This window comes from Lactuca serriola, chromosome 3, assembly GCF_051521515.1.
Source record: "Lactuca serriola cultivar US96UC23 chromosome 3, Lser_US96UC23_V15, whole genome shotgun sequence".
NCBI lineage: Eukaryota > Viridiplantae > Streptophyta > Magnoliopsida > Asterales > Asteraceae > Lactuca > Lactuca serriola.
In genome coordinates this window covers 170,006,248-170,078,336 of record NC_136410.1, presented here as the reverse complement: position 1 = coordinate 170,078,336, position 72,089 = coordinate 170,006,248, and the positions used below count along the sequence as shown (strand labels likewise).

The 72,089-nt window shown below is 38.6% G+C and overlaps 2 protein-coding genes across 2 annotated transcripts; one reads left to right on the top strand and one right to left on the bottom strand.

The window, feature by feature from the left end:
* Positions 1-19,514: 19,514 nt before the first annotated feature.
* LOC145095864 (uncharacterized) lies at positions 19,515-30,273 on the bottom strand. The gene is made up of 5 exons (XM_079033681.1): positions 29,992-30,273; positions 29,816-29,911; positions 29,536-29,769; positions 20,046-20,156; positions 19,515-19,790 (listed from the first exon to the last, which is right to left on the bottom strand). Exons 1-5 carry the CDS (start codon positions 30,271-30,273, stop codon positions 19,515-19,517), a joined length of 999 nt encoding a protein of 332 aa, XP_078889807.1.
* Positions 30,274-33,760: 3,487 nt separating this feature from the next.
* Positions 33,761-43,312, top strand: LOC145093358 (thyroid adenoma-associated-like protein). The gene is made up of 4 exons (XM_079031468.1): positions 33,761-37,212; positions 38,104-38,324; positions 39,649-40,173; positions 41,023-43,312. The coding sequence occupies exons 1-4, from the start codon at positions 33,967-33,969 to the stop codon at positions 43,166-43,168; spliced, it is 6,138 nt and encodes a 2,045-aa protein (XP_078887594.1). The 5' UTR covers positions 33,761-33,966; the 3' UTR covers positions 43,169-43,312.
* The last annotated feature ends 28,777 nt before the right edge of the window (positions 43,313-72,089 follow it).

Genomic DNA, 72,089 nt, shown 5'->3' with positions numbered 1-72,089 from the left:
TTAATCTTTGCAACTAGTGAAAAGGTCTCATCATAATCAACTCCCGGAGTTTGAAAAAAACCCTTTGCAACCAATTGCGCCTTATATGTGTGTACATTACCATCCATGTCGGTCTTTTTCTTGAAGATCCACTTGCACCCAACTGTCTTACGACCTGGTACATTATCAACCAAGTTCCAAACTTGATTGTCATACATGGACTGTATCTCGCTGTCCATTGCCTCTTTCCATTTGGTAGACTCAAGGCCTGCCATGGCTTCCGAGTAACTGTTAGGTTACCCAGACTTACCAATGTCTCATCACTGATAAGTGTCTCACCTTCCGCAGTAATATGGAAACCATAATAATGCTCAGGTGCATTCCTAACCCTTATGGAACGCCTCAAAGGTACATACTTATCAATTGGATCAACAGGAGTTTCCTCCTCAGGTTGAGTGCTAGGATTTGAAGTTCCTTCACCAATTGACTCTTGAATTTCTTCAAGGTCAATTTGCCTCCCATTGATTCCTTGGCTTATCAACTCTCTCTCTCTCTTTCGAAATATACCCCTCCTAGCTAAAAAGACCACATTGTCACTAGGTCTTTAGAAGAGGTAACCAAAGGATTTCTGTGGGTAGCCGATGAAAATACACCTCTCACTTCGAGGTCCGAGCTTATCACGAGTCTTGCGTCTCACGAAAGCCTCACAACCCCAAATCTTGATGTGGTCTAGTTTGGGAACTTTACCAGTCCACATCTCATGAGGAGTTTTGGCAACTTTCTTTGTAGGGACCATATTAAGGATTTGGGCGGCAGTCTCTAAGGCATACCCCCAAAATGAGATTGGTATCGAAGCTCGACTCATCATGGAACGGACCATATCCAACAAGGTTCAATTGCGCCTCTCAGCCACACCATTAAGCTGTGATGACCTAGGAGGTGTCAATTGTGAGATAATCCCACATTCCTTAAGATAGTCGAGGAACTCAGTACTAAGATACTCACCACCACGATCGGATCGAAGCATCTTAATGTTCCTGCCTAATTGATTCTCGACTTCCTGTTTAAACTCTTTAAACCTTTCAAAAGTCGCTGACTTATTCTTGATTAAATAGACATATCCATATCTACTATAATCATCAGTAAAAGTCAAATAATAACGATTAGCATCCCTTGTGGCAGATTTGAAGGGCCCACACACATCCGTGTGCACTAGATCCAACAAACCTTCACCCCTAGCACAAGAACCAGTGAAGGGTGACTTTATCATTTTTTCAAGTAAGCATGATTCACAACAATCATCTGTCTTTAGGTCAAATGACTCCAAGACTCCATCCTTTGGGAGTTGGCCTATGCGTTTCTTGCTCACATGTCTAAGACGATAATGCCATAATGATGCTTTATCCAAGTTATTATTATTAGAAGAATCAATACACAACACATTATTTCCTAGATTATATACAACATATACAACTTCATACACACCATCACAAGGTAATGCTTTAAAATAAAGAACATTATTAAAAGGAAGCATTTATTCCACCATTTTCATTATCAAAAGAAAAGGTAAACCCTTGTTTGTACATAGCATGAAAGGAAATAATATTTCTTTCCATTTCTTGCGAATAACAACATTTATTCAAATCTAAAGTAAACCCACTACTTAGCAACAAAGAATAAACTCCAATCTTGGTGACAGGTGAAGCTTTCCTATTCCCCGTGATCAAGTTTATCTTTCCATGCTCCACATTCTCACTTCTTCTTAGTCCCTGCAAATCAGAACATATATGAATACCACAACCGGTATCAAGGACCCAAGACTTAGAATAGGGTGAATTATTAGATAGAATAGTGTAAATACCTGCATGGTTGGGTTTAACTTTCCCATCCTTCACATCTTGCTGGTACTTTGGGCAGTTCCACTTCCAGTGAAACTTTTTATGGCAATAAAAGCATTCAGCCTCTTTTGGGTCCGAAGGAGTGACGAAACCTTTCTTAGTTCCACTTGAAGAAGATCCATCAAGGGCCCTAGCCTTGTTACCCTTCGAAGAGCTCTTCCTCTTCTTCCCTCTACCTTTCCCAAGTGCCAAGACAGGGGCAGAGTTGGGAGTAGGAGTAGGAGTGTTAACAACCGACTTACCTTTAAGACCTATTTCTGCGGTCTTTAAGAGTCCTTGAAGTTTGCTGAGTGTAACTTCTTCCTTATTCATGTGGTATGTCATGCGGAATTGATCATAGCACGAGGGTAAGGAGTGCAAAATGATACCTATTGCAAGCTCCTCAGGGAAGTTCACATTAAACTTCAGCAAACGATCCACATACCTTTGCATTTTCTGCATGTGGCTCATGACGGAGTCTCCGTCCTTCATCCTGGCTGTTATCATGGAGCAGATTATTTCATACCGCTCTTGACGAGCACTCTGATGGTATCTTTCCATCATATCTTGGTGCATCTCAAAAGGGTAGTAGTCCTCATAGGAATTCTGGAGTTCAGTTGTCATGGTGGCCATCATGATGCATGCCACTTTGGTGGCATCTCTTTCATGAGTCCGGAAGTCAGTGATCTCCTGTGGAGTAGCACTGGACTCATCGATATCCTTTAGCTCCTTATCGAGGACATATTCCTTGTCCTCGTAACAACTCACCATCCTGATGTTCCGGATCCAATCCATAAAGTTGGAACCATCGAAGATGACCCTCCCACATGGGTTCATGAGGGAAAAGGAGCCAGTAGGGTTTGAGCCAGAAGCAGTGTTGTTGGAAGACATCTGAAAAGAAGAGAACAAGATTAGTTTAGATATAAAGAGAGTCCTTAATAAAACACCCAAATGTAATATTAAGGCTAGGATCCAATCACAATATATTATAACTTAGAAGAGGTATGTCGTAATCTAAGCTATAACATATTTGAAAGGTAGGTGAATGACGATTCACCAATTTCCACCATGAAAAATGAAATATAAATATTAGGTTTTTAATTGGTTCTTTGGAAATTCCTAGATTCTTTTGAGATTCAATGAACTTTTCAAAGGCATGTTTCAATCTCGAGTGTGCCCTCCAAGTTTTGTGATTGGGATACCGAGGATCACAAAACGAGGTGTGAAGTAACCATGCAAATCACTTGGTACCCTTAAAGTTTATCACTCAATCGATGTGTCGGATAACCACACGCGCTCCACCGATACTATGATAATCTTTAAGTCACCCTTTACCTACCTTGTTAAGTCCAAGTTAGTGTGCCGGTTAACCACACATGCTCCACCAACGACTTAAACAAAGTGTAAAGTGTAATTTCATGGATTAACACCTTATTCACATTTTCCTAAAGTAACTAAGATTGGGAATTTAGTAAAACATTTAGTTACTTTATAATATTCATCATACTTTTAATGAGAATTTATAAGTCCTTGTCCTACCCGTTCGGCTAACGACCCTCCACCGATCAAGGAAGCGGTGGGTGAGAGTGGACACCCATTAAGCTGCCATTTTATAGGCAGCAACCTTATACCCCCCTTATAGACTGACTTCGTGAATGAGGCCTACTAATGGTAAGACGACTTGCTCTTATACATACATACATACATACATATATATATATATATATATATATATATATATTATTAACTTATAATATTATAAAGTATAAGGGTTGATTTTTAACTTTTAAAAATCTAGGGGTTGGAACTAAAGTGTATTAGATGACTTTACATGTTCCAAAACTTGAGGGCAAGCTTTGTAACTTTACAAAACCTTTCACATTCATCACTTATGAGTCATTAAAATGAAGACTCTTCATTTTATAACTTATGTGCTCTTTTAATGGATTTTAACACAAAGAGACTTTTGGTTATCCATAACTTGAGGACAAGTTATGGACTCCATTAAAACACATAAAGATCACTAATTAATCATTTAAACAAGTAACTCCTATGATCCATCAAAACTCATAAGAACATAAATATTCATATCAAAGTTTTAAGAACATATGAACACATATAATCATGAAAATTTGATATTAGCATTGTAAATGGATTAGAACAACCATTACACCATCTAAAATAAGTTTTATAATACCAAAACAGTTTAGGGTAATGTTTCTAGTCCATTTCCAGCAGCACAAATCGAATTTCTGCATTCTGCATCGCCAACTCGTCGAGTGCACGAACTGACTCGCCGAGTTGGTTGCATTTTCACTTGGACTCGTCGAGTCCTCCCCATGGACTCGTCGAGTCCCCTATCCAGACAGCTAAAAAATTCGATTTTATCACTATTTTGCATCAAGTATTCACAAAGAAGCCTAGGCTCTGATACCACTGATGGGTTTTGAGCATTCTAACACCCCTAAGTGTACATGCAACCCTAGAAAACCTTGGATCTATGTTTGTGTAAAATACATGCAAAATATGATTTCCAAGGTTCATAATCCTATCTAGCATACATGGGGAACTTTTAATCTAAAAGATAGCTAGAATTACATACCTTGTAGTTGATTTGATTCCTTGAAAACCTTGAGAGCCTAGCACCCCAAGTGGGATGCCTCAAATGCTTCACACAACACCAAATGCTTTGGAATGACTTTGAGAGAATGCATACACTTGTAAAATTGGCCTAGCCCTCTTGTGTTCTTAGTGTAGTTCATTTTGGTAGATAACATGTCCCTTATATAGTGTGTCACATCTAGGGTTACACCATGTAAACCCTAATGTGACATGACTCTTCATTTCCATGACCCATGGGTTTGTAACTCCCATGGAGCATCTTATGGGTTTAACCCAACTTAATAAACCATGGAGCCTTTTAGCCCACTATACAAGTTATGGATGATTTACATAATCAACCCATATATTTAATTAGTCATCTTTTGATCACTTAATTAATTCCAAATTAATTCTTGATCAATACTAATTAAATAATACTATTAATATATTAGAACTTATAATATATTAATAAACCACAAGTGTTATTTCTCTCATTTAGTCTATCCAAACGCATGATGCCATGCAACCCAAATGGACCATGCCGGGTCGGGTCAAGTACATACCAGAAATAGTTATGGACTTAGGCACCTTATCCAATAGTTTAATGGGTGTCCACTCACACTCGTCGCTTCCTTGTCGCTTCTTGACTGGTGGAGGGTCGTTAGCCGAATGGGTAGGACAAAGACAATAATTATCATTAAAAGTATAGTGATAAATATAAAGTAACTAAATGTTTTATAAATTCCCAATCTTAGTTACTTTTAGGAAAATGTGAAATTGATGCTAACCCATGAAATTATACTTTGCACCTTACCAAGTCGTTAATGGAGCGTGTGTGGTGGTTAACCGGCACACTAAGATGGACTAGTAAGGGTGGAAAAGGGTAGCTTAATGTTTGTCATAGATCGATGGAGCGTGTGTGGTTAACCGACACATCGATTAGGTGATAAATGACATTAAGAGTACCAAGTATATTTGCATGGTTATTCACACCTTGTTTGTGATCCTCGGTATCCCAGTCACAAACTTAAAGGGCATAATCGAGATTTAAACACGCCATTGAAAGTTCAATGAATCTCAAAAGAATCTAGGAATTTCAATTCATCTAAAACATAATAATCAATTTCGTTTTTCATGGTGGAAATTGGTAAATCTTCATTTACCTACCTTCAAATATTTTGCAACTTGGATTACGGCATCCCTCTTCCAAATTGTAAAATATTGTGTTGGGTCCTAGCGTTAATATTTCATTTTGGGTGTTATATTAAGGACTCTATATCTAATCTAAACTTTGTCTTTCTTCTTTTTCCAGATGTCTTCCAGCAATGCTGCTTCTGGCTCAAACCCTACCGACTCCTTCTCTCTCATGAACCTTTGTGGGAGAGTCGTCTTTGATGGAACTAATTTCAATGATTGGATTAGGAACATAAGGATGGTCACTCGTTATGAGGACAAGGAATATGTCCTTGACAAGGAGCTTAAGGAAATAGATGAGTCTGCTGCCACTCCTCAGGAGATTGCTGATTTGAGGGCACATGAGAAAGATGCCACCAAGGTAGCTTGTATCATGTTTTCCACCATGTCTCTTGAACTCCAAAAGTCCTATGAGGACTTCTACCCTTTTGAGATGCACCAGGACCTGATGAAAAGATACCATTAGAGTGCTCGTCAAGAGCGGTATGAAATCATCTGATCCATGATTACAACAAAGATGAAGGATGGTGAACCCATCACAGGCCACTTGCAGAAAATGCAAAGGTTTTTGGACCGTCTGCTCAAATTGAATGTGAGCTTTGATGAGGAGCTGGCTATAGATATTATTATACACTACTTACCTCCATGTTATGATCAGTTCCGCATGACTTATCATATGAACAAGGGGGAAGTCACCTTGAGCAGGCTTCAGGGCCTTTTGAGGACTTCCGAAAGTGGTCTCAAAGGTAAATCTATTGTAACCACTCCTACTGCTACTGCCCCAGTCCTAGCAATCGGGCAAGGCAAGGGAAATAAAAGGAAGACCCCTTCCAAGGGTCACAAGGGAAAGTCTCTTGATAGATCCTCTTCTAGTAAGACTAAAGTCGGTCCTGTTACTTCCTCTTCCAACCCAAAAGAAGCAAAGTGCTTCTATTGTCATGATAAGGGGAAATGGAAGCGAAGTTGCCCAAAGTACTTGCAGGATGTTAAGGATGGGAAAGTAAAACCCACCCATGCAGGTATTTACACTATATTGTTTAATAACTCACTGCATACTAATTCTTGGGTCTTTGATACAGGTTGTGGTATTCACATTTGTTCTGATTTGTAGGGACTAAAAAGAAGTGAGGATGTGGAGCATGGGAAGATAAACATAATCATGGGGAATAGGAAAGCTTCACCTGTCACCAAGATTGAAGTTTATTATTTATTGCTTTGTAGTGGGTTAAAATTAGATTTGAATACTTTTTTTTACTCGTCTGAAATAGCGAGAAATATTATTTCTTTTCATGGTTTGTACAAACAAGGTTTCACATTTTCGTTTGATAATGAAATTGGTGCAATAAATGCTTATTATAATGGTGTTTTTTTTTATTTTAGAGCATTGCCTTGTAATGGTGTATATGAAATTGTGATGGTTGTAGACAAATTAGGAAATAATGTATTGCATATTGATTCTTCCACTAGTTTGGATAAAGCATTCTTGTGGCATTGTCGTCTTGGACATGTAAACAAGAAGCGCACAGGCCAACTCCAAAAGGTTGAAGTCTTGGAATCATTTGACTTAAAGTCAAATGATAGTTGTGAATCTTGCTTAAAAAGATGACTAAATCACCCTTCACTGGTTCATGTGAGAGGGGTGAAGGTTTGTTGGACCTCATACACACAGATTTGTGTGGACCCTTCAGAATCGCCACAAGGGATGCTAACCGCTTTTATGTGACCTTTACTGATGATTATAGTAGATATGGTTATGTCTACTTAATCAAACATAAGTCAGAAACCTTTGAAAGATTCAACGAGTTTAAGCAAGAAGTGGAGAATCAGTTGGGCAGGAAGATAAAGATGCTCCGATCTGATCGAGGTGGAGAGTATCGTAGTATCGAGTTCCTAGAGTATCTTGAGGAATGTGGAATTGTTTCACAATTGACACCTCCTAGGACACCACAGCTTAAAGGTGTCGCTAAGAGGCGCAATCGAAAATTATTGGACATGGTTTGTCTCATGATGAGTCGAGCTTCGTTACCTATCTCATTTTGGGGGTATGCCTTAGAGACTGCCGCCCATATCCTTAATCTAGTCCCTACCAAGAAGGTTGCCAATACACCTCATGATATGTGGACTGGGAAGGTTTGGGGTTGTGAGGCTTTCGTGAGACGCGAGACTCATGAAAAGCTCGAACCTCGGAGTGAGCATTGTATTTTCATCGCCTACCCACATAAATCCTTTGGTTATCTCTTCGACAGACCGAGTGACAATGTTATCTTTGTTGCAAGGAGAGGAGTATTTCATGAGAGAGAATTCATAATCCAAGGAAACAGTGGGAGGAAAATTGAACTTGTAGAGCTTCAAGAGTCAAGTGGTGAGGGAACCTCAAACACTAGCGATCAACCTGAGGAGGAAACTCCTGTTGAGCCGATTGACGAGTATGTACCTCTGAGGCGTTCCACAAGAGTTAGGAATACACCTGAGTTATATGGTTTCCATATTACTGTAGAAGGTGATACATTTATCGGTGATAGCACACTGGTAAATTTGGATGAACCTAACAGTTACAAGGAAGCCATGGCGGTCCCCGAGTCTGCTAAATGGAAAGAGGCAATGGACAGCGAGATTCAGTCCATGAATGACAATCAAGTTTGGAACTTTGTTGACAATGTACCGGGTGGTAAGACAGTCGGTGCAAATGGATCTTCAAGAAGAAGACCTACATGGATGGGAAAGTACACACTTATAAGGCGCGACTGGTTGCGAAGGGCTTTACACAAACTCTGGGAGTTAACTATGATGATACCTTCTTACCGGTAGCTAAGATTAAGTCTATTAGGGTTATGCTAGCTGTAGTTGCATTTCATGAATATGAAATATGGCAAATGGATGTCAAACCAGCTTTCCTTTATGGAAAGTTGGCTGAGGATGTTTACATGAATCAGCTAGAGGGTTTTTTCGGTGCAGAGTGCCCTAATAGAGTGTGTAAGCTTGAGAAATCCATTTATGGATTGAAACAAGAATCTCGTAGATGGAATCTTTGTTTCGATGAGAAAGTCAAAGGGTTTGGCTTTTCGAGAAGCGAGGATGAGTCATGTGTATATGTCAGAGCTAGTGGTAGTATAGTTAGCTTTTTGATATTGTATGTGGATGACATACTACTCATAGGAAATGACATCCCAACCTTGCAGGACGTGAAATCCTGGCTTGGGAGGTGTTTCGCTATGAAGGACCTTGGAGACGCTGCCTATATCCTAGGGATAAGGATATTGAGAGACGGAAGTAAGAGACTAATTGGAGTTAGTCAAAGTACCTACTTGGACAAGGTGTTGAAGAGGTTCAACATGCAGAATTCCAAGAAAGGTGATTTACCGATCTAGAGCAATACCAAACTGAGTAAAACTCAAAGTCCGAGTACAGAGGTTGAGATAGCTGAGATGAGTCGATTACCATATGTTTCCATTGTTGACTCGATCATGTATGCTATGACTTGTACTCGTCCTGATGTGGCCTTTGCTTTGAGGGTCAGCAGATATCGGGGGAACCTTGGTAAGGCTCACTAGACTGCGGTAAAGAATATTCTCAAGTACCTACGAAGGACTAAGGACTGGGGTCTTATCCTCGGTGGGAGCGATGACTTGAGAGTGACAGGGTATAGTGACGTCAGCTTTCAGACTGACATAGATAATTTCCGCTCTCAGTTGGGCTGGGTATTTACCCTGAATGGAGGAGCAGTTACTTGGAAAAGTTCCAAACATGAGACCATAGCTGATTCAACGTGCAAATCAGATTACATACCAGCAAGTGAAGCGGCGAAGGAGGCGATATGGCTGAAGAACTTCATTAGAGACCTTGGAGTTGTACCAGCTATAAAGGAGCCTATGGAGATTTTCTGTTATAAAGACAGTGTGGTTGCCTTAGTCAAGGAACCAAGGGATCATGGTAGATCCAGGCACATTGACAGAAAATATCACTTCATAAGACACAAGATAGAAGAAGGACTCCTCGTAGCAAAGGGGGTATCTTTAGAAGAGAACCTAGCAGATCCCCTCACAAAGGGACTGAATAGGGTTAAGAATTTGCAGCATGCGAGGCGCATCGGGCTGAAAGACAATATTAGTTTTAATGATTAGATAGTTATTTCTGAAACTTGTAATAGATAAAATGTAATTGACATTTGATGATTAAATAAAATTTGTTGTTTATTTATGAGTAAAGTTTCTATCTTGTGTCAATTATTTACTATTGTTTCAGTTTTGCATGTTTTGACTTCCAGAATAATAAGATTATTCCAACTGTCCACAGTCGATCATACTTTGGAAGTAGGTATTGAATCAAGGCTGTCATGAATTTGGCTTGTAGATTGTCTGAAATGGTTAGACATTGCTATGACATTCATGAGTGCTCATAAGTTATGAGTATTGGATTAAACCCATGCTCACTTGTATCACTTCATGGAATTTATCTCGAGTGATTGTGAGACGATAATATCATGTAAGTCTTCAAACCAAGAGATATGAGTTGTTTACTATGAGTTGGTTGTGCATTCATAGTACAAAAACGCATCAGTAACTTGATATTATAAAACGTGTTGATGTGTATGATTTGGCCAATAGTTAGTACAAGCATATGAGTCGAAGTTTATTTGTTCCTTTTAGTCCTTCGAGGATTAAAAGCAATATCTTGGGCCCCTCGATGATTTTGTTTTGACCTATGTGTCGGGCCCGGTCAGAAATTAATTGATGTGTTCAATTAAGTTCTATGTCAAACAAATCGGAAATCGGGAAACAAACTGCTGGACAATAAGTATGACGTTGTTCCATGTATTTGCCCGACTGGTATCTTGAGAACAGAGGATTATATGATCACTTATCTAAAATGGAACGTTCTAGTTCAACAAGTTTTAAGAGCTACGCTTGATGGTCAGTTCTTGAAGTCGTACTTGCAACTATAGTTATTAGACTTATCCAAGTAGGAGACTGTTGGATAAAGTGTCTAAGTCCATAACTATATTTGGTATGTACTTGACCCGATTTAGCATGGTCCATTTGGGTTGCAGTTCACCGGAACAATTTTGGACTTTTGGGAAGAGGATCTGTATGATTTATTAATATATTATAAGTTATAATATATTAATATGAAATTATATTATTTAATTAGTATTGATCAAGAATTAATTTGGAATTAGTTTTGTAGTCAAAGAGAGACTAATTAAATATATAGGGATTGATTGTGTAAATCATTCATTCTTATAATGTGGGCTAATGATCCATGATTCCTTATGTTGGGCTTTACCCATGTGGTGACCCATGGATACTCCATGGAGGTTAAAACCCATGGATCATGAGGAATGTGGAAAGTCATGCACATTAGGGTTTACATGGTGTAACCCTAATGTAACCACACTATATAAGAAGCCCTTTGGTTCAAGAAATTGGCACCTAGAGTCTATGCAAGAGTGTAGTCAATTTTTGTGAGCTAGAGAGTCCTCTCCCAAGTTTCCAAGTGTTAGTGGTGATTTGTGATTCCATTTGAGGCATTCACACTATTAGTGCTAGGTTCTTAAAGATCCAAGCAACAAGCTACAAAAAAAATGTATGTTATCTAACTTGTTTTATTACACAAGTATCAAAGTTTTGTATGCTAGCTAGTGTAATACCTTGGAAAATGAAAGTTTGCATGTATAGTAGAGAAAACATAGATCCAAGGTATTTAGGGTTGCATGTATACCTTAGGAGTGTTAAAATGCTCAAAACCCATCATATAAAGCCATGCATAAGCTTAAAGCTTCCAAGTTTATGGATTAATACTTTGTTTTAGAGTAGATTTGAAGTTTGGACGAAAGGGTCTTAAGGGATTAAGCCATCCATAGGTGGATTGGCTCACAAACCATTACGCCAGGTGTACTTCTATGTACGATGCACGTACTGGGTTCAAACCCCATAATCTGGTCAAGGGTAAGTATGCAGGGCATATGAGTTGGGTACGCTCAGTGTACTTGTAACTATGAGTTTAAAAGGGCTTCTGGTGCTTTTGGGCTGGGTCACGATTATTTGGGCCGATTAAGGGAAAGAGTAAAATGGTCTTTTACCCTAAGGAGTCGGGTTTAATAAATTAGGTTCCCGGTTTTGGTTTATGACTAAATTATTAATTAGGTTATCATTTGATTTATTAGTGTGGGGATTCTCCGGTTCAGTAGTCTGAACATCTATTTGTTTATCAGCAGATCAAGGTGAGTTTGCTCACTATACTGTAGGATACTAGGGTTGTATATGCTTGCTGTCTTTGTGAATCTTGTTGTATGTATGTATGCTTGTTTGCTATATGTATGTGGGGTGAAATAGACCCGAGGGTAAAATAGACCCGTAGAATTGAAAAATAATAATTGAGTTGAAATAGACTCGGGGGTGAAATAGACTTAGTACAGCCTTGAGCTGTCATGTGAGTTGAAATAGACTCAGGGGTGAAATAGACCCGGTACAGCCTTGTGTTGACATTTATGTATGGTATGTGGTATTTTAGGGAACTCACTAAGATTTGTGCTTACGGTTATAATTTATGTTTTAGGTACTTCCGGTTTAAAGGGGAAGAGCTCGGGATGATCGCATCGCACAAACCATGATTTTCTGCTTTATTTGATCCTTATGTACTTCTGGATGATTATTGACATACTCTGATTTCCCTTATGATTTTTATAAACATGTTTTTATTAAAGATGATATTAAAACAAAAATGAAATTTTTGGTCATAAATTTGTGGGATGTTACAATAAGGCGGCAACGAATAACTTATCCTGCTTCGCAACTATGTTGTCAATCTGCATTAAACGGTGTTTCTTTCAGTATCCCCAAGTAATCACGTTAAATCGCATTAGTAACTCTGACTTGGGGATTTAGTCTACTAAATAGATCCACGACAATCATATTTCCTCTTTTGGTAGCTCTAACTCGAGCAACCGTATATCTATATCACGGATCATCGTGAAATACTCCTTAGCTCGACTTGAGATATGACACATCTACAAGTTTTACTGACTCCATACATATTAACTCATATACAAACACATTATATATAATTTTCTATGGTTTATCATGCCATAAAAACATCCAAAATTGCATACTAATGAAACAAAACATTGTTGAAAATATATAAAATTAAAATTCAAACTCAATGAAAGGACATTATATGTGTGTTTTTTATTATTTTTTTTATAAACATGAACTCAATACTTATAATTTGATACACATCAATTCCCCATTTGAGTGTATACAACTTATAACCATCATTTTTAACATAAACACGATTTGTTCTTGTGTTAGTATTCAAGACTTTAGCTATACCACTATTGGTTCTTATTAAGAATTTAGAACACAAAACACTTAGCAGCGAAATCACAATAATTAAACACTAAGAATGAACAATGGATCAAAAGTTTTTGCAACTACAAGCAACCTAAATAATCATAGAGGGAAAAACATATTTACCTCTTAAAGTATTAAAGATGAAAAGAAGGCAAAGTATAGTTCCTCTATCAGTATTTCATCCCCCAATAACAATCAATCAAGTTATTTTTAGGTTACTAAGATGAAATCTCAAACCTTAAAAGGATTACCTCCTTTTTGATTTGCACCGTCAAGAAGAGAAAAGATATGGGAAATGATAAATCACGAATATTAGGCAAGTCTTGTGTTTGTATCTCAAGGATTTGCATGCCTTATATGGTGCACAACCCATAGAGATTATCTCCCCTCCAAGTTTGCTTAATGTTACTTGTGATATTAATACTATAATTTAAACTATTAACCTTTATGTAACATCCTGTTTCAGATCGCTTGTGATTTAAGGTTCGTGGGCCGTAACCCGGGCATGAGAAGGTTTTGAGGTTTTGAAGGAGAAAGGTTTAAGCCCTTTTTGGATATGGATAAGGTAGGTTGTATGATAAAAGGGTCCGAGTTGTGCTTTAGAGCCCAAGAGTATCGATAAAGGTGTTTGGCTCGGTCTTTTATGAATTTTGGGTTTTGTTCGCGGAGTTTTAAGGCTATGATGTGTTGCTAGAAGCGTAGGGCTTCTTGCCACCTTTCCGTGGATATAAGGTTCGTTGGAAACAGACTTATAACAAAGAACTTATGATAGTTTGAAGTTTTGGCAAGTTTAGTCCTTATTGAGAAATGGGTGGCAATTGGGTACGCGAGGCGTACACTTGTGTATGCACATCGTACTCATATGCTTTGCATGATCGCGGAGGCCACCTAGTACGCAGGGCGTACTAGGTCTAGAAAGAAACCTTAATATTTTGAGGTGACCCTATTTAAGGAACATGATGACCTCATTTTCAGCCACTATTTCCAGTTTCCAAGCCCTCTCAAACCCTAATCTCATTTCCCCTAGCTTGTGTAAGTATGGAGGCTCATTTGAGTGTTCTTGGTGAATCTATTGGTGAAGAAGGAGCCTTGAAAGATGATAGCTTGTGCTTCTAGCTTTTGGATATGAGTTCTAATCTTGTTGGTGCATCTTCCATAGGTATCAAGTTTAAAACTTGATCATTATCGTGATACTTTTGCTTTTGGGTCCGTTTTTAGGGTTTTATGTCCCAATATTGGAGCTTTGTGAGTTTAGTGAACTCCAAAGTAAATCTCCTATCCTTTTAAGTGTATTGGGTTGCCTTGATTCATAAAAATGAGAACTTGGTTGTCTAGACCTCTTCATGCATGTGTTAGGATGATTTAAAAGAGTCTTAATGGTTATTTTTGGAAGCTGGATCCCATTAAGACATGCATATTGATAAAGTCACCAACTTTATCAGTTAGGAGCTTGTAAAGCTTCCCTGAGGATTGGATGCTTTGGGCTGAAGTGGTTAAATCAAAAATAGAGTTTTTGGAACTGATTCGTACACCCCGTAAGTCCTAGTACGCCCCGCATACTGGTCTAGTTTCCCCGATTAGGAGTCGCATGTATGCTGAGCGTACCAGGGGAGGTACGCCCCACGTAGTCTCGTTGTGGGATTTTTGCGTTGTGGGCTTTGTCTCCTTGGTCCGTTTTGTTTGGACTTTCTGTTTAGGCCTCTAGTTCATCTGAGATTATTGTTGGGCAAAGATAAGCCTTGGGCTTAGGATAAGGCCCATATGGGGGTTGTGCCCAATTTGGAAAATGGGCCATTAGTGGATCTCTTGGTTAGGCCTTGGTGGGCCCATTGGGTTTGGGTCATTGTGAGCCTGTTTGGGTGGGGCCATCTTTAGGGCGTAGTGTTGGGGTGCAGCCTTGCATAGTTTTTTATTATGGTGTTGGGCTGTTTTGGCTAGTTCAGGAGCCAGTGCGCAGTAGCAGCGACAGTGTAGGATCCCTCATGTAGCGGTTGAGGTGAGTCTTCTCACTATACTTACCTGTGTGGTAATGCATGTGTGACCGGAGGATCTTATTTGTGTTATTGATCGGAGGGTCTTATGTATGTTGTTGACTGGAGGTTCTTATTTATATTATTGACCGAAGGGTCTTATTTATATTACTGACCGGAAGGTCTTATCTGCTTTATGTGTTATTATGCATTATGTCTTTATGACTTATGGTGTTATATTATTCTGTATATATATGTTGAGCTATGACCGGATGGTCTATACCGAGACGTGGGGCCAGAGGGTCTTGACTGAGACACATGACCAGAGGGTCCTTACCGAGATATAGCCATGAGAGGCTTATTATTTGTGTATGTGGTATTTTGAGGAACTCATTAAGCTTCGTGCTTACAAAGTTGATTTAAATGTGTTTCAAGTACTTTTGTAGATTTCGGGGAGGCGAAGGCATGATTGTACACATACGCCGGCTCATGAAGATTTGTGGATTTAGGGATACTCTGATCTTGTTTTGAAAATGACTTGTAACTTCTGTGATAATTTGGCATTATCAGTATTGTTTCGTGAATTAAAAATGAAAATTTTATCTTGAAATTTTAGGTGTTACACTTTATTTCATAAATGATTATTCTCCTTTAATTTATGGTTAACACATTGTTTATCAATGAATACAAAAATAGTCCCATAATTATTTATACTTGTTTTTTAAGATTAAACTATGTGTGTAACCCAATTGGCCAATACATTTATTATCGAGTTACTAATGTGTTGTGTCAGTTGACATATTTCCAACATTACCTTCTAAGCATGCCAAGTCTCCCATACCTTACTTGGTTTTTATATAAGTATGTGTTATGTATTCATTTTTAAAGATTGTATATATATATTCATCTAGAGTTGTATTATTTATAGTTAATTAATACAACTATCATCTAGTTCATTATATGTTATTACATTCTAAGTTTATTGCTTAATTTATGTCACTCCCCCAAACCAGAACGGCGGAAACGTCTGGGGGCGGATGGAGTGACTTCATGTACAATATCATAACAATTGAATAATAATGAAACATAGCAACACAAACATTCATACATTGAGATTTCAAGTATTACACTGTTTACAAAACTTAGTTGTTAAAAAGTTGAATACAAATAACTGAAAAGTAGGAAAAACATAAGGTGATGACGCCGACCCTCAAGAAGGGTTGAATACCTGTCTACTGGTTTCCTGAGAATATAAGTGATTTTGAAAAGTGTCAACAGTTAAGTTGGTGAGTTCATAAGCATTTCGCATGAAAAAGGTTTGTAACAGTTTCACGAAAGATGGTTTCGTATATTTCCAAAAAATTCGATATTTTCTTTAGTATGAACTAAAATTGAAAGTAATTCTTTTGTATATTTTCCTTGTAAAGTAATAATGTATATTTCCAGAAAAATGCAGTATTTTCTTAAAGGCGAACTATAGTCTTAAACCCTAAGACCACGATGGAAGTGAATATTATACAAAAAAATAGTATATAGTTTAAATATCTTTCAATAAAACTAATGAAGTGTCAGCTTCTCATAAACCAAATAGTTTTGCTAATATCTATGTGAGTTCTTATAACCATGCTTAATATGACTGTTATGCCTGAACGACATTCTTCAGGCGTCGGAGTTGGTAGACTTTTGTCACCCTAGACTTGCCGGTCTAACTGTAGCGAACAGGTGATGTGTGGGGTTGTCAATCCCGTATAGACCTATACACAACGGTCTCGCTCTCCCTCCAGGAGACTTTGGTAATAACGCAGGACTTAAGGTGTACACTAGGTAGGTACGTTGAAGGAAAGTCTAACAAGAGCATTAACAGATTTACGTGAACTATGACTCCCTTTTACTATCAAAATAAGATAATTATGCCTTTAAATAATTATGTGTACCTTTAAAATGTGTGGTTTGTGACCTCCAAACTATACTGATTATAGTTTATTATGTTTGTTTGTCAAGACAATTTATATAATATATATATATATATATATATATATATATATATATATATATATAAGTTAACATGTCTAGATGTTTGAAAAGAATACATCATATAAGCTTACATCTAACACAAGTATAAGAACTTTGTTCATAATTTTTAGTGGTCTCAAACCAGTGTGAAAATGTTCATCTTCACAGACTGGTCCGAAATCATTTCTGAAATGATAGACAGTTTTGTAAGAATCTCCATAAATTGTAGAAAAACCGTATGAATGCGTGCGGGTAGTCTTTAGAAAGGTATAAACCTGAACTATTTGCATATTGAACAGTTTTGAAAAATATTAAGTTTAAGATGGTCAAAACAGTCCGTGAATAGACCATAATTTTTCTGTTGAAAGCTGATGTTTAAGTTTAGATTATGTTTTGGCGTTGTAACTTGTATCCCCCCCCCCAATAAAACTTGAATAAAACATGAAAAATTAGGGGTATAAACTCACCTTGTTGATTTCGTGAGTTGAAGGAAGAAGAAGAAGGAAGTTTTCGAGCCTAGCTTGGTCTTGGAGAGATCCTCGAAAAGTTGATGTTCTAAGGGTCATACACACGAAAAATGAGTGTGTAAATGGAATGATCTTTACACAAACATGTAATAAAACACTTTGAGTTTCACAAGGAACTTACCAAGGTGCCTAGGACTGATCTTGTGGTGATGATGCTCAAGATTTGGAGAGAAGGGATGAGAGGAAGTTCTTGAGAGCAAAGTGGGTGAAAATGAAATTGTGAGGGGTGTGTGTGTGTGTTTTCGGCTGCAAACATAAGAGGGGGGAAGAGAGTTTACTTTGTTGATGGTTGATGTGAAGCTTGCTTGGAAACATGTTGGTCCATAGCATTGTTATTTGGGGGTTAAAAATGAGGTGGAAACGTTTTTTTTGCAATTTTTTTTTGTCTAATACCAACCGAAAACCATAGGGGTTTTGGCCCCTTATGGCTCTTCAAAGGGGTTTTCGATTTTAGGGTGGCCGAAAACACCCTATCTCTTTAAAGGGTTTGCGATTTTGAAGAATGTGGGGGCTTTAGGGCTTAATTTGGCCCAATATAAGGGTTTTCGGTCCAATAAAGCCCAATGGAAAGGGTTTTCGCCCTAGGGTGTTTGGGCCGAGAATTCTTGGGTCAAGGCCCAAAATTGATTGGGCTTAGCTATTGGATCAAGTTTTGGGCTTGCATGAGGTTATTACTACTTGATTAATATGTATTCATATAACATTGTTGTTTTGGACTTCAATAGTTAGTGAAATAAGGTTACATTTAGGGGATTGCTTTGCACATGAATCACAATCTCAACCCTAAATTTTCTAGTTGTGACAATTTACATATTCCACAACTTATAATTCCAAATATATTAAGTTTGATGTTAGATGTTTAAAGATTCCAACGCAACAAGTTTTGATTAACTTTTATCATTAAAATGTTTTTGAAAATAATTAGAATTTTCACTGTTATGTTTAAAGAGTTTTCTTGAAAATAAATCATAAGCTAATTTTCAAAATGGTCGATTTTGGGGATGCAACATAGTGATTAAAGGTTAAAACAAGTATAAACAATTAAGTTGAACATAAAGAGGGTTAAAGTTAAACAATGCACAATATACAAAAACACAAATAATGGAAGTAAATAATAGCAATAAAACATGGACCCTACACTAATCATGAGACTTGGAACATATATTAGCAAAAACATGTCGAAAATAAAGAGGTAACACAGGTGAGACTCATAGAAATATAAGCAAACACATAAACAAAGGCTACCATACAAACTACAAACAAAAACAAAGGTCATGCTCAAATACTACTAATTTTGATGCTTACATTGATTTTGATTAAATGAAGTTTTGAAGGGTAACATTGCTTGAATCGAAATGGAGCCTTGAAATTGTTATGTTGAAAATGAAGATGAATGGAATTATATGTGATGGATTTTCAAAGCCATTTTCATGAAGGATTAAATTTTGATTGCAAAAATAATGCCCAATCGATTCGATGGGTGAAGTGAATCGAAATTGTTGCTTTGAATTTATATGAATGATTTAAAGTTTTGATGGTTTTCAGTGAGATGAAAAAGGATCGAAATTGGCTAGATTTATCCAGTGAGTCGAGTTGCTCTTTTCGATGATGGGCCTAGATGCGAGTTTCAAATTTAGTGAATTTTTGTTGGAATCAATCTTGAAGAGGATTCAAGTATAAAGTAAAGCTTTAACCGATTAATTTTCATTGGAGTCTCGAAAGTGATTTTAAATGACGCTTTTTCGATTAGATGAACAGTTGTGGACGCAAACATTTTTAATAGCAGTGGCACAAAAAAAATTCGTCCAAATATATTAACATAATTTTTTTTTAAAAGTCCTAGTACATTAAACCGATCCATTACATCTTAATATTCAAATTTGACATATACGAGTACACATTTTTTGAAACTGATCCATTACATCTTCGATCTTCACATTCATAAGAGCTTCTTTTTCAACATAAGAAATCATGGCATCGTTCAAAAAATCATCACCTATTTTGCTACGTAAGTCCGTCTTCAAAAACTTCATCGCAGAAAAAACATCTTTCGACTGTTGCGGTCGCGACGGGTAAAACCAAAACCAACATCAACAACCTATAAACAATAGGATAAGAGCGATGTTTCCTCATTTCCACCATCAAACGAGAAAGGTCGGAAATTCCTTGCAAGCTCGTGAACCGGTCATCTTTATGCAATGCATGATAATATATTTCAAGTTCACCATCAAGTTGCATCCTTTCCACATCATCAAAATCATTTTTGTACAACTCACTCAACTTTAACAACTTTGTTTTGTCAAATTTAGTAAATGAATCATAAGGACTCAAATCCCCCATATATTCTAGTAATTGGGTGCTAATTTCACTAAATCGGTCCCTGAATTTTGTATTTTGCATATCCATAACCGTGTTGAAAATTTTAACTTCAAAATGATAGTGATTAGCAACGTTAGTCTTACGGCCTCTCGATGTGACATAATTTTCCATCATCTCTACAATATTAATATTATGTTTTTGACAAAAAGTGAATACCTTCGATAAAAGTTTAGCAAACCCCATGTCTCTTAAAGACTTTAATGCCTCCATTGTCCCTCTAACCAAATAAGCCACTTCTAAAATGTCTTGATCCTTTTTTTGAAGATGCTTTGACAGTACATTCGTGAGGTGTAAATTTTCATACATCAAATGTAAGTATAACACGAAATCAAGTGTCTTAAAATATCTTAAGATACCAAATGCTTGACTTCGGTTACTTAAGGTGGATCCTTCCTGTAACATCCCATTTTTTTAGTACCTTCAAATTCATCCCTCGGATTTTAATTAGGTCATTTTGGCCCTTGATTTATAAGGAAGTGAAAAAAGGAGGCCCTAGTGGCAAAACGGTAAGTTTGGAAAATTAAGTAGTACGTTGGGTGTACATGTGGTACGCTAATCGTACTAGGGCGTGCCCTAGTACGCTAGGCGTACACATGTGTACGCTGGGTGTATGTGTGCCAGGATGGAACCCTAACTTTTAGGGTTTGTGGAGTATTTAAGCACCTTATGGACCATACCCTCTCATCTCTTTCAGCCTCCACACCTCCCTCAGATGTCTTGAGAGAACCCTAGCCTCCTAGTGACCATTCTTGAGCTTATAAGTGTGTTTTTGGTGCCTTCAAGTAGGAGCTTGTGCATCAAGGAGCCAAGGAGGGAAGATTGGCATGTAGATCTTGGTTTTTCATCTGTTTTGGGAGCCCCAGAAGGTAAAAAGCTTGGAACTTTATACTTGTATGAGATATCTCTAGTCATTTTAGCTTTATGGAAGCATTCTTGTCCCAAAAGTCCCAAAATGGTGACCGTACACTTCCTCAATTGATGATTATGATTTCTGGAAACTCTTATGTTTAAACTATTTTGAAACAAATTGTAATAACTGAGTGGTTTTTAAATGAGTTAAAGTTTTAAATTGGCTCGAATTTTATGGATGTTACAAGTTGATATCAGAGCCTTGGTTTGAGTGAATTGGAGAAAGATTCGTGTGAATCCAGTCTCAAACTAAGGAAAAAGATTTTCAAAATAATTTTAAATGGTTTTCAAAATAAGAAAGGAGGATACGAAGTGTACGATCAACCGGAGCCAGTAAGTAAACCCCAAAATACCATACATTTATTTGATATTGTGATATGTTATAACAACATGCTAGTACTAGGCTAGGGATCTTCAAGAATTGTCTGATTACATGATGCTTGCTAGCCTAGGATTTTCCTTATATGAGATTGATATCATTACTGTAGTTGCTTAGGGTATGCATCACGGTTGTACATAATTAAGATCTTATAGCCTGAGAATGTTTGATTTGGCCTTATGTTCTGTTCTTTTTGATTAGGGGCTTAGGATAGGATCATATATTCGAAAGTCTATAGGGTCCAGCGTTATGTATGGCAAGCATACACTAGTGTTGCAGGGTTGGTGGAAGTTTCATGGATAGGTGGGTTGTGTGAGGTCGGGAGGCCTGTTATGAGATATTTAGCTTTCCTCTAGGAGTGAGGATTGAGCGCTCACTATGATTATGTATATTGTTAGGGCATTGTGATGATACTTGAGACAAATATGGGTAGGTGTGGAAGGTAATAGGGGCCCGTACTACTGAAAGCACATGACCCATACGCGTAGCAAGGAAGTCACAACCCCTAGGGTTGGGTTGGGAGTTGGTCCCCTGTCATTATATGGATTATTAGAGATCTTTATGGTGCCTTACTAGAATGGTGGTTACGAGACGTCTTGAGACCAGATCCAGGTTAGGTTCGGGAGATGGCGGCCAAGATAGGCCAACATTTTCAGAGGATCGTATCAGTGAGATCATCCGGGTGGAGGTGATCAAGATTATCCGGGGACAGTTGCCAGAGATGTTTGGGTCTCTTAAGACCGCCATGGTTGAGTATTTCTTTGAGCGTTATGCAACCCTTGCTAAGACGGCTGTCGCATCAGCTACAACAGCTGTATCGATGACAGGGGGAGGAGTTGGTCGAGCTTTCCAGTATCGGGACTTGTTTCTAGGACATATTCTGATGAGCAGAGGAATGCAGTTACTTGAGATCAGGGAGATATTCTGTACTCATTGCATTCCACGGGTTGAGCGGGAGAGGCTAGCACATGAGTTTCTAGATTTGAGTCTCGGGGGTTTGTTCGAGGCTGGAATGTGAGTCGCTGGGACTTCAGAAAGGAGTGATGATTATGTTCAGTTGGGGTTTTGCAGCTGGAAGTGGAATGGTTAATTGATGGATTGGACTGTCGTTTTATAGGGTAAGGATTGTGCCCTTCCAGTTTTTTTTGAGCTCGAAGGAGTGAGCAGGCTTGTGACCTAGGATCAGGTTGTATTCCGATTCGGGGTCAGTTGGTTGCAGGGATTGGCGACATTGTTTCAACGCCAGTGAGCGCAGGTGGGTCGATGTGGCATAAGTATTTTGTGGGGTCCAGTTTGCCTTGGATCTCTTGTATTGGACGGTAACGATTGATTGTGCGATCTATTGCACTTTTGGGATTGTAGACTATGTCTTGGGATTAGTTTGAAGCCCGGTTTAGGGCAGAGGTTGCTTTAGCTGCTACAGTTCAGCTGTGGACGTTTGAGCGGGTAAGTGAGTCAGGGTACGAACCCTGAAGAAAATTATTTCTAGAGCCCGAGATCGGGAAAATTGTTTGGAACACCTTTGGAAAAGGGGTATCATGTGGGAGGTCTGCGGATAGGGTCCCACAGAAGGGTTATTTAGCATTATCAGGATTCAGTGGTTTTAGCAACCGTTAGTGATTGGCGAACGAAAGCACCAAGGGAAGTAGCTCGTCGCCGAGGTATTAGTTGGAGCATCTATCTTTTGGTCTGCAGGACTGGAGTAAGGGGTCATTCTAGCATTAGTGACTGTTGGTTTCATTGGAATTCAGGAAGTGTTCATCTGGTTCTTAGAAGTGTGTGATCATTTGGGATTGGCTAGTAATGGAGCGCTACTTAGGAAGAGTTGGTTGACATTGGATCGATCGTTTGGAAGTGAGAAGGATTGGGAATCCTCCAATTTTCATGTGTTGTGAAGGCTTAGTCGAATCTAAGTGGGGGAGAGTTACCCCGGGATGCAGAAGCGGGATACGTTTTGAAATGGGGATAAGTTTCACAACCCGACAGGGAGAATGGAGGCCCCAATGGCTACTTGGTTTGAGGGTTGTGTTGGTTAGGGTTCGATAAAACTCCCCAGCATAAGAAACACATCTTCTTGGTGTTTGATAGCAAAATTTAGGGAACCAGGTCGGGGTTCTAGTCATGAATTTAGTTCAGTTCGAGTGTTCGGTCGAGGGTATGCTCGACTCTGAGGATCTTTGGATTGATAGATTGAGGGTTTTGTTAGCTGTAATGGCTCGGCCGATACATTTGTTGGATAAGGTGTCTAAGTCCATAATTATATTTGGTATGTACTTGACCCAACCCGGCATGGTCCATTTGGGTTACATGGCATCATGCATTTGGATAGACTAAATGAGAGAAATAACACTTGTGGTTTATTAATATATTATAAGTTCTAATATATTAATAATATTATTTAATTAGTATCGATCAAGAATTAATTTGGAATTAATTAAGTGATCAAAATATGACTAATTAAATATATAGGTTAATTATGTAAATCATCCATAACTTGTATAGTGGCTAAAAGGCTCCATGGATTATCAAGTTTGGTTAAACCCATAGGATGCTCCATGGGAGTTACAAACCCATGGGTCATGGAAATGAAGAGTCATGTCACATTAGGGTTTACATGGTGTATCCCTAGATGTGACACACTATATAAGGAACATGATACTCACCAAAATCGGTACACTAAGAACAAGAGAGGGCTAGGCCGATTTTTACAAGTTTTATACATTCTCTTAAGTTATTCCAAAGCATTTGGTGTTGTGTGAAGCATTTGAGGCATCACACTTGGGGTGCTAGGCTCTCAAGGTTATCAAGGAATCAAATCAACTACAAGGTATGTAATTCTAGCCATCTTTTAGATTAAAAGTTCCCCATGTATGCTAGATAAGATTTTGAACCTTAGAAATCATATTTTGCATGTACTTTATACAAACATAGATCCAAGGTTTTCTAGGGTTGCATGTATACTTAGGAGTGTTAGAATGTGTAACGCCTGTAGATCCGTACATATAAAGAACACCGAAATCCGAGTTATAACGAAGAAGTTATGGCCCGTCGAAGTTTTTCGTCAAAACCGGCACGACACCGGGAGACGTAAATAGTGAGTTTAAGATAGAGGACTTTTTAGACTTAGTGATCTAAACCAAAGTTGTAGTATAAGTTAAACCGAGAGCATCCATAAAAAGAACGCCCAAATCTGACTTCGTATGAGGAAGTTATGATTTTTCTAAGATTCGGCTTAGCAGTGCACGACCCGAAACTCGAATTTTAGTTCGAGCGGTTTTTAGCTTACGCCACCTAAATGAGAGTTGAAGATCTCATTAATAGGAACTCAACGGTAAAAATACATACGAAAACGGAGTCCGTATGAAGGAGTTACGAATTCTTCACGGTCATTTAACAGTCTAAACGCCTCCTACTGTTAAATTTGAGATTGGTCGAGAATTAGCCGACGAAGTCTAAATGAAAGTTGTAGATCTTGATTTTACCTACGCGTTGAAAAAAAGAACGCCGAAAACAGAGCTCGTATGCGAGAGTTATGATTTTTCTAAGTTTGAAGGCTGATACGCGATAGGGGTGACGTGGCACCACCAGAATTGGACACGTGGCACCACCAGAAGGCCACCACATGCACCAACTCGGTGAGTAGGTCCCCTTACTTGGTGAGTCCATCAGATATTTTCACTATAAATAGAGGTGTCGGGTCTAGCCTCTTCTTCACACCTCCCAAACCTTATTTCTCTCTCTACACTCTCTCTCTAAGCTCCCTAGCCCCCCTAAAAGCCTAGGTAAACCCCCTAGAACCCGAAGGAAGCCCTGAGGCTCCCCGAGTCCCGAGAAAAGAGCCCTTTCGACTTAGAAACGCTGCTCCAGCGAAGCCTGGTTTTGAGAAAAACCCGCTGTAAGTGAGCTACGCCTAACCTATCTTTAGTTTAAATTATGTTTTAATATAGTAATGTTATTAGGACCTTATAATAAGTACTTGGGCTATTATTATGGGTTATATAAGTATCGTTTAACGCTTATATAATAGTAATAATAGCTAGACTATTAATTAGTCGTGGTGAATATTAGACTAAACCCTAGTGGTACTGATACTAGTTTTTATCGAAGGAAAATTGTTTTAAGAGTATCGAAGCGCTGTCCGAGTGCTGAGTCACCACATAATCAAGTGAGTGCATAGTTAATTTCATCTTACACATAGATATGAAGTATTTTAAATAAATTACGTGCTATGTGTGCATACTATCTCTATACTTGCTATCTATGCTGGATGAACAATTTTATACAAGTTTTACATGATTTAAACTGAATATGTATTTTATATCTACAAAATGTGTTGGGTAGAACATGGGTAGATGTAATAAGTTTCTGTGTGACCAAATAATATAATGAGAGGCCTCGATATAGATGTTTTGATGATCCAGTCATCTAGCGGAGTATATATGACGACCACGGACTTTTCTAGACAGTCTAGTGGAACGCTAGCAGGATCGCAACATGTAAGTGTTTATTTGAACTGTGTGTTTATTTGATCTGTGTGAAGTACTCCATCCCCCACATGGTTGCCTTATTTGACATGAATTGCTAAGGAACCCCCGAAGCATGTGTTGTCACCCCGATGAAAGTCCTTAGACTAGGTCCCTTGTGTTAGATGTCTTAGGGACGTAAAGTGAGGATAGTGGGAACGGGTAATCGGGTTTGTTTGGTTTGATAAAATTAATAAACTTATTTATTGTGGGATGAAAACCCTTTGTACTCACCAGGTTTCCCAACCTAACCCACTCAGTTTATTTATATCACAGGTGTTGATATGAAGTCACATTACACTGAGAGATTAAAGAGATGTAGATCACTAGTGATAATGAATGTAAGTTCTGTTTATGCTTATGTATATGTATTAACGATGACATCCCAAACGTTTTAAAATGAATAAAAATACATTTCTTCAAAAATGCTTTGATAACGTATTTATCATGTTTTACTGGGAACAAATTCCGCAATATTTTTATGAAAAGAAGTACTCTGATTTTTATAAAGCATAAACAAAATCGGTCTTTTCTGGCCGTGAAAATGGGGATGTCACAGTTGGTATCAGAGCACTAGTTTAAGTGAACTAGGAATATGGATTTATTTCTAGACTTAAACTTAGAATGCTAAGCAATGATTGTGAGGAGTGTGTCTAATAAAATTTAGGTAATACACCTGAATAGACACAAGCACTAGCTTATTTAGGGAAAATTAATAACATGCTTTTATGTACTAAATGATTTATGATATGCATTATATGACCGGATCTATGGTCTGTTCACTTCAGGAAGAGAGGAAGTTGGGTTTCCGATACTTTGGATCATCAGGATTTTGTCTGGTTGGCCGGTAGTGGTAGGAATGTTGTTGATGGGAATCACTTGCGAGACTGTATTCTATGGGTATGGTGGACGACAAGGAGCGACATGGTGGATTATCGTCGATATTATGAGGACATCTTATCCGTATGGTCTATTAGGTGGCATGTTGTGCTTGATCGGTCTGAGGCGATCCTGCTCTATGCAATAGGCCAAGATACCCGGTGCAGGTCGACAGTAAGTCGTAGGCACAAGGTTCAGCAGAATATGATCCATGGTTCTATTTTCAGGTAGGAACCTCAAGATCCCATGGTTGAGTAGTTCGTTAGTAGTGTTAGGCAGAGAACTAGCGATGGTTAGTATGAGTGGTCTGTCAGGAAGCCAGACTGAATTCAAGTTTCCAGATTGCGGGTTTAGGTAGAGTAAGGTTGTGTGTTGCATGGGTTTATGGGTTCGTCTTCTCTGGAACGAAAAGTTCCCGTTGGGTCTCCTTTGAAAGTCGTCGGATGTCATGGTTATGGAGGTGCCCCTCAGGATGTCGGGATGTCGGGGATGGTAAGGAGCGATTTCGAGGACGAAATCGAATTTAAGTGGGGGAGAGTTGTAACATCCAATTTTTCCAGTAGCTTCAAATTCATCCCTCGAATTTTAATTAGGTCATTTTGGCCCTTGATTTAGAAGGAAGTGGCAAAAGGAGGCCCTAGTGGCAAAATGGTAAGTTTGGAAAATTAAGTAGTACGTTTGGGCGTACATGTGGTACACTAAGCGTACTAGGGCACGCCCTAGTATGTTGGGCATACGTGTGCCAGGATGAAACCCTAACTTTTAGGGTTTGTGGAGTATTTAAGTACTTTATGGACCATACCCTCTCGTCTCTTTCAACCTCCACACCTCCCTCAGCCGTCTTGATAGAATCCTAGCCTCCTAGTGACCATTCTTGAGCTTATAAGTGTGTTTTTGGTGCCTTCAAGAAGGAGCTTGTGCATCAAGGAGCCAAGGAGGGAAGATTGGCTTATAGATCTTGGTTTATCATCTGTTTTAGGAGCCCCAGAAGGTAAAAAGCTTGGAACTTTATACTTGTATGAGATAGATTTAGTCATTTTAGCTTTATGGAAGCATTCTTGTCCCAAAAGTCCCAAAATGGTGCATGTTATGATTTGGACGAAAAGAGCTGTCCTTTCAGACCTTATAAGAGGTCCTAAGTGATAAAAATGAGGTCCCATTAGCTGAATGTGTCCTATGCATGAAAAAAGAAGGTCTTAATGGATTAAGACCAAGTATTAAGAGCTTTCTAGACGTCCAAAGTGATAAAGTTCATGACTTCATGGGTCCTAGGCATGTTAGGTCACTAGATCTGAAGTTTGGGATTAATTGCTTAAGCCATTAAGCACTTAATAAGGTTTTAGCAAACCCTCGAGTACATCTAGCGTAAATCCAGTATGCCCAACGTACTGGGTCAACCAACCCGATGTTGGTCAACATCTGGACGAGTACGCCCCGCGTACGTCCTCTATTGGGCCTTTGACAAATGGGCTTCGGGTTTTGGGTTATTTATGGACTAGTTGGATTTGGGCCTTTGCTAGACTTTATGAATAAGATATTTTGGGCCAATTAGTGATAAGGGATCATGGGATTAGGCCCCAATAGGAAGTTGGGCCCAATTTAGTAAATTGGGCTCGATTTAGTAAATTGGGCCAATAATGGGTTTTGTATTTGGACTTTCAAGGTTATGGAATTGGCATTGGGCCTTGGCCCAATAAAGAGAATGGACATGATGGATTGTGTGGACTCCCCCTTTAGTCAAGATTGTTATGGTGTGTAATGACTTGGTATTTATTATTTGGATAGTTCGGGATCTTTGGTGAGGCAGCGATTCGGGAGTTCGATTCTTCAGTTCGGATCGACTTTGCGAGGTGAGTTATCCTCACTATACTCAAGGGTCTAAGGAACCAAGGCCGACCCTTTGATTTGTTATTTGGGAGTGTTACTGTTGTGATATGTTAGCTCAGTATCCTGGTAGATAGGATGGTTATATGCTAGTATGATCTGTTAGATCAGTATCCTGGTAGATAGGATGGTTATATGCTAGTATGATCTGTTAGATTAGTATCCTGGTAGATAGGATGGTTATATGCTAGTATGATCTGTTAGCTCGGTATCCTGGTAGATAGGATGGTTATATGCTAGTATGATCTGTTAGATCGGTATCCTAGTAGATCGGATGTGGTTATGCTTAGTGACCTATAGTTTGGTATGACTGTTTGTATGCTGGTAGGAGGTTACCTGTTATGTGTGCACATGATTGATTGGTAGTTAAGGTTATTCTATCCCGAGGATGATAGGACCCTAGTATGTTGTTTTTTTAGACTGTTATATGATTATCTGATATAGGTGCACATGTTTGATTGGTTATGTTGGCATTCCAACCTGATGGTTGAGGGCCTGGGTATTCCATCCCGATGGATGATTGGACCCATAGTATCGGTTATATATATGTATAGTATGTTGGCATTCCAACCCGATGGTTGAGGGCCTGGGGTATTCCATCCCGATGGATGATTGGACCATAGTATTTGTTATATATGTATTGTGTGTGGGCATCCCAACCCGATGGTTGTGGGCCGAGAGTATTCCATCCCTAGGATGATTGGACTCGTAGTATGTTGGCATTCCAACCCGATGGTTGAGGGCCTGGGGTATTCCATCCCGATGGATGATTGGACCCATAGTATGTTGTTTGTTATTTTATGTGTATTGTTGTGTGTATTAGAATTTTAGGGGTAACTCACTAAGCTTTCGGGCTTACAGTTTCAGTTTATTGTTTCAGGTTCAGTGGATGGCCGCGGGGAGGCGAATGCGTGACCGTACACTTCCTCGATTAATGATTATGAATTATGGGAACTCTGATGTTTAAACTATTTTGAAAACAAATTGTAATAACCGAGTTAAAATATTTAAATTGACTCAAATTTTATGGATGTTACACTTCCTCTTCAACATAAGCAAGAACATTAAGAACCTCTGGAAATAAGTTCATCAAACTTGTGATTTTTTTGAAATGTGAACCCCATCTTGTATCTCCTGCTCGAACAAGAGAGCTCTCTTGATATAACCCTCTTCCAGTTTCAAGTTCACCATTTCCAATTGACTTTTGCACCTTATCTCTTTTACTTTCCCATAGCATGTCTTGTCTTTTACATGAACCACCAAAGAAAGTTGTTAAAGAAGTCTTCAACACCATCATGCTTCTTTGCTACACCCACAATAACTAACTGAAGTTGGTGTGAAAAGAAATGCACATAATGCGCTGAATCATTATCTTGTAAAATCAAAGCTTTTAGACCATTGAATGCACCTCGCATATTGCTTGCCCCATCGTAACCTTGTCCTCTTACCTGATAAAAAAACAAATAAAACATTAAAGCAAATAATATTCAATTAAAATTCATATTAAAGGAAAAAAAGTTTTAATTACCTGGGACATACTCAACTTGTTATGGGTAAAAACTTCATCTATGGCCGCTTTAAGAGTCAAAGAGGATGTATCCTTCATGTGCACAACTCCAATGAATCTTTCCTTCACCACTCCAAGGTTGTCAACATATCTCAAAACTATGGCCATTTGCTCTTTTTTTGATACATCATTAGATTCATCAACCAATACAACAAACACATCCTTACCAATTTCTTTGCAAATACTTAAAATTATCTTTGTTGCAAAGCGTTCAACTATTTGCTTTTGAGTCCTCGGGCACATCACTTGATTATTTTGAGGAGCATTTTCTAAGGTAACATTGCGAATGCCTTCATTATAATCTCTCATGCAAGATAATAACTCAAAGAAAGCCCTCTATTAAGGGATTCACTCGACTCATCATGACCCTAAAATGGTAAACCATTTTTCAATAAAAATTTACAACACCTAATTGAAGCACCTAAACGAAGTTTATAGTTACTCTCCCCAATTTTGGTTTGCTTCTTGAAGGCTGCACTAATAGACTGTTTTTCTTTTAATAAAAATTCATAATTTTCTCTTGCTTTGTGATGAAAACTATCAATACCACCCATATGATCTCTTAATGAATTTTTTTTATTCCAGGTATCAAAACCTTATGAAACAAATGCATCTCTCCCATTTTGGTTTCCCACCATGTCTCCATGGTTAACAAGGTCCTTGAAGCAAATATGCCATCCTTATTTCATCTCTTTGATTTAGATTGTAAGTTGTAATCTTTGGTCTAACACCTGGGTTATTTGGAAGATCTTTCAATTTAACACTTGTAATTGGAGTAGTTGTAGGTTGTGGATTTAGTTACATTAGAAACTGAAGGGAATGATTGATTAGAAGGACATGGTCTTTTAGAGGATCCTTCAAAACTTAAATCACTGGAGCATGGTCTTTTGGAGGATTCTCCAACACTTGATTTATTGATGCTTGTTCTTCCAAAAAAGGATCCAATTTTAACCTAACAATTCAATATCAAACAAGTAAACAATCAATTTATCTAACAATATAAGTATCTAACAAGTAACAACAATTTAACAACTAATTTCAAGATAAACAACTATTAATTTCACCTAAACAATAAGAAATTTCATAAAAAAAAGCAACTAATTTGAATAATTTTATAAACCTAAAAATATAAATACTTACTTGTTTCATTGTAGGATTGAAGAGAACAAAATTGAAATAGTTTGGAGAGTTGGAGCGAAATTGAAATAGCTTGGTGCAATGGAGCTTGGGAATAAAAATTGGAATTTTTTTTCTCTTCCTGTTGATGTTTCCGTTGCAGCTTCACAGAGAGGTAGAGACGAGCTTTTTTTTTTTTTTTTTTTTTTTTTTTTTTTTTTTTTTTTCTTTGTACGATTGTGCTTATGGCTACACCCATAACTAAGGAATTGGGTATTGGGTTTAAGTGGGTTGTGGTATAATATTTTATTTCTAGCTTGGTGGTGGGCTTATCTAGTCTTAAAAGTTGGAGTTGCACTTATAACTTTTTTTTGGGCAACAGATATATATATATATATATATATATATATATATATATATATATATATATATATATATATATATATATATATATATATATATATATATATATTACACTTGTAGACAAAATTGGAGCAGTGGCCTGGGACCCCATTTGCTCTAAAAAATATGCCCAATCGATTCGATGGGTGAAGTGAATCGAAATTGTTGTTTCAAATTTAAACGAGGGATTTAAAGTTTCGATGGTTTTCAGTGAGATGAAAAAGGATTGAAATTGGTTGTGGGTCGAGTTGATCTTTTCGATGATGGCCTAGATGCGAGTTTCAATTTTTAGTGAATTTTCGTTGGAATCAATCTTGAAGAGGATTCAAGTATGAAGTAAAGCTTTGATCAATTAATTTTCATTGGAGTCTCGAAAGTGATTTTAAATGACGCTTTTTCGATCAAATGAATAATACGTGATTTAATTTTATTGGGATGACTTTCTTCAAGTTACATTTTATTGGGATGTCAAGGAAATCACATAAGCTTCAAGTACTTAAGTGGCTTATGAAACCGATTATATTAAATATGAGTAACAAAAAAACAAATTGACATCCACTTTATGCCTAAAAAAACCAAAAAATAACTTCTCTCTCGAACCAAAACCTATAAATTCTTTATGTCACATAAAACCAAAAAATAACCAAAACCCAAAAATTCAATAAAATAGAGTGTCACTATTCCAATCTTATAACTTAAAAGGGATAATGACTTGAGAGGGTAACCTACTTTAGTTTTTTGTCACATTTGGTCACTAAATTATTTTTCGTGCTTTATTAACCCTTGAACTTATTGAAACGTATACATTATACCAGTATGATCGGTAATAGCAGGTTTTGCCGGTTTCCGGCGTTGTTTCCGGCCAAACATAAGTTTTCCGGTCATCTTCTCCGATCAAACTCGATTTCCCGACGTTATTTCCGACAACATCTCTGTGAATACCCAAAATGGTCAAGAACTCTGATCTATTCTCCCCTTCTCTTTTTGCATGAACTCATGAGCTCCAAAACATACATCAGATCTCTCTCTGATCTGTGATGAACACACATATAAATACTTATCAGATCACTGTTCATCGTCTTCAACCTCTGGTTATGATGTTCTTAAGCAAACCTGAAATGATTTATTGAGCAAAACTTCGGTTTTTTGAAGAATAAAACCCCGAATTCGAAAAACATACTCAATCAAATCATCCATGGCAGATCTAGCAAAAAAAAAAACAAAATCATACTTGTATGTCGATCTAGTTCATGCTCAAAAAATATCCTTATGGGTTTCATTTCGATTTATAAACCCATAACTCAAATCTGAAGCGCACACACACACATGAACTCGAATCTGAAAAGGAGTTCATACAAGAAATTGACCTTTGGGATTTTTGGGTTTCTGATGAATGAACTTGAGTTCTTCAAAACTTCCTTCTCGAAAACGGATTTCAGATCTGGGTTTCTTCAAAAAAACAACGAGTTTGTTCCTTCTGGAAAATGGATTTAAGATCTGCCATGGATTTGTTCTTCAAAACTTGATTTATGATCTTCAAAAACCGATGAGTTTGTTCCTTTTGGAAAAACCCCAATTCGAAACCTGCAAAATCATTTCTTCAACAAAATCGTTTCAATTATGGGTTACTTGAACAAAATCATATCGATTTTTTGGGTTTCTTGAACATAACATTTCAAGTTCTAGGGTTTTTAGATGAAGAACACACTGAAAAATGAAGAACAGATGCGAAGAGTTTCATGAAAACACGTATGGTGAGACAAAATTACGGGCCTTCAGTTCTCTGAGCTTTTCACATGAACACATATATGGTGAGACAAAATTACGTTTTTTGTTGGATTTCTGTGGGTTCTAAACTTATTTTTTTGTAGGTAAATCAATAATATTGGTAAGGAAAAACTCACATTTGACTGGAAAAAATGGTCGGGGAAGATAACTGAAGATGTCGTCGGAGGTAAAATACGCCGGAAATGTCGCCGGAGGTGCTCCAAAATAGGTTTTACCTGCTATTGCCGGTAATAATGGTGTGATTAAGACAAAAATACAAGTTTAAGGGTTAACAGGGCACAAAAAATAGTTAAGTGACTAAATACGTACAAAACATATAGTTAATTACCCTTTCAAGTCATTATCCCAACTTAAAATTTTGAAATGTTGGTTCTTTTACGAACATTTCCATAAATTTAAGTTGGTGCCTCAAATAAAGCAAAAATTACCCTAAAATCTCTGAAAACCCGCCGTATCCTTCTTTGCAAAATCAAGCTCGCCTCTCCTTCCCTCTCGCCGCCGCAGGGAGAGAGAAAGAAGGCTGCGCTAAGCCTGCCGGAACTTTCGCACTTGCAGGTTGCCATTGTTGACGTTTCCATCAGTATCACCTTAAACCCTAAACCTCCTATACTTATTTCAAGTGACTCTACCATGTCTGCGAAATGGCGAGCTTTACAGCATCGTCATCGCTACACTTACAGCGCAATCGTCTTTCCTCAATACTACAAGCAAAGTCTCAACGACTTCATTAACTTGTCTGTATCTCAAGACCATGATGTATCCACTCGTTTGTTCTACTCACAACTCAATGAACTCGTTTCTCTCAACTCAACCTACGCACAACTCAGTCACGCTAAAAAACTCGCCTCCGCTTTCACAGAGCTACTTAAAATCAGCAATGAAATCGTTGTTTCTCAAGCGTCCAGATTCTACCTCGAGATCCTGTTCCTCGAAAACTCTGTACCATTACACAGAACTCTGGTTTCTGTTCTTGCGAAAACTAGAGATTTCCAGTCTGTAATCGGTGATTGCTTCCGATCTCTATGCGAAGAGTATGCAGATTTGAATGGGAATGGAAATGAAAAAAGGAAGAGATTTTGTGTTTCACGTGTAGGTCTGTCGATGATGAGCTCCCCAAAACTTGGGTATCTAGTGGAAGTTGTTGAAGAATGTGCGATTCTGATGAGTTTAGATGTGGTTTCCAGTTTGAAAAGTGTCGTTTTAGAGACTAATGATTGGTGTAGGCCATCACCAATCGTTATGGAACAATGCCAAGAGGCTTTATCTTGTATCTATTACTTGCTTCAGCGATGTCCTTCAAAATTCACCAGTTTGATTGGATTACATGATTCCAATATCATGGAGACGATCCTCACCACCATTTTAAGTATTTTGAAATCTGAAGCGTTTTCAAGGGATTGCTTCGTGGCTGCAGGGGTGAGCTTTTGTGCAGCCCTACAAGTGTGTCTCTGTCCTGAAGAACTTGGATTGTCACTTATGGAAGGTATCTTTCATCATTCTTTAACTCCCAGCAACTCATTTCAAACTGTTGTCATGAAGATTCCATACAAAGGGAATCTGTTTTCAGAAATTCAGAGTTTCTCTCTTCTCAGTAGGCTCTGTTTGATTAGAGGAATCCTAACTTCAATCCCTAGAACATTACTCGATACTCCTTTTGAATGTGGTTCTAAAGATTGTGAAACGATACTTTACAATGGCATCTTACCTGAGTTGTGCAAATATTGTGAGAATCCAACCGATAGCCACTTCAATTTTCATGCATTAACAGTGATGCAGATTTGTCTGCAACAGATAAAAACTCTGATACAAACCACTTACATTGATGATGCAAAGAATCATAATCCCATTTCAGATGACATAGGTGCCCGTGTATTAAGAATTATATGGAACAATCTTGAAGATCCATTAAGCCAAACTGTGAAACAAGTTCATTTGATTTTTGATATCTATCTAGACATACAATCCAGTCTCCCTTCAACAAATGGAAAAGATAAAATCCAATTGTTCTTAAGAAAAATTGCTTCCAATCTTCTTCGAATGGGTGGACGTTGTAAGGGTAGATATGTCCCATTAGCTTCTCTTACAAAAAGACTTGGAGCAAAAACGATTTTAGAAATGAATCCTGATATGATGTTTGAAACTGCATGGGCATATGTTGATGATGATGTATGTTGTGCTTCCACCACTTTCTTGAAATGTTTTCTTGAATCTTTGCGTGATGAGTTTTGGAGTAGTGATGGAGTGGAAATCGGGTCTAGAAATTACCGAAACGCCCTTTTGCCTCCGTTTTTACACGGGCTTGCTTCTGGAAACTCAAAGCTAAGGTCAAATTTAAACACATACGCGTTTCCAGTGATTCTTGAAGTGGATGTTGATAGTATATTTTCAATGCTTTCTTTTATATCTATTGGAGAAGAAGACACTTTACTCTCTTTTACAGATTCAAACATGAATCTGAATCTCACAGTTGAACAAAAGGTAGCTGTTCTTGTTTCACTTCTCAAAGTTTCACGTTCTCTTGCTTTGATAGAAGGAGATATCGATAGATTCGAGAGTTCTGAAACAAATACAGATTACGAATATGCCCTTGTCTGTGTAAAGGGTATAAAGGTCAAAGTCCTTGTGAACTGGCTAACCTTGGCTTTAACTCATGTTGATGAGTCTCTTCGAACAGATGCAGTGGAATCCCTGTTTTTAAACCCTAAAACAGCAAGTCTTCCATCTTCTTTAGAGCTAAGCATGATGAAAGAAGCAATGCCATTAAACATGAGATGCTCCTCAACATCTTTTCAAATGAAGTTAACAAGTTTGTTTAGAAAATTCTTTTCACGTGTTAAAACTGCATTAGAGAGACAAATCAAACAAGGAACATGGAAACCTAACAATGGGAACATTCTTTATAAAGAAGAAAAAGATTCCAATTTCCAAAAAGCAGAAGAACTTTTCCATTTCATGAAGTGGTTGAGCACCTTCTTGTTTTTCTCATGCTACCCTTCAGCTCCATACGAGAGGAAAATAATGGCAATGGAACTTATCCTCATAATGAACAACACTTGGCCGATTTTACAAAAATACCCTTCTGAAACCATAACTCCATATGATGCGAAATTCACATCACCCGAATCAACTTTACTGCTAGTGGGATCAATTGTTGACAGCTGGGATCGATTAAGAGAGAATTCCTTTCGCATTCTTCTCAATTTTCCAACTCCACTTCCTGGAATTTTGACCACAGAAAAAGTCAAAGATGTAATTATCTGGGCTAAGAAGTTAGTTTATAGTCCTCGTGTTAGAGAAAGTGATGCTGGATCATTAACAATGAGACTTATCTTTAGAAAATACGTTTTGGACCTCGGATGGATTGTGAACACATCTTCTAATGTTGTTTTCTCATCTTCTTCTTCTTCTTCTGATGATAATGATTCAAAAACTTGTTCCAATTCTCCTGTTGTGGAATATGTGACATGTCTTATTGATTGGTTGCAATCTGCTGTTGAAATGGGAGAACATGATCTATCTGATGCGTGTAAGAACAGTTTTGTTCATGGGATTTTGCTAACACTTCGTTATGGTTTTGAGGAGCTTGATTGGAGTTGTGATAATGTTTCTGGAATGAAGTGTGCGTTTGAGAAGCTTCTTGAGTTGATTATGAGAATTACTTCAATGGCTCTTTCTGTGGTTTCGGCTGATGCGTGGCATATACCTGATGACATGGATGAGGATGACCTTGTGGATGTTGATGATGATTCTTACATGTGGGGGGAAGGTAATGCTGACGTGGATGCTGAAAAAGAAACGAATGGGTCAAAATTGGTGCAGGATGTTGGACCTTCTGATCAAGTTGTTATGGTTGGTTGTTGGCTTGCAATGAAAGAGGTACTCAATACTCAATACTCAAGTATTCATTATCTAAAACTTGTTATTTAATAGGGAAAATAGCACAAAAGTCACTAATTTCACACCAAAGTTCTAATTTGCCACTGTGTGTGTGTGTTTTTTTGGTCTCAAATTTGACATTGTGTTTTCCATTTTGTTACAATTCTGACCATTTTACCGGGTCAACTCGGTTGTCTGCCGACGTGGCATGATGATATGTGGTTTTGATGACGTGCTGACGAGTTAAAATTGATTTTTTTTTTCCACAAAAGACATTCAGTTTTCACTTTTTTCAATTTTAACACAGTTTTAATTCTTGTTTCAATTTTGACACTCTATTTTTTTGTTCTCTACATTGAACCTCGTTTTTTTTTTTTTAAAATTTTGTTCAATGTTGACCATTTTCCATTTGAAGCCGTATAAATATTTTTTATTACATTTTAAAGCGTGTAAATATATATATATATATATATATATATATATATATATATATATATATTTCATTTAAAAACCACATTTTTGTATAATTACAAGGTTTTTTTACATTAAAGAAAATTGGAAGAAAATGATGTTCGATTTGGAACAAAAAAATAGTGTCAAGATTGAAAAAGAAAAATTAAAACTTAGTGTGAAAGTCGAAACAAGTGAAAACTTAGTGTCTTTTATGGAAAAAAAATTCAAATTTAACACGTCCCACATCATCATGCCATGTCAGCAGGCCGTAAAATGGTCAGAATTGTAAAAAATTGGAAAAAACACAATGTCAAATTTGAGAAAAAAAAAGGTGTCAAATTATAAATTTTGGTGCGAACATAGTGACTTTTATACTATTTTCTGTATTTAATATCATGTAATCAGTTTTAATGAAGTTGTTTGTTATGTGATTCTCAGGTGAGTCTTCTTTTGGGAACTATTATAAGGAAAATTCCTTTGCCTACATCAGATATATCAAAGGATTCGGATGATGTTGTGTTGGATTTCAATCAGTTAGAGACTATTGGGAATCACTTTTTGGAAGTTCTAATGAAAATGAAGCATAATGGTGCGATTGATAAAACAAGGGCAGGTTTTACTGCTTTATGCAATCGATTACTTTGCTCAGATAATCCAAGGTATGTTTTTGGAATTATTGTATCTGTTTGTTTTGGATAGAATGGAATGGAATGGAGGATTCTTAATGGAATGTGATTCCTTTCCATGGAGGAGTATTGTTGTTTTCTTTTCATTCCTTGATGGAATGGAATTATATGTTATTACTAGTATAAATTACTTTTTTATTTAAATAAAACTTAAATAACAACGATATTTCATAACTTCAGTTAAATGACTTTTTGTTATTTTTTGCTATACATAACCAAAAATATTTATTCATTATAATTTTATGGTAGTTAATTTTATTCAACTTTTTCTGTAAACAAATTTTTCGAAGTGATGATTAATTTTTTTTGACAACTTGAAATAAATATAGTATATACATTTCAAGCAACATGAAATACGCTTATATGCATTTTATTTAGCGATATATCCTTATTCGAATAAAGTTTTGTTTTTATAAAAAGGTTAATCTTATGAAAGACCTTATATTTTGTGTTTTTTCCCGATTAAACCTCAACTTTATTTATTTATTTTTCCTGAAAAAGACTGTATTTTTTCCAAATAAAACCCTCAATTTTGTCTTTTTTTTTCCCCAAAAAAACCCTAACTTTTTTAGTTTTTCCGAATAAAACTCACATTTTACAAGAGCTTTTGAAAAAAAAAGGTTTTATGCAGAAAAGTCCCATTATTTGGGATTTTTTTTAATAAAGTTCTAATTTTTTTTGAACATATAAGTCCTGATTATTTAACATTTTGCCAAAACTAATGAAATAGTCTTTTCTTTTTTTTTTTTCTTTTTTTTTTCTTTTTTTTTTTAATTTTTAATTTTTAATTTTTAATTTTTTTTTTTTAAATTTTAACAGGAAATGAAAGATTATGTGATTCTCCCAAAATAATGAGACTTTGTTCAAAAAAATACATTTACCACTTTATCAAAATTTTTTCCAAAATAACCAGACTTTTCTGCATAAAACCCGAAAAAAAAAAGTAAAAGGGCCTGATTAAAAGAAATAAAAAAATCCAAGGTCTTTTTCAGAAAGAAAAATAAAGTTGTGGTTTAATCCGGAAAAAATTCAGATTGTAATGTCTTTTACAAGATTAATCCTTTATAAATCATATATACATTTTTTTTCTGTATTCATTTATTCACTTTTCTATTGTACATAACAAACATGAATTGACTCATTCCATTCCTTTAACAAACCAAACATGATAATGAAATTCACCGATCCATTCCCCCACCTCCTTCATTCCATCATAGAAAGAATCATATTCCTTTACACATCATTCCATTCCTTCCCTAATTCCATCGTTCTAATTAATTCCATCTTCACATTCCAGACTTAGCAAATTACCAGAATCATGGATGGAACAACTAATGGAAAGAACAATAGCCAAAGAACAAACAGTAGACGACTTACTAAGAAGAAGCGCGGGAATTCCCGCTGCATTCATCGCCTTTTTCCTCTCAGAACCCGAAGGCACACCAAAACGACTCCTCCCACGCGCTTTACGTTGGCTAATCGATCTATCCAACAAATCCATAACCAATCAAAACGGATCTGGATCTGGATCCGGATCCAAATCCGACCCAAAGATCCGAGACGAAGGCGTGATTCCAACAGTACATGCGTTCAATGTTCTTAAAGCAGCGTTTAACGATACGAATCTTGCGACTGATACTTCTGGGTTTTCCGCTGAGGCTATGATTATTTGTATACGATCGTTTTCTTCGAATTATTGGGAAGTTAGAAACAGTGCGTGTCTTGCGTATACAGCTTTAGTTCGTCGAATGATTGGATTCCTTAATGTGCAAAAACGTGAATCTGCTAGACGCGCGTTGACTGGCCTTGAATTTTTCCACAGGTACTTTAGTATTTTACCATTTTACCCTTTGTTACACCCATGAAATGCCATTCTTATTGTTATTTTTATTCTTCCACCGAGTATTTTATGATTTTAATTATGTTTGTTATATTTTAGTTATGTACACCCTAAATTAATCTAAAAAAAACCTTATTTTTTGTATTTTTTCTGGATTAAACCTAGAATTTATTTTTTGCTTAAAAAAACCTTGTATTTTTTTTTCTGATTTGGCCCTTTTAGTTATTTTTTGCCAAAAAAGTTGTGAAGTGTAAGTTTTTTTTTCGAGAAAAACTAAAAAAGTTGAGGGTTTATTTGGAAGCATTTAGAAGGTTGAAGGTTTTTTTCGGAAAAAAATACAAAGTTGACGGTTTTTCTTTTTGGAAAAAATGAAAAAATACAACTTTTTTTCAGGCAAAAATAAATTTGAGCTTTAATTTGGAAAAACACATAATGTAAGGTTTTGTTTTTATTTTATTTTATTTATTTTTTTAATTTTTTTTTAGATTAACTCATATTTATATTCGAAAAGTTTCTGGTGTTTCGATAATGAAGATTTATCAAAATTGATTATTTTGAATATGATGTCATTTAGGTTGGATTAATCAAAATCATCAATTCTGATAAATTTTAGGTAAAAAAAATGGAAAACCTCGAAATATATATATGTATAGGATTTTTAAGGACAAAACGGTGATTTTACAAATTTAACAAAAGGGTGGTTAAAATAAACGACACGTGGACCAGAATCAATTAATGACTAAATAAACCCAGTAAAAAATTGTCAGACCATTTTCGTAATTCACTAAAAAAATTATTTATGTTTTTTTTTTTTTTTTTGTGTGTGTGAAGGTACCCGTCATTGCATCCATTCTTATACAGCGAACTAAAAATCGCCACTGAGCTGCTAACCACCGGCTCACGTGACCTGGCTCAAGCCGTGCACCCAAGCCTATGTCCCATGCTAATTCTCTTATCCCGGCTCAAGCCTTCAACAATTGCAAGTGAATCAGGAGACGAATTGGACCCCTTTTTATTCACCCCTTTCATCAGAAAATGCTCCACTCAAAGCAACCTTCGAGTCCGTGTCCTTGCTTCACGCGCTTTAACCGGTTTAATCTCAAACGAAAAACTCCCCCTCATTTTAGTCAACACAGTCAACGACCTACCACCTTCCACAACAAAAACAAATCCCATTTCTTCGAACACAACTCACGGCTTACTCCTACAACTAATCTCTCTTCTCGATATCAATTGCAGAAACTTAATAGATTCCGAGAGAAAAGATCAGATTTTAGATGAGTTAGTTGAAACCCTCGTCACACGTTCTTCCATCGCCTGCCCGGAAACCCGCCCGAGCTGCCCGACGATTGTTACGAGTTTCTTACGGGTTCTTGATGTCATGCTAAGTATTGCGAAAACGTGCGATGGAAGCAAAAGCTTTGGCAAAATTCGCGATCTTCTTTCGGATTTATCTTCTAGAAGCTTGGATATGGAAGCTTCTTTTGGATTACCTTATTTCGATCCAACAATATCCGAATGCCGAAAACAAGCTGCCACTTCGTATTTTAATTCGATCCGACAAGAATCACAGATTCAAGATCGATTAATCCGGTGTTTTTCCGATCCATCTTATGAAGTTCGAATCGCAACGTTCAAATGGCTTCTTCTATTTCTTAAAACCTCGGAATCCAATTCCGGATCCGGAGTCTTGATTGAGTGGATGAATCTCCATCTCCATACGGAAATGGTGAATCTTTTGTCTTTAGAAAGGAATCACAAATGCGTTTACTACATTTTAAAGATACTCTTCGCTTTCCACAAATCATCTCCGGAATCAAGATTCCCGGGAATCACCGATTCCGATTCCGTACTCCGCTTCTGGGAGATACTAGTTTCATTATACAAACTCACCCGACACATGAAGACCCGCGAAACGATTCTATGTTGTATGGCAGTTTGTGTAAAGCAGTTTGCTATCATGTTCATGAAGAACAACCATGAAGTGTATGATAGCATCAGCTACTATGTTGACCTGGTCAAACTACATTCAAATGCGTCAGAGCCTGTTAACATCCGGAAAGCGGTTTCTGAATCGATAATTGCATCTGGGTTACTTCAAACGGTTGACTTCATCGGTCAACAAGTTGACTTTGATCGGGATCTAGACACTTCCATTATTAACATGTATGCTTCTAGAACACTTGATCTGTGGTCTGTGTGTATAAAGCTTCTAGAAGACGAGGATGTTTCTCTTAGAAGCAAACTGGCAACCGATGTTCAAAAGTGTTTCACAAAGGAAACATACGGAATCCCGAGCCAAGTTGATAAAGTGATAATCTCAAGTTTTGAGTATTTGACTTCGGTTTTTGGTCAATGGGTTGACTACTTTGACTACCTTTGTGATTGGGTGTTAAGTGGTTCAGACAATGTTGTGTCACGTGGGGATCTTGTGAGACGTGTTTTTGATAAGGAGATTGATAATCATCATGAAGAGAAGTTGCTTATTTGTCAGATTTGTTGTTTGCATTTGGAGAAGCTTCCGGTGTCTGGAGGTTTGGATTTGTTGTACGGGTGGCGGAGGAGATTCTTGCAGCGGTTTATGGTGGTTTCCGGCGACCTTGGCGGGAAGCAGGCGGTGAAGTGGATTGGCGGTTTGGGTAACCATAAAGATGTGTTTTTGCCGGTTTATTCAAATCTTCTTGGTGTTTACGCTTTGTCACGGTGTATTTTCAAGTCAAAGTCAAACAGCATTGGTTCCGATTCCGATTCCAATTCCAATTCCGATTCCGGTTCCGGTTTCAGTTTGTCAGAAATGGTTGATCTTGGAGATGCAGTTAAACCGTTCCTTGGTAACCCTCTCATTCATAACTTGTTTTTATCGGTTGTTAGATTATATGAGGAATCATCGGGTGAATCTGCTGGTTGTTTGACCGGTGAGTTGACCGGGGATGAAGCTGGGTGGGATCGTTTCGATCCTTATTTTCTTCTTAGGTAAGAAAATTTATATAATTTATGTGATTTGTTTCTATGCATTGCATAATTTGATCCGGTTTTGCAATTATAAAGTAACGAGAGAAAAATGGTTGTAAAAGTGGAACGTTTTAAGAAAGAAAAATATCCGACAAAGATTTTATTCTCATGTTTTTATCAAAGTTTGGTTGAATAATATATTACCAAAGCACATACTATACACCCAAAGATATAGAGAGAAAAGTACACCTATAATCACCAATGAGCTAAAACACTAATTAACAATAAAGTCAAAAAACATTTTGGAAGATGAGACTTGTTTAGGAACTTTGGACAAATCATGACTTGAAATAGAGATGTGTATGGATCCCATCCTTAATGAAATATGGAAATATATGTTGTAGCAGCCCATATATAATGAGAGTTTGCTACCCAAATAACCCAACTTATCAACCATGATTCACATTTTACATAATACGAAATGAGACCCCAAAATAAACCAATAGCACACACAAAATGACACCTTTTAAGAATATAACTTTGGTAATAGATATTATTTCTCTTGACTTTTTATACAAAGTCACCACTGTTCTAAATCTGAAAAATGAAAAGCAAAACAGAAATTAGTAATAACAAAAACATTAAATAATCACAAAACAAAACACAAAATCAGAAATTAATAATAACAAAACCAATAAAACCAGATGCAGGGAAGCAACCAAGCAGGTTCAAACTTAAGCAATCAATCCAAAGGAGCAATCGTGGAAAAACACAGATAAATTTCGGTAATGGTAAAGCTGTAAAGGGATAAGGGAGAAGGAGAACTGAAATATTATATCACTTTGATATCTTTTTGTTAGCTTACCACCGTTAACAGGGGCAACTCAAACAATTTAGGGGCTCTAAGCGAACCAAAATTTTGGGGTCCTTTAGCCTTTACTATACTTAATCTAGTCTGTAAGTCAATCCATGCTGCTGACTCATATTTTCTCTTAGACATGATTATTAGTTATTTGATTAATTAAAACAATGAATAGTCACCGACACACCTACAAATGAACAAACTATAAACTTGAAGTAATGGATTATGGATTAATAGAAATACCCGTTGCCTTGAGAATAGATGATATATAATGGAAAGCTCAAAATTGGAAAATCGAATTCGGTCCAACCTTGATTCTATATTCTGTAATAGAAAAAAATATAAAAGTGAAGATTGTCTTTTATTTATTTATTAGTTTAAACTTGCGGTTTTTAGTTAAAATGAGAACTCAAACTTGCAGGATTATATTAGTTACAGCCGATTCAGTAAACACAAATTCATAAAAACACAAGATGTAAACAAATTATGGTATCAAGTGAAAACATTTTTAGGTATCATGTAAGTTGTTATACCTTGTAATGATGCTAGAAACCTGTAACGTTCTATGATATTCCTAAGGATACCAACAACGCAAAAAAAAAGAGTGGAAACACTAACTCAAAAATCAAAAATCAAAAATCAAAAATCAAAGAGATAAAAATCGAGAATAGAAGGCATAAAGTAAAAACAGAAACGAATAATAGAAAAATTTGCAATTAACCCTGATAGATACGAGAAGATACCTTGAATCATCAGAGTCTTTAGAGAAGCCAAGAATGGATAACGAAGAAGAACATAAGGCATAAGCTATTTCAGCTGTTCAGGAATCACCGAATCAAACAACCTTTCTTTCACTCTTCAACAGTTCAAGAACGAGATTTGTAACGACCCAAAAATCAAGGGTAAAAATTTCATTTTTAATATAGCTAAAACGTTGATACAATTTATTCCAAATCATCATTAAGTAAAATATTTATCAGAGTCCATCCCAAAATCATTGAATGCGGAAAACATGGGTGTGTGCATTGCGATCATACCGGTCCCTTCTTTTCCAAACCGATGATATCTGAAACAATAAACAAAACTGTAAGCACGAAGCTTAATGAGTTCCCCAGAACATACCCCACACAATCCACATAACCATATAGTCCATATCAGCTATAACAGCTACATAAACCGTAACAATTGCATAAGCATGTATATATACATATAAAGATGCCATGAAAACCCTCCAATGTCTTATTCACATACTCACGTAAATCATATCAACTACACCAGCCATGCATATAAACATATAGGGAAGACCTGGAAACCCTTTAGGGTCTTACACCGGGTGCCATGGGAACCCCGACATGGTCTTAGCCTAATGCCTCGAGAACCCCTCGAGGTCTTTGACCTAGGATGCCAAGGAAACCCTCCAAGGTCTTACACCTAAGTGCCTTGGGAACCCCCCGAGGTCTTGACCTAGGATGACAAGGAAACCCTCCAAGGTCTTACACCTAAGTACCCCGGGAACCCCCCGAGGTCTTCCATGCAAGTATCACAAAGACAACTAGCATATCACGTACCACAAAATCAATTAGCATACCGCATAATCACTAGCATACTCCCTATCACATAACCAGCTAACATGCCACATAATACAACTTCAACTAATGTATCACATATCATAAAATGGGCCGACATTGGTGCCTTAGACCCATTGGTATGGTGAGGAGACTCACCTGACACTACTGAAGCCCCACATATAAAACCCCAATGCTGGTTGACAGGTTTCCGAACTGTCAACATCAAACAATACCCAATTAATAGGTGGTTCCTAATGCATAACCACAACTCCATACTTAGGGTAAAAGACTACTTTACCCTAACTTAGCTTTATTCAAACCAAGGCCCAATCCAAAGGCCTAAAAGTCAAACTATGGATCAAAGCCCAACATATGACCCAATTTTCCAAATTGGGCCCAACCTTTACATGGTCTCATTTAAAGGCCCGACCATTTTGTCCAGTCCTGTAACATCCAGATTCTAGGGTATGTTATATTATTTATATATTTTGATTCAATCGAAGGGACTCGGCGAGTTGGTGGATTAACTCGTCGAGTAGGGGCGCGATCAGGCGACGTGTTTAAATGAATGGACTCGACGAGTCGAGCATTGGATTCGCCGAGTCGGCGCTGTGGACGAAAACCCTAATTGTCCGGGTTTGGGACCTATTTAAAGAGCCTTAGGGTCTTCAATTGCGGCTATCCTTACCCTGGAGAAACCCTAAATCATCCTTGAGAGCTTAGAGAGTAAAGAAGAGCCATCTTGAGCATTTTGGTGTGTCATTTCTAAAGAGAAGATGAGATTTTAGCAAGAGGGACCAGAGGGGGTTGATGTACTGAGGTTATGAAGCCTGGAGCTTCACTTTGAGGTAACAAATCGGACCATTTCTCCTGTTTGATGTTGATTTCATGAATCTAGGGTTTCTTAACCATTCTCTTTAGAGGTTTATGGAATGTTTGAGGTCCCAATGTGGAATAAGCCTTAGATCTGGACCATGGGAGGTCCAGAGAGTCCCTTATGTTCAGCTTTATGCAGTCACATAGAGAGTTTGAGCCTAGGTTTCCATTTAGATGGCTATTTCTTCATTTATGGCTCTAATCATGATGCATGGACATAAAGTTTGGACCTTTACGTGATTTGTGGGTGCTAGAAGGATAGATCTACAAGTTGGTGAAGTAGATATGACCTCAGAAGGTCAAATGAGTTTGGTCATGGAGGAGACTCGCCGAGTCGGATCGAGTTTACCCGAGTTTCGTGATCAGTGGAGACCCGACGAGTTGGGTGGGCGACTCAGTGAGTCGAGTGAGACCTTGTGAGGAATCTGATTACGCATGTGGACTTGCCGAGTCGTTGCCTGACTCGACGAGTCTGGTCAAAGTTGGACCGTTGACTTCCGTTGACTTTTAGGGTTTAGTCAACCAGTGGACTATTGGGCTAGGGGAGGGGTAGAATGGTTTTTTACCCTTCTGGGAAGCATAGTACGAGACTTGTCTAGCCTTTGAGAGCCACTGCTGATTTAGAGTTATTTATTTATGTGATTAGGCGGCGGCTAGATCGGTATTTCAAGTTCGAGACTTTTCGAGAATTACCCGAGGTGAGTCTTCTCAATATACGTTACCTTGAGTCGTAGTTATGTGTGACCGGCGGGTCTTATGTGCTTACATTAAGTATTATGTTATATGTGATATGCTATGCATCATGTCTTTGTGATTTATGCTATGTGGAGTTTATAGACCGGACCGGAGGGTCCAACGATATAGACCGGACCGGAGGGTCCAACGATACAGACCAGACCGGAGGGTCCAATGATACGGAACTGGAGGGTTCCGTTGAGACACACTGACCGGAGGGTCATATTGTAGCCTTGAGTGGCGTATGTGTTGTATGTGGTATTTTGGGGGAATTTACTAAGCTTCGTGCTTACCGTGTTATGTGTTATGTGTTTCAGGTTCTTCAGAATCGCGGGAAGGCGGCGGCTCGATTGTACACACACAAGAGAAAAGAGTGATGAATATAGATCCTGGAATTTCATAATGTTCTGAAAACCTTGTTGATGATTTTTAAATAAAAAGTGTTTATATAGAATAATGTGCATTTTTATGAAATAAAAATGAATAAAATAAATTCAAAATTTTTCGGTGTTACAAGTTGGTATCAGAGCCTTGGTTTGAGAGATTCGGATTCACCTTCGGGTATGTTCGGACTCAAACTGAGGATTGAGAAAAAGGTTTTCAAAAGAAATGGGTTTTCAAAAAAAATGAGTAAGAGAATTTATAAGAGAAAGAGACAACGAGCAGTGTGTACAATCAGCCAGCGCCCGAGTGGTGATTTCCCAAAAATACCCTTACATTGTGTGTTATGAGTAATATGTGAAATGTTATATATGCTAGAGAGTAGGCTAGGTATTTCATATTTTAGCGCTAGAGTGGCCTGATTTGTGATGCCTTAGCCTAGGAGTTACTGTTATCTGTGAATTGCTTTTGTGTATGTGCGGATTATGAGTATCCAGCAGGAATCCTATTTAGAGAAGGATTTGAGTAGAGGAGTAATCTAGGAGAGATACCTAGATGAGCATTTGAGGAGCTTTCTGAGAAGGTAGTCGGATACCCGCGAGGGGTGGAGTTGCTTGAGCTCGGTGACGTCTTTGATTACGAGTGTAGCAAGCGGAGTTGTAACCTAGAGTGGTGATACGTGTTGATAAGGGACTATTTGATGCCCGAATGCTGCTTGCTTCGTGCTTTGTGGAATTCTCGGTGATGGGAGTTGGCTACTAAGTGAATATGACGATATTCAGGAGGTAGACGACTGGCATCGTTAGGAGTTCTTCAGCAGCTGATGGCAGGAAGGTGTGGGAACCTAGGAAGAGCCTGGGAAGTGATCTTTGTTAGATGAGTAGGCGGATAATGGAGAGTATTCGCAGGAAGAGCAGCCAGCAAGGCGGAATTTGTAAGTGAGGAGGTTGAGCAGCTACTTAGGAGGTCTGGGATGATTTATGTGGAAAGTATGGGTAGTTGTGGCAGGTAGTATGGACCCGTACTACTGGAAGCAAAGGACCCATACTTGATACATGGAAAGTTCCTGGGATTCTAAGTAGCATATGAGAGGGATCGTATGGTTTGAGTACCATGATCAGTAGTAGATGAGAGGGATCGTATGGTTGGAGTACCATGATCAGTAGCAGATGAGAGGGATCGTATGGTTTGAGTACCATGATCAGTGGCGATGAGAGGGGATTGTATGGTTTGAGTACCATGATCAGCGGCAGATGAGAGGGGATTGTATGGTTTGAGTACCATGCTTGGAAGCAGGTTGGGAAGTGATGTCATGGTTCGAGTACCATGATTTATAGCAGGCAAAGAGATAGCAACATGGTTCGAGTGCCATGGCTGCGATGAGTAGTGTTACTGGTCCTACCAGTTATGCCATTATGTTGATTATACCGAGATCAGGTATGAGAGAGTATGCGGCTTGAGGGCCAATTTGAATGAGTTCGAGGGAGTATGCTTGAAAGAGAAATGGGATTCGTTTTAAGAGGTTTTATTTGTGAGGTGCCAGTGGAAACTGCATGGCTTAAGGATAGGTGGGATGATGTTGTTGAAGAAGAGGGGTTCGAGTCAAGCCATTGGCTGATGGATGAGCCATCACCTTCTATGGCGAGAGTTACGTGGTTTCCGTTCTTGAGAAAAGGGAATGAGCTATCGAGTTTCTGGTTCTAGAAATTGGAGGCCGTGGAGTAGTACTGGTAGTGATCTTTTCAGGGTGTTTAAGTGGTTTGTCCGTGGTGAAGTATTTCTTGTACCATAGAGCCAATGGTGGAAACGGAGAGTCTTGGGTGAATCGGGGCAGTTGGGATGTCCAGTTATGGGGCAGTATGAGGTCCTGAATGATTAAAGGAAGTCATGAGGAGAAGTTATGAGGGCTTCGTCTGTGATTCGGGTATTTGGTATTGCTAGGTTTCTAATCAAGGAGATCATCAAGCGTTACGTAGCTCAATCAGAGAATAGATGCGAAGTTATTAATGGAAGCAGTCTGTGGATGGTTTGAAAGTGCGCCAATTGGTGATGGTTCGAACCCTAAGTGGGAGAGAACCAGGAAATTGCTGAAGGGATTTGAGAATTATGCAGAGGCAGTTAGAGGACTGGTTATAGTAATTATGTGGCAGATTCATGGGTTCAGGGCTAAATTGGTTGATAGGGCGAGGTGCAAGTAAGATGATGCCTGTCGTGCATGAGTAGGAAGGAATGAGTGATTCTATGGCAGGTGGCCGTTGGTTAGAGAGGTTGTTCGGGTCAGAATTTCAGTGTGTAAAACAAGACGAGACAGTTAAGTCCTTGAGTTTAGAGAGCAGCAGCAGAGGTTGACATGTATATGTTCAGAATGTGATCTCCTCACCAGGAAAAGAAACAATTGGTCTGTTAGTTAATTTCGGAGACGGTATGAGTAAGATGGTATGAGTAGCGATCGACAATGGGTGAATTTCTGGGTCCTTGTAGTCAAGTTACGGGTTAATGGCGATGTCCTGTGTTCAATTTGGAAAGGGAATACTTCGAGGTTGCAAGTGTTTCAAGATGAAGATCGATTTCGAGATTCTAATGAAGGGAGGCAGTATCCGTGTATGATGTTGTGAGTGTGAGATCAGTGATTGAGATAAGGCATCGTGGGATGTTGTGATGGTGTTATGAAGTATCGGAATATGCTGTCATTAAGTTCGGATTATTTTGGAATTGTGAGTCGGAGGCAGATAGTGGGTATCGAGTGAGTACAGTTCCGGTGAGAACCCTATGGCCAAATGACATCAGGTGAGATTATTCGGGAAGGTGGTTTGCAGCAGGGAAAGGTGTGTTCGGATGCTGTCAGAAATAGCAGTGCATAGCTTGAGTAGGTGTGTACACCTACGCATGGCCGATCCGCAGGGCATGAGTTCATGATCGCGGTGTGGCGTCTACGTGAAAATGAGATTATGAAGAGGTAAGGGCTGGTGCGGTAAGACTGCGGGGAGCTGCAGTTCAGTGGCTTAGAGAGAGGTTGTGGTGATGCTACGGGGAGCCGTAGTACTCACGGATCAGAGAGGTTGGGGTGATGCTACGGGGAGCTGTAGTACTCACAGATCGGAGATAGGTTGTAGTGATGCTACGGGGAGCCGTAGTACTCACGGATCAGAGAGGTTGGGGTGATGCTACAGGGAGCTGTAGTACTCACGGATCGAAGATAAGTTGTAGTGATGCTACAGGGAGCCGTAGTATTCACGGATCAGAGAGGTTGGGGTGATGCTACCCACGGATCAGAGAGAGGTTGTAGTGATGCCACGAGGAGCCGTATCATGCACTAATCAAGGAACGGTTGAGATACTGCGAGGGTGGTAGTACTCTCTAGTCAGTAAGAGAATGTCGGGATAAACTATTCTATGATCAGAGCATAATGCGGAAAGGTTGTTTGGCTTGGGTAGCCCAAATATATGAGATATGGGAGCCTGATGGTTAAATCAGGGACGAGATTGTGGTTATCTCATTTGTCTGGAGTGGTTATATTGGATGGAATCGTGGTTGTTGTAGATGAGTGAGTTAAGTGTGGGTTGTGAGTCATCAGTCTCGAAATGAGTGGTTCTTGGGGCGAGTGGTCCAACCCGGGGATTGATCAAACTCTTGAGATGAGTTTGATTTTAGTAGTGCGCCGGGAAGGCGATATGAGATTTCAGATTCATAGAATGAGTACTTTTCTGAAAAGTTAGTTGTCATCTGGAATTGAGACCAGAGGTTCAGTGTTTGGATGGGATAATGCAGTGAGTTGCACGAAATTCTTGAGCCTTAGATGTCAAGTGTCAGGAGTGAGCTGATATTCGAGTGTGGATTTTAGTGTTCACTGGGGATAGCGAGAATTGGTGACTTGTGTGTCACCATGGGTTGAAACACTTGTTGTGAGAAAGAAGTGGTGGGTCATGCATGGATCTTCTTGGGAGGTTCAATAGTCAAAGTGGTGGGTAACCTGGTGCTCAGGGTTGGAAAGGGAGATCTGGCAGGAAGTTGAGGCTTGAGATTGCTATACGTCAGTAGATGATTCTGATTAAACATAAACATTTCCCTGAGTTCGAAGGCAAGGTTTTGAGAGTCTTTGTTCAGACGAGATTTCAATGATAGTGCAGGGGATAGGTTCCTTGTGTAGCGTGATCCTTTCGCTCCTTTGAGCGGGATGAGGAGCACGTGGTGCGAGTGGTATGGATGATTGATAGCCGATCGATGGTTTTCGTTAGGAAGAATCAGAGGAACAGTGAGTTGTCAGAGTTGATGATTCTGGTAGAAGGTGGCATGAGGATAATTCGTACGGGAGGTGTCCTCTTTAGTGATATTGGTGTGGTATGAGATCTTACGGTGGTATCTTATGGGTTATTGGATTCTAATTATGTGGGGTCAAGGAGCGATTTCGAGGACGAAATATAATTCAAGTGGGGGAGAATTGTAACATCCAGATTCTTGGGTATGTTATATTATTTATATATTTTGATTTAATCAAAGGGACTCGACAAGTTGGTGGATTAACTCGTCGAGTAGGGGCGCGATCAGGTGACATGTTTAAATGAATGGACTCGACGAGTCGAGCATTGGACTCGCCGAGTCGGCGCTGTGGACGAAAACCCTAATTGTCCGGGTTTGGGACCTATTTAAAGAGCCTTAGGGTCTTCAATTGCGGCTATCCTTACCCTGGAGAAACCCTAAATCATCCTTGAGAGCTTAGAGAGTAAAGAAGAGCCATCTTGAGCATTTTTGTGTGTCATTTCTAAAGAGAAGATGAGATTCTAGCAAGAGGGACCAGAGGGGGTTGATGTACTGAGGTTATGAACCCTGGAGCTTCACTTTGAGGTAACAAATCAGACCATTTCTCCTGTTTGATGTTGATTTCATGAATCTAGGGTTTCTTAACCATTCTCTTTAGAGGTTTATGGAATGTTTGAGGTCCCAATGTGGAATAAGCCTTAGATCTGGACCATGGGAGGTCCGGAGAGTCCCTTATGTTCAGCTTTATGCAGTCACATAGGGAGTTTGAGCCTAGGTTTCCATTTAGATGGCTATTTCTTCATTTATGGCTCTAATCATGATGCATGGACGTAAAGTTTGGACCTTTACGTGATTTGTGGGTGCTAGAAGGATAGATCTACAAGTTGGTGAAGCAGATCTGACCTCAGAAGGTCAGATGAGTTTGGTCATGGAGGAGACTCGCCGAGTCCATAGGAGGACTTGACGAGTCGGATCGAGTTTACCCGAGTTTCGTAATCAGTGGAGACCCGACGAATTGGGTGGGCGACTCAGTGAGTCGAGTGAGACCTTGTGAGGAATCTGATTACGCGTGTGGACTCGCCGAGTCGTTGCCTGACTTGACGAGTCTGGTCAAAGTTGGACCGTTGACTTTCGTTGACTTTTAGGGTTTAGTCAACCAGTGGACTATTGGGCCAGGGGAGGGGTAGAATGGTCTTTTACCCTTCTGGGAAGCATAGTACGAGACTTGTCTAGCCTTTGAGAGCCACTGCTGATTTAGAGTTATTTATTTATGTGATTAGGCGGCGGCTAGATTGGTATTTCGAGTTCAAGACTTTTCGAGAATTACCCGATGTGAGTCTTCTCACTATACGTTACCTTGAGTGGTAGTTATGTGTGATCGGAGGGTCTTATGTGCTTACATTGAGTATTATGTTATATGTGATATGCTATGCATCATGTCTTTGTGATTTATGCTATGCGGAGTTTATAGACCGGACCGGAGGGTCCAACGATATAGACCGGACAGGAGGGTCCTATGATACAGACCGGACCAGAGGGTCCAACGATATAGACCGGACCGGAGGATCCAACTATACAGACCGGACCGGAGGGTCCAACGATATATGTCACAACTGAAAATTTTGAGCCATGTAATCTATACATTCAAGTTAATAGGAATCAAAAACTTCAATCAAATACAACATGCTAGAACTACAAATAGTCATCAAACAATTGGAGACCCTAGAAGTCCTTGTTAAGTCCATTTTGGATTAGGACTCCCTTATTGGATCCAAATGGACCAATAAGCTTCCAATTAGACTATCATGGGCTTAGAACCCTAATTGGGCTCTAATTGGACCCACACTTATTTATTTTAACATTTTAGGTCATGTTGGGCCTAGAATGAAATGGATTAAGAGCCTTGATACATGAATAACCTAAACTAGTCCAATAAAAATATAAAAATCATACTACATTCTTTTAAGCATAAAACACACTCTAACTAACTCTAATTTTGGGCTTAAGGGAAAAAGCCCAAATTTTTCTTTTCCCTTTCAAATATCTCGGCCCAAAGGCCCAAATCCAAGAAGATAAGGAAGAGTTGACTTAAGTATGACACCTCATCTTTACCCATAGGATATCCATGCATTAATCTCATTTCTCCATGCACATCACCTCAAATATCACCTCTTCTTCCCTTCTCTCTCTCACTCTCGGCCATACCCACATACACACCCCAAAAATATCTCAACTCTCTCTAGATTCACTCAAGAACACTCCCTTCTTCCCTCTCCAAAATCTCGAAAAATAGGAAGCATTCAAGGAAGTTCTTCCACAAAAATCATCATCTAAGGTAAGGTTTTGCTTGGATCTATGACTTGTATTCCTTATTTATCAAAAATCTCTTCCTAATCCATGCAAAAATCATGATCTTGCACTCTAGAAACCCCATAATCTCGAAAAGTTCATCAAGGAGTGCAAAGGCCAAAAATCACTTCATTTCTTCCAATCTTTCTTCAAGAACCGAAACTACCCCCTAAGGTGAGCTTCATACCCCCTATTTTCTGTTTTTATGAGTTTTGTGGGGGGGGGGGGGGGGAATACAAGTGAAAGTGTAGATCTATATGTGTTTGTATGCCTTGTATGATTTCCATGCTTATATGTATGCTTTTATGTGTTTTAATGTTGGATCTAGCCATAAAACCCCTCAAAACCGAGATATATCTTGTGTTAAATGATTTTAGCTTCAAATATATTTCTAAATACAAAGTGTTTCAAGAAAGATAGCTAAATGGTTTAGTAACAATTTTCTTTAAGCTAAAAACACAAATTTTGGGCCAAAAATGTGAAAAATACAAAATTAAGGGCCCAAATTGACATTTCACAGATTCTGATGGATGAAGTGTGCCAAAACAGTTTCCATAAAACTATTTCTGGAATTATACTCAATTTGAGGATTAAAAACATGAATTTCAAGCTTAATGGGCTAAAAATGGAAATTTCGGCCCAATGAGGCCCATTATGCGAATTTTTCTGTTTTGGAGGGCCAAAACTGTGATTTTCTGTAAAACAGTGGACTATAAGTGTTCCAAATCCTTTTCAAAGGTTTAAAATGCTTTTTAAATTTAAAAAGGACCAAAGTTGCAAAAATTTTCCAATTTGGGCCAAAATTGTCAAAGTTGCGAAAAGAAGGGATTAAAACCGAGAAAACTGCATTTTCAGGGACTTAAACTGTTTTCTATGAAAAATATGCTGAAAAATATTAATTTCAATAATTTTTGGTGTTAAAATGTCAAGAAAATTAGTTTAAGGACCAAACCGGGAAGTATTTAATAAAAGGGTTGAAAGGGTAAATTTTACAAATAACGAGGGTCTGAAAACAGAAATATTTCAAGGCTAATTCAATATACACAATTTGATTAAATAATAGCATCGCGACTATCGACGAAATACAACACATTACAATACCAAAAGTCGTTGTTAAACGAATTGGCTCGGTCTCGAGCCAATAGAAATCTACAACTACTAACTCTACAACACTACGGTTCATATAAATAACGTTTGGGAACTTAGCTTACATACGAGTGCGCACAGACGTCTACGCACCATCTTCGGGCCCCAAAAGTGTAAAATCTTGCTTGTTGGGCCTAGCTAGCCCAATGATCTGATCTTAAGGCCCGAAGACGCATATTTTCTACGAAGTGTTGAGTTTCACCGACTCGGCACAACGTAGAGGGACTTTCAATGGCTTGTATACCACTGGTCCCCAAGGGTCCTTGGTATTGCTAGAAAAGTCTGCATATTTTACGAGGCGGGTCGGGGACCCCTCGCACGCATATTATCCCCAACCGATTAATAGAGTCATCGAGGCCTTCGTGTCCTCTTACTCTTCGGATGTGGGACGACACCTAGTCAGGGCGATTGGATAACGCGATTAGTACTGACGACGCCTTCGGAGTCGTTAGTATAACTATAAACTAGGCGTTTGTGTAACGCGGGTTTGTAGTAAATAATCCTGCTCGAGAACCTTCCAACGTCGCCTGGGACTGACACTATACGCTACATAATGGTTCCAATGTAACTTCATACAATTCAAGGAACTAGGAGAACATCGGGTTTTCCTAGGGTTTTCAATACATACAGATTTGAAATGCATACAACTTAAATGAAATTTTTTTAAGTATAGAAACAAACAAGCATACCTATGGATCTTCACGAACGTTTTCAAAAGCTTTTCTTTTCAGAAAATATCGGATTTTCTGGCGGTTTTTCAAACAATACAAACATTCGATTTCAACCACTACTTATGAACTCACCAACATTTCATATGTTGACGTTTTTCAAAATACTTGTATTCTCAGGGAACCAGTGAATCAAGGGAAGTCATATTCAGTGACGGTTGCAGTTTATTTATGTACGAATCAAACAATTTAATTTTTTTTTTGGAATGTAATGTTTAAACAATGTATGACATGTAAACACTGCTGGTTGTAATATATTAATGCACGGTGACGAATGTTGTTATGTTTCATATATATTCAATGTTATGGTATTCAATTGAGTCACGACAGCCCCCGGACGTTTCCGCCGTCTGGTTCGGGGGTGTGACAGGTTGGTATCAGAGCTTTGTTTATAGTGAACTAGCATGTCGAGCCATACATTGATATGCAACTATAAACCAAAAAGAGGGACTAACATAACTCTGAACAGAACAAGTAAATAAAACACACTTGCTTGCATTAGGAATAAAGATCTAACGCTGAATCAAACACAATAACACTGGTATCTCGGTTAATTCGGGACTGTTCTTAGTGATACCAAGGAGTGAATGTAGCCTGATCAACTACATTCTCTCCAAGGTAAAATTAACACACGTCTTGATGAGATCGGGATAGCCAGGGAACCTAAAACTATACCCTTTATCACCCAAAAAGAGAATGTTTGCTTAGTATGTATAATAGTCATAGTACCCTAGGAATAATGTTAGCATATTCACGTACTCGCGCAGACAGCATGGCTGGTTTTCATCACCCTGGAGACCCCTACTTCCCTAATCAGGGAAACAACGGCTGGCTAGAGGAGGAGGAGGAGCCTGAGGAAGAGCCTGAAGAAGAACCTGAGGAGGACCCCGAAGAGGAATCTGACGGGGAACCGGAGGCAGAAGTCGAGGGCGAGCCTGTCGAACCCGAAGAAGACGAAGAACCTTTCGAAGAGGAGCTCGATGACAGCGAAGGGGGTGATTCGGACGCAGAGTCCGAGGTCATCGACCCCCCTTACCCGATCAGGGTGCCTGCTTATCGTGTGGGACCCACTGGACCTACCCCTCCTTGGGGCATTGATCTTTGGAGATGGAGCAGACATCAGGGACAGCGACCCCCGTTTGGCATGTCACGTGAGTTCTTTGACTTGAGGGACGGAGGACCGGCCGACCGAGCCTTACCGGTCATGGTGAGACGATTACGGGACACCGGCGACCTTGCTCAGGGCACTGCTGATCAAGTACGCCAGTTGTGGACTAGGGTCGAGCGTGCGGAACAGGAGACGCGTGACGTCCTCCGGGAGTTTCACATGAGGCAGGTAAGGTGGGAATCTCGACTTCAGGACGCAGAACGCCTAGTGGCTCGTCTTCAGGGAGCATCCACATCTTCAGCACCACCTCCTGGCGCAGCTCATCGCGGTTAGGGATAGACTTATCATAGTAGGTTATTAGGAACTATGCTATGTACTCCGGCTCTATGTTTAAGTGACTACACTACTCATGGAGCCGTTATGCTGTCGGATTAGTGTTACTTATGTATGCTCTTACGAGCAAATTTTCTTGTACTAAACACGGATAATATTAATAAACTTTTGTGTGTTTTGCTATGATATTCCCAGTTGTTATGTGTTGAGACATTATGATTGTATGCCCGATGGTAGTAATGTTTAGGTTCGCATCATACATCTAGTTAGTAGGATCACAACCTCACAGAAACCACGTACACTCAACATCTTTCCGTTTCATGACAGAAAGATGCCTCGCCCAGCTACTCGCGGAAATCCCGAACCAACCCCGCCAGAAGTTGACTCCACTGCTTTCCAGGCAGCCGTGTCTGCTGCAGTCACAGCAGCTATGGCACAACTTCACCGAGGGAACAACGGAGGAGGTAACGGGCAAGGATCCGGAAGTTCGAACAACGGGACGAACCAAGGACTCACTAAAACGTGCACCTACAAGGATTTTGCGAACGCTAAACCCCGAACTTTCAACGGCACCGGAGGAGTGATCGCCCTAAAGCGATGGATCGAGAAGGTAGAGTCGGTATTCGAGATATGCGAGTGCCCCGAGCAGATGAAAGTGAAGTTCGCGGCCTGCACTTTTGTGGACCAAGCACTCACTTGGTGGAATGGTCACGTAGAAGTTATGACACTCCCTGTTGCCAACTCTATTCCCTGGGCAGAAATGAAAGAAATGTTGACGGCTGAGTACTGCCCCCGAGGCGAAATACAAAAGATGGAGCAGGAACTATGGAATCTCACGGTGCAGAATGGGAATATCGATGCTTACATATCGAGATTCAGTGAACTATCTCTGTTGTGCCCGGGTATGATCACATCAGAGGAAAAGAAGATCGAACGGTTCATCTGGGGACTGACATCCCCTATTCAAGGGAATGTGATAGCTGCGAACCCTGAAACGTTTGACAGTGCGAAGAGATTGGCAAAGAGGCTATATGATCATAACCACAAAAAGGGCGAGAAACCGGTAGAGACTGAGAAGAAGAAGGAGAGTGATGGTAAGAAAGGATGGAACAACAAGAGGAAGGGGCGTCAGGGCCCCGAGACCTCTAAAAAGCAGCAAACGGTGGCAGTTAATGCTGTCACTGCGCCGGTTCCAGTCACATCACATGCTCCAGCCTCAGCTGTTTCAAATGCTTCAAGACCCTATTCCGGTAATTCTCCCAAGTGCAATAAGTGCGGATTCCATCACCATGGAGAATGCAAGGAGTTTCATTGCACCAGTTGCAACCGAAGGGGACACACTGCAAGGTTTTGCAGGACTTATCCTTTTCAGAATCAGAGTCAGGGAAACAACCAGAACAACAACAACCACCGTAATAACATCAACACCAACGCCGGTGGCAACAACGCAGGACCTAGCCACACCTGTTTTGGGTGTGGAAGGACGGGGCATTTCCGTCGAGACTGCCCTAACCACAACAACAACTCAGGAAACAGAGGAGCAGGAAGGATGCTGACTATGGGTCAGAGTGATGCAGTTCAGGACCCCGCAGTTGTGACCGGTACGTTCCTCCTAAACCACACTTATGCATGCATCTTATTTGATACCGGAGCGGAGCGAAGTTTCGTAAGCGAGAAGTTTAAACATTTATTAAAACAACAACCCCAGAAGCTAAATGAAACCTATACGGTGGAAATGGCCAATGGGAAAACCGAATCCACTAGGGAGATCTACATCGGATGTACCCTAACCCTCAATCAACACGTCTTACGAATAGATCTGATGCCAGTATCAATTAGGAGTTTCGATGTGATTATCGGCATGGATTGGTTAAGCCCCCACCATGCTGAGATTATGTGCCATGAGAAGGCCATTCGCCTTCGTCTCCCAAATCACGAAACCCTAGTAATTTACGGAGATAAACCCAGTACGAATCTTCGCCTCATCTCGTGCATCAAGGCACAAAAACATCTGCGAAAGAACAACTTAGCGTTCTTGGCTCACATAGTGGACAAGACCAAAGAAGAAACTAACATCCAAGACATTCCGGTAGCGTGTGAATTTCCGGACGTGTTTCCTGAAGATCTTCCAGGAGTACCCCCAGAGAGACAGGTGGAGTTCCGAATCGACCTCGTTCCGGGAGCAACTCCTCTCGCTAAATCACCATATCGATTGGCTCCTGCTGAAATGCAGGAATTGTCCAGCCAACTCAGTGAGCTTCTGGACAAGGGATTTATCCGACCTAGCTACTCGCCATGGGGAGCTCCGGTACTCTTTGTCAAAAAGAAGGACGGATCTTTCAGAATGTGCATCGATTACAGAGAGTTAAATAAACTCACTGTCAAAAACCGCTACCCACTTCCGCGAATCGATGATCTATTCGACCAGCTCCAAAGAGCTAGTTATTTTTCTAAAATAGATTTACGATCCGGATACCACCAACTCAAAGTCCGAGAAGAAGATATTCCTAAAACCGCTTTCCGAACCCGCTATGGACATTATGAATTCGTCGTAATGCCCTTCGGTCTAACAAATGCACCCGCCGCATTTATGGACCTAATGAACCGAATCTGTCGACCGTTCTTGGACAACTTCGTCATTGTGTTTATCGATGACATCCTCGTCTATTCTCGAAGCAAAGAGGAGCATGGCCAACATCTCCGACAAATCTTAGAGACTCTGCGATCAGAAAAGCTTTACGCCAAACTCTCCAAGTGTGAGTTCTGGCTTCGGAGTGTGAATTTCCTAGGCCACGTGGTTAGCCAAGACGGAATTCATGTGGACCCCTCTAAGGTCAAAGCTGTGGAAGGATGGACAACTCCGACTACGCCCACAGAAATTCGTCAGTTCTTAGGCCTAGCAGGCTACTATAGGAGATTCATCCAAAACTTCTCTAAAATCGCCAAGCCACTTATCTTGCTTACGCAAAAGAGCGTGCCATTCAAGTGGACAGACCGACAAGAAATTGCGTTTCGAGCCTTGAAGCAAGCTCTTTGTAGTGCTCCTGTGCTATCTCTACCCGAAGGAACGGAAGATTTTGTAGTATACTGTGACGCGTCGAATCAAGGCCTAGGTTGCGTTCTCATGCAACGTGGAAGAGTGATAGCATATGCGTCCCGCCAACTAAAGACGCACGAAGTAAATTACACGACCCATGACCTAGAACTGGGAGCCGTGGTCTTCGCTCTGAAAATTTGGAGGCACTACCTGTACGGCACAAAGTGCACCATCTTTACGGACCACAAGAGCCTCCAGCACATCTTGAATCAGAAGGAGCTGAACATGAGACAACGAAGATGGGTGGAATTGTTAAACGACTACGAATGCGAGATCAAGTACCATCCAGGCAAGGCCAACGTGGTAGCTGACGCATTAAGTCAGAAGGAGTACACAAATCGCCGTACGAAAACGCACTCGATCACCATTCAGTCTCATCTGACCACTCAAATTGCATCAGTCCAGACAGAGGCTATGAAAACGGAAAATAGAACTAGCGAGGCATTACGCGGAATGGAGAAGAACCTAGAAGTCAAGGAGAATGGGGTATACTACTTCATGAACCGTATTTGGGTTCCAAAAATCGGAGGATTCAGGGAGACCGTTATGAAGGAAGCCCACAAGACACGATACTCCATTCATCCCGGTTCGGACAAGATGTATTTGGACATCAAGCAACACTATTGGTGGCCTAACATGAAGGCGGAAATCGCGACTTATGTTGGTAAGTGCCTTACGTGCGCCAAAGTAAAAGTGGAGTACCAGAAACCTTCCGGATTGTTACAGCAACCGGCAATCCCTGAGTGGAAATGGGAGGGGATTTCTATGGACTTCGTGACCAAGCTGCCCAAGACGTCGGACGGACTGGACACCATATGGGTAATAATCGACCGACTGACGAAATCTGCCCATTTCCTACCAATCAAAGAGTCCTACAAGATGGAGAGACTGACGCGGTTGTACCTACGAGAAATCGTAAGACTCCATGGAGTGCCAAAATCTATCATCTCGGATAGGGACAGTAGGTTCACGTCGCGATTCTGGCAATCACTCCACAAAGCAATGGGAACTCATCTCGATATGAGCACCGCGTATCACCCACAAACGGACGGTCAAAGCGAACGAACCATTCAGACGCTTGAAGACATGCTTCGTGCATGTGTAATAGACTTCGGAAAGTCTTGGGATACCCACCTGCCGTTGATCGAATTCTCATATAACAATAGTTATCATTCGAGCATCAAGGTGGCCCCTTTCGAAGCACTGTACGGGCGTAAATGTAGATCACCGTTATGTTGGGCTGAAGTAGGTGACACCCAGTTAGCAAGAACGCATACGTCGGACAGGGCACTAACAGGACTGGAGATTATTCGCGAAACCACAGAGAAGATCGTTCAGATCAGAGCTCGATTGCAAGCGTCGCGTGACAGACAAAAGAGCTACGCTGATAAACGGCGAAAGCCCTTAGAATTCCAGGTCGGTGATCGAGTATTGTTGAAGGTCTCACCCTGGAAAGGGGTTATACGTTTCGGAAAACGGGGAAAGCTGAACCCGCGATACATTGGACCTTTCGAAATCGTCGCCCGAATAGGTCCAGTAGCATACAGACTACAACTACCCGCGGAGCTAAACGGTGTACACCCCGTGTTTCATGTCTCTAATCTGAAAAAGTGCCTATCAGATGAAACCCTTGTCATTCCTCTTGACGAAATCGAAATCAATGAGAATCTCCTGTTCGTCGAAGAACCAATCGAGATCATGGACAGGGAGGTGAAGCGTACTAAGCAGAGTCGCATCCCGATCGTGAAGGTACGGTGGAACGCAAAGCGTGGGCCAGAATTCACATGGGAACGCGAGGATCAAATGAAGCAGAAGTACCCTCACCTATTCTAGCATTCTCAAATCTAGCTTTCAAACAGAATTTCGGGACGAAATTCCCTCTAACGGGGGGATGATGTCACAACTGAAAATTTTGAGCCATGTAATCTATACATTCAAGTTAATGGGAATCAAAAACTTCAATCAAATACAACATGCTAGAACTACAAATAGTCATCAAACAATTGGAGACCCTAGAAGTCCTTGTTAAGTCCATTTTGGATTAGGACTCCCTTATTGGATCCAAATGGACCAATAAGCTTCCAATTAGACTATCATGGGCTTAGAACCCTAATTGGGCTCTAATTGGACCCACACTTATTTATTTTAACATTTTAGGTCATGTTGGGCCTAGAATGAAATGGATTAAGAGCCTTGATACATGAATAACCTAAACTAGTCCAATAAAAATATAAAAATCATACTACATTCTTTTAAGCATAAAACACACTCTAACTAACTCTAATTTTGGGCTTAAGGGAAAAAGCCCAAATTTTTCTTTTCCCTTTCAAATATCTCGGCCCAAAGGCCCAAATCCAAGAAGATAAGGAAGAGTTGACTTAAGTATGACACCTCATCTTTACCCATAGGATATCCATGCATTAATCTCATTTCTCCATGCACATCACCTCAAATATCACCTCTTCTTCCCTTCTCTCTCTCACTCTCGGCCATACCCACATACACACCCCAAAAATATCTCAACTCTCTCTAGATTCACTCAAGAACACTCCCTTCTTCCCTCTCCAAAATCTCGAAAAATAGGAAGCATTCAAGGAAGTTCTTCCACAAAAATCATCATCTAAGGTAAGGTTTTGCTTGGATCTATGACTTGTATTCCTTATTTATCAAAAATCTCTTCCTAATCCATGCAAAAATCATGATCTTGCACTCTAGAAACCCCATAATCTCGAAAAGTTCATCAAGGAGTGCAAAGGCCAAAAATCACTTCATTTCTTCCAATCTTTCTTCAAGAACCGAAACTACCCCCTAAGGTGAGCTTCATACCCCCTATTTTCTGTTTTTATGAGTTTTGTGGGGGGGGGGGGAATACAAGTGAAAGTGTAGATCTATATGTGTTTGTATGCCTTGTATGATTTCCATGCTTATATGTATGCTTTTATGTGTTTTAATGTTGGATCTAGCCATAAAACCCCTCAAAACCGAGATATATCTTGTGTTAAATGATTTTAGCTTCAAATATATTTCTAAATACAAAGTGTTTCAAGAAAGATAGCTAAATGGTTTAGTAACAATTTTCTTTAAGCTAAAAACACAAATTTTGGGCCAAAAATGTGAAAAATACAAAATTAAGGGCCCAAATTGACATTTCACAGATTCTGATGGATGAAGTGTGCCAAAACAGTTTCCATAAAACTATTTCTGGAATTATACTCAATTAGAGGATTAAAAACATGAATTTCAAGCTTAATGGGCTAAAAATGGAAATTTCGGCCCAATGAGGCCCATTATGCGAATTTTTCTGTTTTGGAGGGCCAAAACTGTGATTTTCTGTAAAACAGTGGACTATAAGTGTTCCAAATCCTTTTCAAAGGTTTAAAATGCTTTTTAAATTTAAAAAGGACCAAAAAATTTTCCAATTTGGGCCAAAATTGTCAAAGTTGCGAAAAGAAGGGATTAAAACCGAGAAAACTGCATTTTCAGGGACTTAAACTGTTTTCTATGAAAAATATGCTGAAAAATATTAATTTCAATAATTTTTGGTGTTAAAATGTCAAGAAAATTAGTTTAAGGACCAAACCGGGAAGTATTTAATAAAAGGGTTGAAAGGGTAAATTTTACAAATAACGAGGGTCTGAAAACAGAAATATTTCAAGGCTAATTCAATATACACAATTTGATTAAATAATAGCATCGCGACTATCGACGAAATACAACACATTACAATACCAAAAGTCGTTGTTAAACGAATTGGCTCGGTCTCGAGCCAATAGAAATCTACAACTACTAACTCTACAACACTACGGTTCATATAAATAACGTTTGGGAACTTAGCTTACATACGAGTGCGCACAGACGTCTACGCACCATCTTCGGGCCCCAAAAGTGTAAAATCTTGCTTGTTGGGCCTAGCTAGCCCAATGATCTGATCTTAAGGCCCGAAGACGCATATTTTCTACGAAGTGTTGAGTTTCACCGACTCGGCACAACGTAGAGGGACTTTCAATGGCTTGTATACCACTGGTCCCCAAGGGTCCTTGGTATTGCTAGAAAAGTCTGCATATTTTACGAGGCGGGTCGGGGACCCCTCGCACGCATATTATCCCCAACCGATTAATAGAGTCATCGAGGCCTTCGTGTCCTCTTACTCTTCGGATGTGGGACGACACCTAGTCAGGGCGATTGGATAACGCGATTAGTACTGACGACGCCTTCGGAGTCGTTAGTATAACTATAAACTAGGCGTTTGTGTAACGCGGGTTTGTAGTAAATAATCCTGCTCGAGAACCTTCCAACGTCGCCTGGGACTGACACTATACGCTACATAATGGTTCCAATGTAACTTCATACAATTCAAGGAACTAGGAGAACATCGGGTTTTCCTAGGGTTTTCAATACATACAGATTTGAAATGCATACAACTTAAATGAAATTTTTTTAAGTATAGAAACAAACAAGCATACCTATGGATCTTCACGAACGTTTTCAAAAGCTTTTCTTTTCAGAAAATATCGGATTTTCTGGCGGTTTTTCAAACAATACAAACATTCGATTTCAACCACTACTTATGAACTCACCAACATTTCATATGTTGACGTTTTTCAAAATACTTGTATTCTCAGGGAACCAGTGAATCAAGGGAAGTCATATTCAGTGACGGTTGCAGTTTATTTATGTACGAATCAAACAATTTAATTTTTTTTTTGGAATGTAATGTTTAAACAATGTATGACATGTAAACACTGCTGGTTGTAATATATTAATGCACGGTGACGAATGTTGTTATGTTTCATATATATTCAATGTTATGGTATTCAATTGAGTCACGACAGCCCCCGGACCGGAGGGTCCTAGATAAGGATAAAGACTGAAACCCTAATCTCTACACCTATATAAAGACCCCTAAGGCCATAAGAATTCGTCCGTGCCTTCCTAAAGGGTTCTTAGGGCCGATTTCATACCTTCTCCCTTTCTCTATTGCCTCTCCAATTGCTTGTGGTGTTTGTGAGCCATTAGAGGTACTACACTTGTGGTACTTGCTTTCAAGACTTAGGGTTTGAAGATTTGAGTTGTTATTACAATATAAAAACAAGAGGTATGTGATCTAACATACTATATGAATTTCGAAAATACTAGGGCATATTAGGGTTTCTTTATGTGTTCATATTGTTGTGCATCTAATAGTGAAAACATAGATCCAATTCTAGGGTTGCATGCACACATATGATTGTTTGTACAAAACCCATCAGTGGTATCACAACCTTTGGTTAACTTGTTTTCATTTAGTATTATACAATTGTATGAACTTGACATATTAGGGTTTATTGCCAATAAACCCTCGGAGGCTAGGATTTTTGAGATTAGGGCTAATAAACCCTAATTTGCGAAATATTTGAAAAGGTTTTCAAATCCCTTCCTTTAGTCTCAAGATTTCGAAATCTAGGGTTTGCAAACCCTAGGATTTTCGAAATTAGCCTCCTCCCCAAGATAAGATCCTAATTTTTAGGGATTTAGATTACCATATATCTTGTAGTTATTCTTTAATGGTTATATATTGTAATTAAAGATTTTGAATTATCCTATCCCATAATTTTTGAAATTTAGAGGGATTAAAAGGATTAGGATAAATTAATTGTTTAATTGGTAATTATCCTTTATGATTTAGATAATCCCTTATGATTTAATAATTTAAATTAATAGTTTAATTCAAGATAATTATTAAATCAAGAGTTTTAATATTTAAACTTTTAATTTAAATAGTCTTAAATTCGAAAATTTTAAAGTGAGACTAAAACCTAATTATTTTGAAAAGTTTCAAAACCTGCCCTCAAGGTTTGGTATTTAAATTGTTAGATTAAAGGTTTAATTTTGAAAGTCTAAATTCTAAAACCGTAATTTTGAAAAGCTCAAATTACACCCTTATGGTTTATTAAATTAATTAAGTGTATAATTAAAAGAGAGTTAATAAATCCATAATGATATGGTTTATATTTTAAAAGTGTAATTTATAAAATTTAAACCATCCAGTATTTTAAAAGTGTAAAATACACCCTTATACTATGTATAGCATTAAAAGTCTAATATTATATATATATAACTAAAATGCTAGTCTTACCGTTAGTAGGCCTCATTCACGAAGCCGATCTATAAAGGGGGTATAAGGTTATGGCCTATAAAATGACCGTTTAATGGGTTTCCACTCTTACCCACCACTTCTTTAATTGATGGAGGGTCGTTAGCCGAACGGGTACGATAGGGCAATCATCTCTTCATTAATAAGCATAATGAATCTATGTAAAGTAACTAAACGCTTTTACAAATTCCCAATCCTAGTTACTTTAGGGAAAAGTGAAATTGATGCAATCCCATGAAATTACACTTTGTACCCTTGCTAAGACGTTAGTGGAGCGCGTGTGGTCAACCGACACACTAATTGGGTTCTAAGCAAAAGTGGCAAAGGGTGACTCAATGTTTGTCATAGTTCGATGGATCGTGTGTGGTTTACTGGAACATCGAATAGGTGATTGTAACAATGAGGGCACCATGTATATTTGCATGGTTATTCACACCCACTTTGTGATCCTCGGCATCCCAGTCACAAACGAGAGGTGCATATCGAGATTTAAACATGCCATTGAAAAGTTCAATGAATCTCAAAGAAAATCTAGGAATTCTTAATACATTTAAAACTTAAGCCTTTATGTTTTTCATGGTGAAGAATTAGTGAATCGTCATTCACTTACCTCCAAATTATTTGCATGTTGGATTACGGCATCCCTCTTCTAATGTGTAAATAATGTTGTTGGATCCTAGCCTCAATGTCTCATTTGGGTGTTTCATTAAGGATTCAATCAACTAACATGAAATATCTCCCGTTTTGTAGATGTCTGACTCTAACCGTGGTCTTCCCGAATCTCAAGGAAAAGGTATTACTGTTGAAAGTGAAATCTTGTTCCAAAGTGAAGGATCAATGTGGACTAGCTTGATTTCACTCCCTCCTCCTCCTCCCGTTGTTCTCCCCGACCCACAAGATCGAAGATTTGAAAGGTTCAAGATCACCAAAACCCTATTGGCAATGGAACATGAAGATGGTAAAACCGTGTGTGCTCATGTCCTATGGATGAAATCACACATTGATAGGTTGATTATGTTAGGTACGTCTTTTTCCAATAAGTTGGCTGTGGACTGGGTTCTTTAGTCACTCCCTATATCATAGGATAAGTTCATAAGAGAGTATTATATGATGGATCTTGACGCGACCCTCATTGAATTAACTTACATGCTTATTGCTGTTGAATCAGAAATGATTTGGCGAAGTAATGGAGCATATTTGTTTGTTAATTCAACAAACCATGCTTCCGTGGACACTCTAGAAGAACCCACCTGTTTCTGCTGCTGAGAGAAGGGGCAATGGATACGAAGCCGCCCAAAGGACCTGAAGAGTCTAACAGATGAGAGAGTCAAGAAGTATGGCTCTACTTCAGGTATAAAATCCACTATCTAACTCCATTATATTCTTATTCTTTATACACAATGTGATAAGATTACTTTTGCATGTTTTGTAGGATTATAGAAAAGAGAGGAAGTTTGATGGAAGAGCAAGATGAGTCTGATCACGAAGAAATGGATTACGATCGCATGGATTCGAAGATCAAATTTTGAGCTTAGGAAGTTATGATAGATTTGTTAGGAGTATTTGTTTACATAGTTTTTCATTCGAATTTTGCATTGAAAGGACATGTTTTCCGCTGCTTTTATAAATAAAATAAATTTTGGTTTTATCTTATTTGTTTATCCTTACCATGACATATATGAAAAATTGATGTTTGTGTACTTCTATGATTAGCAAAATGGATTTGATTCTTAATTAGGTTATTTGTGGAAGTGTCAAGAGTTTACCAAATAGGGAGAGTTTCTCATCGCCCATGTTTCAAGTGGATAGGAACTTGGAATCGTGCAACAAGTATTGCATGATGAATGAAAACTTTCACATTTGGGAAATTTAGACTAATTTATGACAAAGTGTCAATTTAAGGACTAGGAGATTGAGTACACTAGGTCGTACGTTGATCAAGTCTACCACAAGAGTAACAAAGATATTCGTCATGATTTACTAAAGTTTAGTGAATATGGTTATACTTATAAGATTGAGTATAATTCTGGGCTGATTAAAAGAGTTGCAATCAATAGCAGAACGAATAAGAAGAGTCAAGTAGGTAGAAAGATAAAAGTTTCTCTATTCTAAGAAGAAGGGAGAGTACCTTCTATGATATGTCTTAATGATTAAGAACCATATCTCAATTGATCCTCTAAGTGAGTCTTAATGCAATTATATATCTGAGAAGAGGAATCAAGAATTGAAGAGATGTTTAAATCAAGAAGTCAATCATACCCCGTTCCAATATCAAGTCTTAGAGTTAAGATTGTGATTTAAGTGACAAGTCTTAAGAAGGTTTATAACATTCATCAAATGTGGAATTTGAAAAGGTTTTTCTTATTCTTGCACATTTGAAATTGGTAAGTTGTGATGTCTTGGATAAGACAAAGACCAACTAGGACCAATCATATGAAGTGTTTTGTCTAGATAAAAGCTACACTAACTCTTGAATATTTGTTTGTCAAGAAATGTTTCTTGACAAGAGAACCTTATATGTAAAGGAGTCAGTGGGAGTCTTAATGGTCTTGAAAGGTTTCAAGAACAAATCAAGAATAAACCTTATCGATCATCACTAGCACACGACTTGAGGTTTACAACCTATCGTGTTGACACTATTTTGTTTTCTGTGCCATTCCAATTGAGTTTTCTATATATGTGAGTTCTACGAGTTCTCAATGGGTTGTATAGGGGCAAGGCACCTTGTTCAATGGAAAGTACATTGAAATGAAGGGGTGGGCTGCTCAATAACTTGGAAGCAATGGTGGGATCCTTGATGGAAAGAAATTAAGTTGAACAAGTTCTATCCATAAGATTTTGAATTTGTCACTAACATTATCTTGTGATTATGGTTATGACGAATTCACATGGGTGGGAATGTATACACCACAAAATCTAAGTGTCATAAGGTTTCTCTCATTCATGAAAATGGTTGTGAGGAAACGCTTTCACTAAGAGAGATTTTGAAGATAGCATTATGTGTTTTGGGTTTCTCAAATTCAACTATGATTACGGCATACCTCTTCATAGTTCGAATTGTGGCAAATGGGTCTGAATATCTTAGACTTATTGATATGAGTCCTAGAATCGTTTAGACATATACATATGAGCTGTCCAAGGAAAAGTGTATGAGTTTGATAAGCTTAGATAAAGTATTATCAAAGCATCTAGTATTAGAAATATGAACTTAAGAAATTGTTTTCTAGAAGTTCAGCTGATTTCTGAATACATGTCGAAGCTAGTGGGAGCATAAGTGTTATGCTGGTAAAGAAATAATCATCATGTAAGTGGGAGCATGATTATTATGGTAAGTATTGCTAGTTAGCAATATTAATTATAGAAAACAAGAGTTATACTTTGCAAAGTCGTAAGGGTTGAAAAGTTGTTTTACTATAATTAAGGGAGATAATATTATGCTTCATTTCAAATCTAAAGGCTTAGATTGAGAAATTTTAATAAATTTAGTCAAAGGATACATAGTGTGTTGTCAAATTTCGATTATGATTAAGGTATTCCTCTTCATAGTTCGAATTGTAAGAACATGACACATAAAATATTATGGCAGAAGATTGATAGAGTATCATATCTTTATGTAAGACATTATGCATCGTGTCCCATACGCTTCGGGTAAAGGATCGATTGCAAGTGCTATAATATTTGACCATTCTAAAATTTTCCAAATGTCTAGCGCATTAACAAGGGAAAAGGACAAGAATTGGTATTGACTAAGATAATTAAACAACTATCAAAGGACGATCTAAAGTTCGCCGAGGATTGGTCGCTTGTGAGTAGTTGGAAGTATGGTATTGAATGGACCATATCGACATTATTATGAATAGATAAGATTCTATTAAGGTTGAGTTGTCATATGGTAAATATGGAAATGTTTCCATAATTGGGAGTAGAAAATTAAGAATTTATGTCTAGATTAGAGAATTTTATGCAAAAGGATGTTCAAAGGAATATACTTTGAGTGAGAGACATCACATCTATAGAATTGTTCTGTAATAACTTTTGATAGAGTACCTTGTGATTTTGTTGGCCGAGTCTTTGTGATTTTTGTGCCGTGACTTCACAAGAGGATCATTGCATGAAATATTAGAATTTGACATATTCTAAAAGGTGGCAAGAATTTGGTATTCTTACACTAATTATAAGGATTGGGGATTCTGAAATGAGTTGCATTTTGAAAAAGTTTCAATTGATCTATTTCACAAAGTATGGACCATAGGAAACCAAAGTGTGCATGCTTGGAGCATGGGACAATTGTGGTTATGATTCGAGTGATAAAGTTGAAACATTAAACAATGGATAATGAGTAATCGATATGGTGATAAATAAAAGGTGTTTTTATTTATACTCAAAGGTTTGGGACCATATAGGATTAGTATTATTCTTGTGTTTCACTTTGCATGTTTTGACTTCCTGAATAATTAATTATTTCAGAATAATCAAATTATTCGAATGGTCCATAGTCGTTCATATGTTGGAAGTAGGTATGAATGAAGACTGTCATGAATTGCTTTGTAGATTGTCTAAAGTGTATTAGACATGGCAAAGGTTTGCTGCAACGTTCATGAGTGCTTATTAATATGATTTTGAGCATTGGAATAAACCCACGCTTACTTGGATCGCTTCATGGATTTTGTCACGAGCGATTGGTGAGACGATAATATCTAGTATTCTTGAAACTGAGATGTGTGAGTTGTATCTTTCGAATCGGTTACACATTGATAATATGTGAACGCACCAGTAACTTGGTGTTATAAAACTTATTGTTGTGTGTGATTTGGTGAGTGAGTGCAAGCAAACATTGAGTCGAAGTTTATCCGTTGCTTTTACCCAAAGTGGGATAAAAGCGATAACTGTGGGCCCCTCGATGATTTTGTGGTGACAAACGTAAATGTTCGGCCGGGCTAGGGCTATTTTGATTTGTTCAATTAGTGAGTCGTCGTAAATCGGAAATCGGGAAACAACACATAGACTAAGAGAATGATTTCAATCCATGTCTCATGTCTATACGATATCTAGAATGGAGGAATATATGATCCCTTATCTAAAGGATAGGTTACTGATAAGATCAGAGTTCGACATCGTCTTTGAGAGCTACGATTGCTAATCGGGTTGTACTTACTGTTATAGTTACTAGACTTATCCAAGTGGGAGACTGTTGGATTAGTGTCTAAGCCCGTAACCATATTTGGTAAGTACTTGACCCAATTGTGCATTGTCCTTTTGGGTTGCCTTCACCAAAGCAAATTGACTGGAGAAATAATAGAAAAAAGAGGTTATTATGATTTATTAATATGTTATAAGAATAATATATTAAAGGAGAAATCATATTTGTTTAAT

What these genes read in the sequence shown, in the direction of transcription:
- LOC145095864 (XM_079033681.1), bottom strand. Translation starts at nt 30,273, where the DNA reads ATGTGCCCGAGGACTCAAAAGCAAATAGTTGAACGCTTTGCAACAAAG. An exon ending in ATAATGATTCAGCGCATTAT is followed by an intron (nt 29,770 to 29,815) that starts GTGCATTTCTTT and finishes TTGTGGGTGTAG; the next exon opens with CAAAGAAGCATGATGGTGTT. An exon ending in TGATGAACTTATTTCCAGAG is followed by an intron (nt 20,157 to 29,535) that starts GTTCTTAATGTT and finishes GTACTGTCAAAG; the next exon opens with CATCTTCAAAAAAAGGATCA.
- LOC145093358 (XM_079031468.1), top strand. Translation starts at nt 33,967, where the DNA reads ATGTCTGCGAAATGGCGAGCTTTACAGCATCGTCATCGCTACACTTAC. An exon ending in CTTTGCTCAGATAATCCAAG is followed by an intron (nt 38,325 to 39,648) that starts GTATGTTTTTGG and finishes TTCACATTCCAG; the next exon opens with ACTTAGCAAATTACCAGAAT. An exon ending in GGCCTTGAATTTTTCCACAG is followed by an intron (nt 40,174 to 41,022) that starts GTACTTTAGTAT and finishes GTGTGTGTGAAG; the next exon opens with GTACCCGTCATTGCATCCAT.